This window comes from Juglans regia, chromosome 14 (genome assembly GCF_001411555.2).
Source record: "Juglans regia cultivar Chandler chromosome 14, Walnut 2.0, whole genome shotgun sequence".
NCBI lineage: Eukaryota > Viridiplantae > Streptophyta > Magnoliopsida > Fagales > Juglandaceae > Juglans > Juglans regia.
The window spans coordinates 5,452,291-5,522,628 of NC_049914.1; the positions used below are offsets into that span (position 1 = coordinate 5,452,291).

At 34.2% G+C, this 70,338-nt stretch overlaps 7 protein-coding genes across 16 annotated transcripts in view; 3 read left to right on the forward strand and 4 right to left on the reverse strand.

Moving 5' to 3' along the window:
* Positions 1 to 13,160: 13,160 nt before the first annotated feature.
* On the forward strand, positions 13,161 to 17,173 carry LOC109021495. Of its 2 annotated transcripts, none has more exons than XM_019004133.2 (6): positions 13,161 to 13,737; positions 14,188 to 14,364; positions 14,570 to 14,695; positions 15,008 to 15,196; positions 15,658 to 15,822; positions 16,663 to 17,173. In XM_019004133.2, the coding sequence occupies exons 1-6, from the start codon at positions 13,447 to 13,449 to the stop codon at positions 16,930 to 16,932; spliced, it is 1,218 nt and encodes a 405-aa protein (XP_018859678.1). In that variant the 5' UTR covers positions 13,161 to 13,446; the 3' UTR covers positions 16,933 to 17,173. The 2 variants fall into 2 exon arrangements, with proteins under 2 accessions (XP_018859678.1, XP_018859677.1); XM_019004132.2 differs by having other exon boundaries at positions 13,162 to 13,737; positions 14,188 to 14,391.
* A 320-nt stretch (positions 17,174 to 17,493) lies between these two features.
* On the reverse strand, positions 17,494 to 21,210 carry LOC109021496 (E3 ubiquitin-protein ligase RNFT1-like). Its single transcript, XM_019004134.2, has 8 exons — positions 20,458 to 21,210; positions 20,207 to 20,283; positions 19,898 to 20,066; positions 19,504 to 19,592; positions 19,232 to 19,396; positions 19,023 to 19,100; positions 18,232 to 18,335; positions 17,494 to 17,852 (listed from the first exon to the last, which is right to left on the reverse strand). Exons 1-8 carry the CDS (start codon positions 21,011 to 21,013, stop codon positions 17,747 to 17,749), a joined length of 1,344 nt encoding a protein of 447 aa, XP_018859679.1. The 5' UTR covers positions 21,014 to 21,210; the 3' UTR covers positions 17,494 to 17,746.
* Positions 21,211 to 23,703: 2,493 nt separating this feature from the next.
* On the forward strand, positions 23,704 to 25,262 carry LOC109020861. Its single transcript, XM_019003382.2, has one exon. The coding sequence runs from the start codon at positions 23,989 to 23,991 to the stop codon at positions 24,979 to 24,981; it is 993 nt and encodes a 330-aa protein (XP_018858927.1). The 5' UTR covers positions 23,704 to 23,988; the 3' UTR covers positions 24,982 to 25,262.
* A 5,153-nt stretch (positions 25,263 to 30,415) lies between these two features.
* Positions 30,416 to 35,247, forward strand: LOC109020862 (KH domain-containing protein At3g08620-like). Its single transcript, XM_019003383.2, has 7 exons — positions 30,416 to 30,974; positions 31,087 to 31,175; positions 31,770 to 31,921; positions 33,397 to 33,513; positions 33,681 to 33,797; positions 33,993 to 34,136; positions 34,704 to 35,247. Exons 1-7 carry the CDS (start codon positions 30,895 to 30,897, stop codon positions 34,848 to 34,850), a joined length of 846 nt encoding a protein of 281 aa, XP_018858928.2. The 5' UTR covers positions 30,416 to 30,894; the 3' UTR covers positions 34,851 to 35,247.
* Positions 35,248 to 37,788: 2,541 nt separating this feature from the next.
* Positions 37,789 to 40,432, reverse strand: LOC109020863 (60S ribosomal protein L10). Its single transcript, XM_019003384.2, has 4 exons — positions 40,313 to 40,432; positions 39,112 to 39,613; positions 38,652 to 38,733; positions 37,789 to 38,109 (listed from the first exon to the last, which is right to left on the reverse strand). The coding sequence occupies exons 1-4, from the start codon at positions 40,320 to 40,322 to the stop codon at positions 38,041 to 38,043; spliced, it is 663 nt and encodes a 220-aa protein (XP_018858929.1). The 5' UTR covers positions 40,323 to 40,432; the 3' UTR covers positions 37,789 to 38,040.
* Positions 40,433 to 48,868: 8,436 nt separating this feature from the next.
* Positions 48,869 to 60,852, reverse strand: LOC108986655 (probable LRR receptor-like serine/threonine-protein kinase At1g06840). 4 transcript variants are annotated; one of them, XM_035685185.1, is made up of 20 exons: positions 60,356 to 60,852; positions 59,519 to 59,669; positions 58,834 to 58,905; positions 58,585 to 58,656; positions 58,180 to 58,323; positions 57,998 to 58,069; positions 57,829 to 57,900; positions 57,545 to 57,619; positions 56,894 to 56,962; positions 56,647 to 56,715; positions 56,405 to 56,476; positions 56,138 to 56,224; positions 55,901 to 55,969; positions 55,213 to 55,715; positions 54,188 to 54,346; positions 51,140 to 51,423; positions 50,627 to 50,678; positions 50,131 to 50,381; positions 49,822 to 49,956; positions 48,869 to 49,414 (listed from the first exon to the last, which is right to left on the reverse strand). In XM_035685185.1, exons 3-20 carry the CDS (start codon positions 58,890 to 58,892, stop codon positions 49,064 to 49,066), a joined length of 2,595 nt encoding a protein of 864 aa, XP_035541078.1. In that variant the 5' UTR covers positions 58,893 to 58,905; positions 59,519 to 59,669; positions 60,356 to 60,852; the 3' UTR covers positions 48,869 to 49,063. The 4 variants fall into 4 exon arrangements, with proteins under 4 accessions (XP_035541078.1, XP_035541079.1, XP_035541077.1 ...); XM_035685186.1 differs by lacking the exon at positions 60,356 to 60,852 and adding an exon at positions 60,286 to 60,302; XM_035685184.1 differs by lacking the exon at positions 60,356 to 60,852 and adding an exon at positions 59,941 to 60,272.
* A 1,245-nt stretch (positions 60,853 to 62,097) lies between these two features.
* Positions 62,098 to 70,338, reverse strand: part of LOC108986656 (probable LRR receptor-like serine/threonine-protein kinase At1g06840) — a 25,031-nt gene continuing 16,790 nt past the window's right edge. For all 6 annotated transcript variants that reach the window (XM_035685194.1, XM_035685190.1, XM_035685189.1 and 3 more), the window contains 12 exons: positions 69,890 to 69,958; positions 69,643 to 69,711; positions 69,396 to 69,467; positions 69,129 to 69,215; positions 68,892 to 68,960; positions 68,201 to 68,703; positions 67,176 to 67,334; positions 64,340 to 64,623; positions 63,821 to 63,872; positions 63,325 to 63,575; positions 63,016 to 63,150; positions 62,098 to 62,608 (listed from right to left, as the gene is read on the reverse strand). In XM_035685194.1, the coding sequence (XP_035541087.1) occupies positions 62,255 to 62,608; positions 63,016 to 63,150; positions 63,325 to 63,575; positions 63,821 to 63,872; positions 64,340 to 64,623; positions 67,176 to 67,334; positions 68,201 to 68,703; positions 68,892 to 68,960; positions 69,129 to 69,215; positions 69,396 to 69,467; positions 69,643 to 69,711; positions 69,890 to 69,958 (2,104 nt within the window). In that variant the 3' untranslated portion in view covers positions 62,098 to 62,254. The remainder of the gene's footprint in view (positions 62,609 to 63,015; positions 63,151 to 63,324; positions 63,576 to 63,820; positions 63,873 to 64,339; positions 64,624 to 67,175; positions 67,335 to 68,200; positions 68,704 to 68,891; positions 68,961 to 69,128; positions 69,216 to 69,395; positions 69,468 to 69,642; positions 69,712 to 69,889; positions 69,959 to 70,338) is intronic.

Below are 70,338 nucleotides of genomic sequence, written 5' to 3' on the forward strand. Positions count from 1 at the left end.
TAACATATTTTATAGCAAAATTAAAGGTGCAAAGTTGACCCAGAATGGGGTGCTTAACTGCATGCTTATGACAAGGAGAGCCAACAGCGATATTTCCTCACCATGCAATGGGTTTGGTTTCTCTTCTGCTGGGCTTTCTGTCGTATATAGAATCTAATGATTGCCATTAAACATGCAACCATAGTCAGTAATGGACATTAAGAATAGATTTATTTTAAGAAATTCTATAGGCCATCTCCATTCATTTTGGAGTTCGGACCTAAGACTTTCATAGGCACAGATCCTATATATGCAATTGCAGGGTAAAGTCAAGCACGGCCGAATCGAGATAAGGATGAAAAATAGACGTTGATCATCGTTACTGTGAAATGTGTTGCATGCAAAAGCCCAGATAGCACAAACAAATAAGAGATTGTCTCGCCGTCTCTGCATGCAAATGTTTCTTTTAACTGTTCGACTCGGTTAAGAATGTCATTCTACTCTTAACGAGTATGCTGTTCCTAGTCACGAACAACATGTTTTTACACTCAACATTACAAGAACAAAGAAGAACAAGAACGTGTCGATAAACTTCCCTTGTCAATATCAGTTTCGTCTGGAGTAGTCATTCACCAGTAGTACACTTTCCCTCCTATCTATGATTTTTTCTTGGCAGAAAACAACAAAAGCACCTTCAGGCTTTCAGATATAGATCCAATTGAAAAATCACCTGTGATATGTGGGCTCGTCGTAAACGCTTTGTGGAGCACAAGGGCACGGCAACACAAGTGGGTCGTCATCTTTAGTTTCTCCCTTGCTCTCTCCTCCCCCACCCCCGGGGGGCAAAGAAAGAAAAATCAGTACAAGATATGCAACTGGCTTGAATCTTTTTTTACGTATTCTAATTCAATACAATGGATCAATAGAACTTTTTTCCTTCCTTTTTCCAAAGTGAAAGATTCTCACTTTTAACAGAAGATCAATATCTTTCTTTCTTAATACAGTTCAGAGGGTACGTAAAAATCCCCACCCAATCTTCAAAGCTTTAAGCTATCACGATGAACACTTTCAGGAATGCGCTATTGGTTAAAAAAAAAACTATTTTCCCACCACCCCTAAAGCATCTCGCACATCCCATTTCCTACTTCAACAACCGTTAATTGCGGCCTTTTTTCAACACCCAAATCAAGAAAAATATGAACAAGAGAGACGACTCCCACTATTTTTTTCCTTTGTGCGCCCTAACCATGGGGGATATTTGTTACCACCTCCACCCCGCATTTGGTATCTTTGGACTCCGTTAATGGATCATTTGTAATAACTACGACTTTCACAAATAAACAAAACCAAAATCATGGGAGTGCAAACTTAGAACAAAGCCCTTGCTTTTAAGGAGAATAAAGTGTGTAATATCCCTTGCTTTAATATAAACACATGCCATGCACTAAAGTTCACCCTTTCTCACCGAAACAAAGAAGAAAAAGTGGGAGAAAATGACAAGGGCATTCAGCAAACTTATGCAGCATTCAAGTGACATCAACCGCACAATAAAATAAGGGGGTTTAAAAGCCTGACAGCACTAGCAGCAGCTCAAAGCACAGCTAAATCTCAAAATCTCCTTGCATGTAACAGTAATAAAGAAATATTTTCTTAGATAAGAAATGCTTATTTGAGCAAAACGCTTGCCCACTACTCGAGAAAGAAAGATTAAAAAAACCAGTTCAAGCGTACTTGCATCCTCGATGCACTCAAGAACCGACTTACAACAGTATATTGTAAGATGGTTTAAAGCAGAGTTCAGTTCTTTAGGCAACACGCACAATTATTAAACAAATGACTAAGAAAAAGCAGTACTGCCAGAGAAGATGGAAAATGACCAGAAAAAACAGTCACACATGGTTTGTGTCCATATTATAATGATAAAAAAATGCTATAAATTTCGAAAACAAGGGGATAGGAATTAGGAGGTGACCAATTTTTTGGGCTACTTTGCTAGAAAACGCACTAACAAAAAATAAAATAAAACAGATCTCACGAATGTCAACAAACCATAACTCCATAGCTCCAAGTTCCAACCTCTGCTTAGACTGGACTGCATTTAGACCCGCTGGACAAGAGGCGGATTTATGATGCCAACGCACTCCTGGCATATTTAATGCTATGCGTTTAAAAAACCAGGCCAAGAGAATAAAGGCAACCAGCTTCCAGTTCTCCCCCTTGTTTACTTTTCCCACCTCAAACAAAAGAGAACACTTTTCTCTTTATTTTTTTTGTTAATAAAAAAGAAAATAACCCTTTCAATGATAATAGATAGAGAGTGATCTTTCAACAGCTTTTTCCAGGGTGAGACGTATAATTAACTTCTCTCTCACAACATTTGACAAGATGTGACCTTTTTCCAGCGTCCAGACCTGTACTCTCAGGGTTACTTTGCAGAATTAATGAACTATATTGGTTGGCAATGAATCTCTTACGTAACTGATATTGACATATCAATTCTCGCCCGATTCCAAACACCAACAATACCCGACACCCATTTTCAACCCAACCAACTTTGTCTGGACAAGATCAACTAAACTAGAACCATATATGTTTCGCTAGTTCTCTTCCCACACCGCCCATACTTAGCCAACATTTACTCTTAACACTCCACAATTATCACTTTTTCATAAAATGTGGATGTATTTTTTACAGAGTAAGATGATAAATGTGATTGATAGAGAATAATTTTTCTAAAAAGAAAGAAAATTTGTAGTGTCCAGAAGGTATCAGGATCATAGGATAATAAAGAACAAACAAGAAGATTATAAATATGAAAAATTCTAAACATATGCCTAACACCGATTTAAAAATATATCATTTTACTTTTTTTATCTATATAATGAAAATGATTCCAGGCATATTTATAAGTAAAATAAGATAAAAAAAATAAAATAACATGTTGATATGCTGAACAACTGATAGATAGCACTGCTCAAGTAAAAAATATATATTCAGTCACCAACATATATAAAGGATTTAACAGGATTCAAGTAACAAGTTGCAAAAAATTTCTCATTTAAACCAACCATGCACCTTAACTTCGTTTGGTTACTAAACATCTCTTAACTCATCTCAACTCATCATTACAACTTTTTTCAAATTTCAATATAAAATATAATAAACAATTCAACTTTTTCAAATCTTAAAATAATAATAATATTAAAAAATAATATTCTAACAATATTTTATCATCTCAACTCAACTCACTTCAACATCCAAACGCAACTTTAAAGTTTTTACAGTCAATTGGTCAGATGTTCAAAGCCTTAAATTACACACAGGATGGAAAGCAATTAATCGCAAAAACCATATATAACAACGTTAACATATGTGGCAAAGAAGCAACAACTGATCCATGACAATTTATAAATAAGAACAGCTAATTAGTGCTACATTATAAATAAGCAGATACCAATACGTGAAGCTGATGAAGAAAACAGTAGAAGGGAGCTCCCTTCAGTCCAAGCAAAGAAAAGAAAAGGATAAATTTTATCTCCCGCATCATTCACACATCCATAGTAGCAGGCATAATTCACTCACTTTCTACTGTGTTTGAATGAATGAGTCGGCAGCTAATTCAAACCCTTTAGCCCTCTATGAGTGGACTGAAGAGAGCTCCCTTAAAACAATCTTCAGCCAGTGATATATGCATGATGCTAGAATTACAAACATAAAATTGAGTTTAGATATTTTTAGGGGAAAAAGACAATGAAAACAGATATCATCAATGATTTCAACAAAACAAATAAAAAACGTAATATAGCAAGTTAAGAGTTGTAGAAAATGATCTGGACACCAATATATACTGTACTCTCATAATAATTAGTAGCATCTAATTTATACTGTAATTACGATACACTAAATGCTTATCTTGATCGTCTATGATAAATCCATATGCCCTAAAACCTAAAAGGATAATTAAGTGCTTCTCAATTGAAAGCAGCATCAATATTAATGTTTGCTTCATTTGGCACTAATTAAATTTATTAGGCGACTGTTCGTTTTTCAAGTCAAATCAAGTCATTAAAATGTAAATTAATGATCTGTTAGCAGGTTTAATGAGAAGGCGATCCACCTGCAAGAATAAAATTAGGGTCTAACAATATTAATTAATGATACTTTTACGGGAAAACATGCTCCATTTTTTCAAAACCTGATACGTCATTCAACAGTACACTCTATTGAGGGGCACAGCACCTCTCTTTGTGGCCAATCATGTAATGACATGAGCTCATTACCTTGTACTTTGGTCATATATGGTCCCACTAATGTGTTCGTCAATAAACCTTTGAGATATCTGTGAAATGTCCAACCATCTAAAAGACATCATGGAAAAATACATGGACTAATTTCCAGGAAGTCCACAACATTGATCAAAAGCTCTAGGCCACCTAAAAGAATCAATAGCTTTTGTTGAAGGAAAACTGCTTGCATGAACCCTAACCCTAAGTACAAAACCTGTAGTTGATGGGAGAGAGATCTAAGCTAGCTGCGCACTGTTGAAAGAAAAAAGATACAATATTTTCATTTAACCCAGTACAGCCTAGATCAGCCAACAACATCCAACACAAACCAGATCAAGTAATGCAGATCTAAAAAGAAAGCGAAGAAACATATGATCATGATACTTCCTGGATCCTAGTTAACCGTTAATTTGAAACTTTGTTTTTATATTTACAATGGGAACTTGAACTAAACATACGTCTTCAATTTTTGGCTCACCAAAAGGAATTTCTTGACACAAACAAGAGGGGTTATTAAGATTTAAACCAACGAAGGACACACTCGATTTAAGTGTTGTTCTGTGTAAATGAAGGAAAAAAAAATGAAAGAGCAAATTAACTACGAGATTACTTACACTGCGCAACAGCTAGCTAGCTCCATTATTGACGCTTCTTATCTTCTCTTTTAAGTACAAACTTCTTTGCATCTTCACTAACCCTAAATCCAATGCTTGAACAGTAATCATTGCTTCAGAACCCTTGTTATTGCATATGAAAAAAGGAAAAAAGAGCACATAATTCACAGCAGTAGTACGACAAGGGCAAAAGAACATATATAATAATCTACAAACGGCGAGAGCCAACAATTAAACTAATAGAAAAAAAAAATGAGAAAGATAGAGAGGAAGAGGGTTGCAGAAATTGCGGAAGAGAGTTTCTGAGAGAGGATATGTCGCTATCTTCGTGAGAGTCAGCAAGGGGAAAGCGATTGAATATCTCTAATCTACAAATCTGGCAAACCACTACTATATATAACTAAACAAGAGAAAGGAAAAAAGGAATAATGAAAAGGAAAGTGGGAGTTTCTCTTCCTTTCCTTTATTTTCCTTTTGAGATTTTATTAGGACTAGAAGAGATTTGTACCAACTTATGAGCAGAAGAGGAAGAATATGTGTATTTATTAGCTGAATTGGATAATAAAGCGCTGTCTCTCAGACACACATACACTCTCTCCCTCTCGTACAGAGTAAGAGAGACCCTTATATGCCCACATATATCCAAGTAATTAAACTTGAACTGCAGAAAAGGAAGAGGTGTGATGGTGGTGGTGGGGTTTCGTTTGACCACCAAGTTGCCTCTCTCTCTCTCTCTTCTATCCAGCAGTAGCAGGTAGTGCACTGTGCCGCACTACTCTCCAGTCACTGCACTCCAGTATTTGTAGATAGAGGTACAACACTATATTTATAGGGTTTGAGGTCACTCCTGAGTCATGAGGATAGCTCTGAAAAGTCTTGGTCTTTGTGCTTATGATGTGATTCCTCTCTATCACTTGTACAACCCTGGATCGGTTTCCAAATTTTTCAATTTATGCCCTAATACTAAAGTTAGTTAGGCTGTATAAATATGAATGTATATTTTTTTAATAACTAAAAAACCTTTAAATTATAATTAGGATTTAAATAAATAAAAATATAATAAAATAATAATAAATTTTAAGAGCATGTTATCTGATATTATTAAAAGAGTAATATTAGATACAAGTTATAAATAGACAAATCTCGTATAAATCTTTTATAAAATAATAGATTCTACTAATAAATAATAATTTTTTTTTCACTTTTTTAATATAGAGTCTACTTTTTTATAAAAATTTGTATAAGTCTTGTCTATTTGAAACTTGTACAAATCATTCCTCTTATTAAAAAGTAGTTAGTTAAATTTATAAAACTAAATTTTTAAACTAAATTTTTTATTGAACTTTATTAAGAACACTACTAATACTCTAAGAGTTACATAATTTATAATAAGGTGTAAACAAGCTATTTATCATAAGATTTATTATAATTATAAAATACATCAAATTACAAAAAATATTATATTAATTACTGTGGAAAATTTTAATTAATTAATTGTGTGTTCAAATATTAAAAAAAGAGTATTGTAAATTAAATCAGTTGATCTTTCTCTATATAAAAATAACGAAAAATATTAAAAGTAATATCCACATATTACTTAACTAAGGTTGTGTTTGGATGTTGAAGTGAGTTGAGTTGAGTTGAGTTGAGATGATAAAATATTGTTAGAATATTATTTTTTAATATTATTATTATTTTAGAATTTGAAAAAGTTGAATTATTTATTATATTTTATGTTGGAATTTAAAAAAGTTGTAATGATGAATTGAGATAAGTTGACAGTAGTTTGAGTTCCAAACGCACCCTAAATAATAAACCCTAATCACTACTACTTGCAGTGATCATGATTTACAACCTTATATACACTACCATTAAATGAACGAATCACATCAGAAAATAGCAAATTATCAGTGCATTGAAATATATATATACTTCCTTAACAAGAAATAATAAATGAGAAATACTATTCGATACATGAATTACCAAACTGCATTACATACTTTCTAGCAGATCTAGTCGTTTACAATGCTTTTATGAGATCATTGCACGGGAGTTTTGCAAGCTTTAAAGACTCCTTATTTTCTCATTAATCTGCTATCAATTACCATATAAAGAAAACCATTTTCTTACAATGTTGTTTTGTTTTTTTAATCTCATGCATCTTAATACTCTCTGATCATCAGATTCTGATGCAAAACATCTAGAAAGCTAGTAATCAGCTAGAACTCCAAGATCAGCCATTTGGATTAGATTTGAGGGATCAAACTTGGTTGATATATCTTCATGTTTTTATTTTTAACCTCGGATAACATCATTTTGCCATGCTTTTCCCCATATTTATTTCCTCCCATTTCTGTACGATCAAATAAAAGCATGCATGTGTCTGCGGGCTGTTTCATTGGGGAGACCAGCTCCAGGGTTTCCTAGGAATCGGCTAATTTTAAAGGCAAAGAGAATCATCAATAATATTGTGTATGTTTCTTTGTGCGAATACACGAACCAACAGTACCATGTTTCGAACTACTTCTTCAGGCCAAAGGTTTTAATTTTGCTATTTGTTTACATCAAAATGATGGAGTTGCCACTGCCGTCAGAGCTATCCCATGTTTCTTTGTCTGGGGAAATTAAGATGATCAGGTGGCCACCACCATACGTTCTACCTACCATTTTCTATTTCTACTGCAGTGGCATAATTTTCTCATAAACTAATTAGTCGTATGTATATTTAAAGGTCAACAAATAGCATTTAGTTCCCAGCTTGATTCGAATTGGCTTTTCTGTTACGAGAACTACAGAAATTTGGAAAAGAAACATTAACTATAGGGGTGTGATTTCGTATTAACGGTCGTGTTCGTGTCGTGTCAAGACGTATATATTATACTATATGGATCAATCCGAACATGATCCACTAAACTTATCGTGTCAAAATCTTAAATTCTAACACGACTCATTAACATAACAGATCATGTCATGTCAATCTGTTTTGACCTGTCAGTGAATACTACGAAATGGGTTAACCCAACTCGACCCGACCCGTTTTAATATGTTTATGTAAATAGGAAACGGGCTTAACAGACCCGAATTAACCCGTTTGACATGATTAAGTTTAGTATAATTTTATATAAATGTTAATTTATATAAAATATAAAATTAACTACAAGTTTAAAATTACAATTCAAATAATAAAAATATTGAAATTAAAATTTCAACAATTTTATTTTTAGACATAAGGATATAATTTTAATTTTAATTTTCTTATCAATCGGTTAAACAATCGTGTTTTAAAGAATCAATCTATTTTGATCTGAACTCATTAAGACTAACTCAAACTCATTATTATCGTGTCATATTTGTATTGAATTAACGGATCGTGTCACGTATTGTTACCCCTAATACTAATTGATCACTCGTACATCTTTCTCAAATGCAACAACAAAATGCACCCAAACGGTCTACCAATTAGCTAGACTATCTGTAAACAGTGTTAGTATTTTTAATAAAATTTATTTATATCCGTTGTTTTTTACGTTTCGTTCGCTCATAATGGTAGTTTAATAGCTTTTCCGTTGGAGAGACTTTGTGTCTTTGATCGTACCGTTTTGGGTTTCAAGCAATTTCATTGCTTTAATGTTTTTTTTTTTTTGGACGTTGGCTTTAACGGCTTGTAATAAAGTTTCCATTTTTCTATGGTTTATCATGGCATTAATGGGTTGTAAACGTTGGCTTCTTTATTTCATTTTATTCATTTTTCCGGTTACGTCAATCAATATATATATGTATATATTTGTGTAGTCTTGCGGTTGGTACGTAGAGAGGAATACATTTTGGAGGAAGTGAGATAAAAATAACAAGTTTATTGAATATATATTTTTGAGAGTATTTTCAAATAAAATAAATGTATTTTTTTGGTAGAGTTTTTGGCTCAACCACTTGTGCAGAGTTAGTTTAGACTATACGACGATTAGTTTGACTGTTGTATCCTGTAAGAGTCAAGTCAATAGGAGTTCTATTGCACCGGTTAATTTGAGACTCTGTACATTGCAGATGGCTTAAATCTCCTTAAAGAGAGCGATATTTCCGTACTTCAGTCCAAACTGACTTTGTCTTAATTTTAATTTCATTATAATTTTTATTATATTATTGTGATTTTACCAATAAACAGTTATTTTAGCAATTTCTTTTTGGTTCGGTGAAGAAACATAGATCCAAATGATCTAATTTATTGGATTCCAAATTCATTTGTTTATTCTCTTATGTATTATTGTATCTGAGATCTGAGAGGATTGTAACCTGAAAGGTCGCAACTTTTTTCCTCCCCACGTTCTTTGAGGATTGATCTCTTTTTCAAATTTAAGTAACTTTTTAAGCCTACATATATAGCAAGTTATTTTTTGAACCAATATTAATAAGAGAAATTTTATTTGCAGTCTTGAAATAGGGACGGTATGTGCAGGCATATGCTTAAATGAAATAAAATATTATTTTAGGAGGGATAATTTTATACTTTTACAAAATTTTAAAGTTAAAATAGCCTAAGCCTGCACATACAGTCTCCAAGTGAGGACTGTATCTAGCATTGCTCTATTAATAATGAGAGGTGATTAAAAAAACATGTAGATTGTGTTCTATAGACTATAATACTGAATTTCCAGCAATAGATCACGACGTTTATACATGGCTCGGCAAGTAGCGCTCTAGTTTTATTTATTTATACAACATTATTATGTTCTACTATTTGGCATGTCAAATCATTGCTAGCTAGTTTCTTCGATCTATGGAAAACGTTAATATTGATGCATGAAATCAGAACAAATATTATTAAAGTTTCAGTCTGGCCGGAAGGGCTGGAGTTGATAGCTAATCTGTGGAACATCTCAGTATACTGTTCACATGAGGTAAGTGCGTTAGATTTGATGCGGTTTGGATAGTAAGTTGAGATGAGATGAAAATTAAATTAAATATTATTTTTTAATATTATTATTATTTTAAATTTTAAAAAGTTAAATTATTTATTATATTTTATGTAAAAATTTATGAAATTTATAATAATGAGATAAGATGAGATGGATTGAGAGCATTCTCATTGGGTTTCTTATAAAATTTCTTATAATTTAGCTAAAGAGTAATACTAGTACATTCCCTAAGGTGAAAATTTTGTCCAAATTTTTAGCTAAAGAAACTAGCTAAAAAGTACATTTCCTAAGGCTTCGTTTGGAACTTAAAATCATTTTAACTCATCATTATAAAATTTTCAAATTTCAACACAAAATATAATAAATAATTCAACTTTTTCAAATCTCAAAATAATAATAATAATAAACAATAATATTCTAACAATATTTTATCATCTCAACTCAACTCGGTTCAATTTCCAAACGCACCATAAAAGTTTTTCCTAAATTTTACTCATATTTCAAAAATCTTCTACATCTCATTCCCTATTCTATTAAAATAATATTTCTCTATTATTTCTTTATTACTTTTTTTCTCTCACTTTCATTTACAAATTTAACTACTCAATATTTTTTCTTATATTTTAAACTATTACTTTAGTGAATATCTTAAATCAAATTTTAATTATTTTTAATATTTTAAAAATTATTTTTTTTTATATTGTCGTAGTTACTTAAATTATTTTTAAAACTATTATTTAAAATTATAACAAATATGAGTATGAGAGAAAGTGTAGATGATTAGAATAAAAATTAATTTAATTGAAATGAGTAAAATATTGATAAAAGTGATTTAGGGGATGAATAGTAGTTCTCCACTATTCATTTCCTAAATATTTTCCCTAAAATAAGGATCCGGATGGAGGGAGGTTTTGATAACATTCTCTAAATTTTTTCTTAAATTATAAGAAAAAAAATGTTATAGGGAACCCAATGGCAATGCTCTTAGGTTGAAAGTGTTTCTCAATCCAAACCTATCCTAAGAGTGACAAGTTTGGAGAGTGAGATAACATGAAAATATTGTGAATTGTAGCAATATAGTTTGTGAATATAATAAACCTATCTCAACTCATCATTACAATTTTTTCAAATCCCAACATAAAATATAATAAACAATTCAATTTTTTCAAATCTCAAAATAATAATAATATTAAAAAATAATATTCTAATAATATTTTATCATCTCAATTCAACTCAGTTCAACATCTAAACGCAGTAAGTTAATTAAGTTTAATGGATTTTGGGAAATGAGATATATAAAGTTGAATAAAAAATATTATAAAATTAAGATATTATTATAATATAGTTTTTTAATATTATTTTTTATTGGAGATTTGCAAAAGTTGAATTATTTTTTATTTTTTATTTGAAAGTTTAGAAAAGTTGTAATGATTAGTTTGAAAGTATTTGTAATTGAATGATGTTTGAGAATGAGACGGGATGAGATGAAAATTTTGGGATGAAAACTTTTTCCAAACAAGTCCTTAGGTCCTGTTTAGTTTCACATATGGTTTCAACTCATCTCATCTTATCTTAATATCCAACCAACATTCAAATATAAACACTTTTCAATTTCAAATTTTAAACTTTTCATATTTGTCATCGAATCATTACTTAATCTTTACAGTTTTTCTAAATTTAAAAAAAAAAAACAATTCAATTTTTTTAAATATTAAAACAAAAATTATATTATAACAATATTTTAACTTTATAATATTTTTTGTTTTCTCTCATTTTCCAAAACCCCATAAAACATCTTAACTCAAACAATTTCATTACTATTCACAAACTATCTCACTACTATTCATAGATTTCTCATATAATCTCATCTATGTAACTAAACGAGGCCTTATGGGAGGTTTGGATAGTGAACTGAAATGAGATGAAAGTTGAATAAAATATTGTTATAATATTATTATTGTTTTGAGATTTGAAAAAGTTGAATTGTTTATTATATTTTGTACGATAATTTGAAAAAATTGTAATAATTATATGAGATGATTTGAAATGAATTAGGAAAACTTTTATATCTAAACCGGATCTTAGTCCATGTTTAGAATTGCAGTGTGAAATATAACTTATAACTTTAGAGCTTATATCTTATAACTTAAGTAATAAATTTTATTATTAAAAAATTATTTACTGTTTGGTAACCATATGTTTAAAGTACTTCCAAACACTTTACGTTTGTTCGGAAACAAATTAAAAAAGTGGATTATGAGGCAGATATGAAGATTATTTAAACTTTTAAAGTTTATGATTGTATACTTGAAAGTTTAAAAATTGTAATTATCTTAAAGTTGTATAAATATTTTCGTCCATTAACAGTCTTTTTAAAATTGAATTACATTTCGCATTATCTGAAAAAAAATAAAAAAAATAAAAACGTTTGAGGCTTTTCCTCAAACGTACTTTTAGCTTATTTGAGATTAAAAGTATTTTAATATAAACAACTTAGTTTTTATATTAAAGAATTTTTAAGACTATTTAAACACTTTTTAAAACTCTTACCGCAACCCCAATCGAACTCTTAGTCTTGGTGGTATACTCCCTTTCCAAGTTTGAAGTTTAAAACTTTGGATGCAAATAATTTATGGGAAATATCAGACTGAATGAACTTCCCTTCAAATTATACAGTGCACATTTACAAGAAATTCCTAACATATACAATCCGTTTGAATTTTAATCTTTAACATTGTTTCACGTTTACTTGTTTGAAATGAAAACGCAATTCGAGTTTTAAGTTTTCATAGAAAGGGTGGAAAAATGTAAAATAGAAAACTGAAGTGGCATATATAAAGAGCACTGACCATCTTCAAAATTTGAAGAAGTATGATTTGAATGATCTGTATTAGAATAGTCAAACAATAGAGACTTAAAATATGAGCTACATTATTTGAGAGTATTTTTCATATTTAAAAATGTACTATTCATCTTTAAAAATATTTTATTCTAAAAAATCAGATCCAATTACTTTAATACTTTATTCTAAAAGTCAGACTTAACTAATAGTTGAAAAATAGATTGAGGTAGTTAAAATTAAATTATTAATTAATATATGGTTAGTGTAGTTATAAAATATAAAAAAAAAAGTTAAAAAAATTATTATTAAAAAATAATATTATATTATTATTTTGATTAATCTAATGTGAAGTTATGATGTTAATAATTTTAAATTTATAAAAAAATGTATTTTTAATTAAATTTTAAAGATAATTTTGGTGATGTTAATGGTAACGAGGAGAGGTATGGGCCATTAAAATTTAGGCTGAACGAGCGAATGGCAAAACAGCCCAAATCACAAGCACCGACCAGACAGACCAGTCTGGTAAAATTCATATGCAAATTGCAAACAGATCCTAAAGCGCCAAGGGCAGGGAAGCGGACACAGAGACACAGAGGGCGAGGTGCGTCGTACGCCAGCGTTTCTTTCTCGCTCCGACAGAAAGAGAGTGCAACAAAGGGAATAGGAGGAGGAACAAGATACAAGATATTTGAGCTGAAGTAATTGGCTATTGGGATTTCGCGTATAGAAGAAGCGAAGGACCAATAGGGGGGAGCCGGGAGAGGGGGGGGGGGGGTGTTGGGGTTTGTAGTTTGAATCAGATCATAATAATGGCGTATAGAAGGAGGCAGCAGGGGGTGACGTCGAGGCATTCGGCCATTGTAGTGGATGAGGGTCATGATGATGATGATGAAGGAGAAGAAGAGGAAGGAGAGGGAGAAAGAGAAGCTAAACATGGAATTCGGAAGCCTCAGCCTCATCGGGATTCCTCGTCGCTTGCAGCCAAGGCCATAAGAGCGTCTTCTGCCCACCGGGACTCCTCTCTCTCCTCTGCTTATGGGCACTCTTCCCGCTCTCCCAACCCCGCACCCACATCTTCTTCTCCCTCCGTCTCCCTCCAGGTTCCATTTTTCTTTTGTTTCTCTCTTTTTTTCTCTATATTGCTTGTAATGCTGAATTGCTGGAACGGAACGAGTAAGATGAGATTTCCTTGCGTTGTGCTTTTAGATGTTTTTATTTGGTTAACAAGCAAATGAAGATCTGATTCCGCCATTACATTTGTGCATATGTCTCAGCTCTTTATCACGAGCCGCAGATTCTAGTGCCCATTTAGTTTCCAGTGCTTCATTACTTATCAGTATGATAGAAGAAAAGAGAAGAAGAAGATAGATGAAATTATGTTCGATTTGTAATTTGTCATGTTATATTTCGAAGACGTTAGGACTACTCGTGTCTTCTTTTAATTAGCATAGCTTTCTAACATGCAGTGAAGTTTCCCTTGTGGTAATGCTCCGCTATTGTTGAGCTTTTTTTTCCCATGCCAATTGTTTTTTTTTTTTTGGTTAATGTAGGATTCAAGGCCATCTGAGTATACATCGATGAGAAGTTTGAACGAATCCAAACATGGATTTTGGGGTGCTCTGGCTAGAAAAGCTAAAGCAATTCTTGACGAGGATAGTGTACCCCAACAAATTCAAACACCTGAAAGTATAAGGCCACGCGTGCCTGGTACAGCAACAACGGGCAAGGTGGGATATCAAGATTTTACGCCAAAGGTGATGCTGTAAACAATAAAATGTTAATATATTTTTTTATGAGTAAAACCTCAAAAGGCAATCAAATTCCGTTACCAGGAAAATGTTCATATATATATATGGACGTATGTATATAGATCCCTGTATGGATTTCAACCTGCACTATGTGATGTGATTATTATCTATGTCCTATTTGCAGTACCAAAATTCCAGTCACTCAGATGAGAGACGTCGAAAAATAGAATCTCCTAAATTTCAGAAGGGGTTGGGTGCCATTGCATCTTCTCTTAATTATATTGGTGGCACCATTGGTAATGCCTTGGAGGTTAGCTTTCAATGGAACTTCTCTACAAATACTGTTGAGTTTTCAGTGTGTATATATATATATATTATACATACACTCAGAATGGTCAAAAGTAATTGTAATTTTTCCTTGCATTTCTGAAGCATCAAATCAGCTGTATATTTTATTTTTTATTATGATTCTCTCTCTCTCTCTCTCTCCAGGCAGAAATTCACTATTTATGCATCTCTTCACTTGAACACTCAGTTTTTATTTTAACATCTGTCTTTACCCCATGAAACTATTCAGTAATCTATTTCTATTATTTGTATCGGTGATCTTCCAAATTTTTAGGAGGGTATTACAATTGTGGAGAGTCGGACTGCAGACATCATTCAAGAAACTCGTAAGCATATCAGGAAAAAGCCGGGTGGTGATGAGGTACAGAATGAGGCATCAAATCATTCTAGTACATGGCAACATCCGCAAATGCAATCCCATATACAAACTGACCAAGAACTTCAGCTGAAGGCATCTCGCGACGTAAGGTGGCAACTTTGTATCACTGGTTCATGTAATAGAAATATTTGTGTGCATGGGTTTTTGATAATTTTTGCATTTTTTTTCTAGCCTAGAAGCTACTCCACTGACTGGTTTTTTCTACAGAAAATGATACAATCTTTATCCTCTTTATGTTTTCTGTATGTGTGTACCCCACTGCATGGAGTAATCAGAACTTCTAGTGAGCAGAGAGTATAGAATGATCCTATAACCCAATGAACTACTCTACTGAATATACTTATATTGGTTTGCTTCACTCCGGATCATGTGCGGAAGCTGTCTGCAACGTTAATAAGGATGCCAAGGGAGAAAGGAAGAAGGATTTTTTTTTTTTTGGGGGGGGGATCTATTTCCAGAATGCTGGGAGCATCCTAATGATTTTGAGAGTAGAACTTGTTTTTCATGATGAGATTTGTTATTTCACCTTTTGGTTTACATACCAGGTTGCGATGGCAATGGCTGCAAAAGCAAAGCTACTTCTTCGGGAGTTGAAGACTTTCAAAGCAGATCTGGCTTTTGCAAAGGAGCGATGTGCTCAGCTGGAGGAAGAAAATAAAATTCTTCGGGAGAATCGTGAAAGGGGAAGGAGTCTAGAAGATGATGATTTGGTATGCTCTTTCACTGTTTTATATTTTGTCTTTCTTTTTCATTGTTCATATTTTCTAAGAACCACTCAAAGATTTAGTTATTGAAGGTGCTTCTCCATTACTTACAATTACCATCATCTACAAAGTTATTAGCTGAGGTGGATGAACGTGATTATCCCCTTTTCATTTTCAAGGAGGGGGAGGGGGCGTGCACTTTCCACCCCAACTAATGAAGCATTTTTCACTTTGCAAGTCAACTGCCAAAACTGACAGATTACACCCATAAACTACTAAAAATTCTCAATGTGTACCCTCCGTTAAAAATCAGTTGTCAACATTGTACCATGTCACCTATTTTTCTTTTTTCTTTTTTAACAACCAGAATTAGTCAAAGGTGCTATTTGAAAATTTGGGAGTGCAACGTGTAAGTTTTGGTAGTTTGGGTTACAAAGTGTAAAATAAAAAAATAACATTCCCATTATGAATTTAGCAGCCCTCTTCTTTCCTCTATAGTTTATTTGCTGCAGTGCTTGTGTTTTAATGTGTCTGTCTACAACCATCCATGGCAATGTTGGAACCTTTTCTTTATACTGGTAAATGTAAATTTTATTGATGTTGAAACCAAATTTGCCCAATAACCAAATTTTATTGTGTGCCTTTATTGATTGCCTGTATTGGGCAAATTTGGTTATTCTATCTTTTGTACATCACCCAGGCAAAACCTATTTACTCAAAAAAAACATGTTTTGATTCGTAAGTTTCCATTTTCTTGTTTTTATTTCTGTCAATAGGAAGCGTTGTGTTGAATAATTTCTAGTATAGTCGCATTCAACTATTCTGATGCCAATTTTTCTATGCCAGATTCGGCTTCAACTTGAAACACTTTTGGCAGAGAAAGCCAGATTGGCAAATGAAAACTCAATATATGCACGCGAGAATCGCTTTCTGAGAGAGGTGGTTGAATACCACCAGCTCACAATGCAGGATGTTGTATACTTGGATGAGGGCAGTGAAGAGGTCACTGAAGTCTATCCCATTATGGTTCCCTCAGGTTCAAATCTAAGTTCTGTTTCCCCAGCATCATCTCCACAACTATCATCTGCACTTCCTTCTGGGGCTGTCCGCAAGTGATGGAACAGATTCCCCCTCCACATCATAGCCGGGCCTGTATCATCATCATAACTAAACTAAGCTCTTATAGCCCAATCACCACGTAAAAAAATACATGAAGACATTATTACAGCCGTGCTTTTTGATTGGAGATGTCCTGTATTCTATGTTTTGGACACAGATTCAAATGTAAAGATATGAGTTATATTGCTTTGATCTGTTCTTATAATTTTTGTTATTATTATCCTTCGGTTTTTGTGTCATTCTTCACTATTGCAAGGCTGATGGAAGATTTAATTATATTAATTTCAGGCGTATTTTAGGCTTTTGGGCTATCGACCTTGTTTGTCACTCAAGTACATCCTCAAAGCTTGCGCTTTTCTTTCAAATAAAGTTGTGGGCAGTTTCCTACAGGTAGAGGTAGATATATGAAGGGAAACTACATGTCAATCTGAGAGATGCATACATGATGTATGTTTCTTTTGCCTGCACACACAAACACAATGAGAGAGAGAGAGAGAGAGAGAGAGAGAGTTAATTGAAGTAATATATATATATATATATATATATATATAAAATAGATATAGACAGAATTCATCTGTGGTTTTACACTTTAAACATGATAGAAACGGCCACGGGATTTTAGCCATCTCACGAATAAACAAGTATTAACATATAATTCCACCTCTCTTCTTGACTAACAGAGTAGTGGAAACAACGGTATAGTAATTTAACAGCAGCGCTTCAAGAACCTGATCTTCCCTCTTAGCAGCAGTTCTGGTTTCGTGGCTCGAGTAGAAATCTTTAAAATATTTTTTTTTATAAGTAGAAATCTTTAAAATAACTGAAAAGACAAGCTAGTTGATCCATCGCCGAAAGATTTGATATCGGCTGGTTTAACCAAGGCTCGGCACAATGGACATGTTCTTTCTCGCTCAAACCTGAAAACATGGTAAAGTCTCCATATGAAACCCAGCCAAAAACCAACAAATATCTCTCACAAGTCTTCAGTGTGAAATACGAGCATGCCGTGAGATCAAAAAAGGATGTTGATAATTAATCCGTGATGAAGTTATCATATGATAGTTCAATAAGATATAATTTGCATGGACAGAGACCATTATGATATGCAGAGTTCAGAACCTCAATCTGTTTCTTTTGGTTAAATAAACACAAGACATAGAATTGAACAAATGTTCCTCAGATGTATATGAAATCTACTGTCCTGATGCTGAGACACAGCAATACGCTATAGAAGTATGTAGCAAAAATATAATATTTATCTGAATATAGAGACTAGAGATGAAAGAGATCAATCACCATTCTGATACACAGTCTTCACAGAATATGTGTTTGCAGCGAAGCAAAATTGGAGCATGCATCTTCTCCTGGCAGATAGCACAGAGATCCCCTGCTGCATTGACCTATAGTTCAATTACTGACATCTTTAGAATGTGTAAATACATCATATGAAACAAACCAACGAAGCATAAATATATGATGGTGATATCAGTCACCGTCCATGGTGGTCATCTTATAGTATAAGCTACTGCAAGACACAAGACACAGGTGGATTTAACTTGTGATGCATATTATTATCAAACATTTTCTGGCGAGGCCACATTCATGGCCTACCCAACATTGAACTTTCTTTGTTCAATGCAGCCCGTCAACTCTCAAGAACATGCAACGATGGAACTAGAAAAGAGCAGTATCTATTTGCAAGTTAAACAATCTTCCGGACCCCTTCTTCCACCTTCCTCCTTTCACTATATGCCAGCTTTTTCCCTCGTTTAAATGCTAATCATTTATCATTATTAAAATCACTACTCTGTATTTGATATATTCCTTCAAATATCAATGGCTTTTTTCCTTCACATCACCCCAACTGTTGGTGCTATACACTCAGGGTTTCAATTTATTGTAACTTATCAATTTGCATTTCAGATTTTTCCAAATTCTAGTTTCTTCATAGATCTGTTTATCAGTCTCTTACTTTTTTTCACTGTTTTTCTAAAAGATCGAGATGGGAAATCCATCCTGCATCAGAGAGAGAGAGAGAGAGAGAGAGAGAAATTAGAAATATCTGAACTCATAAAAAACCAACTGACCTGCTCAGATGTAGCATAAGATCCATAATGCACCTCCTTATGTGACAAGACCCTCAATGCAGAAAATAAGGATTGGACCTTGAGAACCATATTGAGAAGTAAGAATATATGACCATTACTAACACATCCTATTGGTCTTTTGAGATGTACTCAAAAAACCAGAATAAAGCATGAATACATGGTATTATGTATTTGTGAGAGAGTCATACCTTCTCCACTACTGAGGTAAGCTTGAAGGTTAAATACAACCCTGTAGTTAACGAAGAAAAAAGACTTCCATATTCTTTATTTAAAAAGAACCGATACCAAACCGGTGTAGGCAACAAGGCACGATAGAGCAGCAAGAGATACTCAACAAGAGTTAGCATTTGACCCTAGATAGACAAAGCCTTCAACAGTTAACTTCATTAAAAATATATATATATATAAATGGGGAACAACTGCATGTATAACTCTTTTGAGTAACTGTAACATAAGCAACCTGTTTGCGATAATCCCAGCCCCTGCTATTCTTGAAATGCATCAAAAGTATACATTTGAAGGCCATTGCTGCCTGCCGCACCATAATATCTAAAAACAAATCGTTAATGAGACGTCAGTTTAAATAAGATACATGGTATTCAGTTGGAAGCAACCTGCATAAATGATTGGTTTGATGCTTTTATGGAGAAAATGTTTTCATATATTTGTCCACCGTTCTTAAAAAAATTACAATAAGATAGCGTGTACAATAAAAAATCGAACTAAAAAACTACAATAAAATAGTCTCTACAAACTCGTGCCCATCAAGAGAAATCATGTTCTGATAAAGCGTAAGAGTGACTCGTGGCCTAACATTTTTCAGACACAGACAGAGACTGAGTTGGGGCACTTACCGTTTACCATGACGATGGATATAGCATGCCAAAACGGAGGTATAACTTTTGGGGGAAGTAATACAAAGGGATATAGTAGGTCATTACTTGGATACCACCAATAAACACAAACGACATGAAGCATGAACACCAGAGAGATGCTGAGAAGAACAGATATTTTTCTCTCCTCCTGCGGGAGCAGCCATTCAGATGCTTTAAAAATCCAAGAAAGAATGCAATGAAGTAAATGAATTGAGTGATATACACATCAGAAAATGCAAAACCATATTGGAGGCAACAAAACAAAACCAACAAAAAAGTGGGGGGAACCTTAAGAGCGGTCTGCTTTCTTAGAATATCGTTAGATTTGAACATTACGGCAGCGATCCAAAGAGTGACAGAAAAACCTGAAGTTGATAGCAGAGGAACCCAAGCTTTCAAATTAAGAGTACCGGGGCTTATGTATATTGAATAGGTCTAATTTCTTAGAAGGATCAATGTAACATTATGGGAGAAGAAGAAAAGAGGAAACAAGGAAAGATAAATGAAGGGAAATAAGAGTCGGAGGAGAAGAGAAATACCTTGGAGATGTTGACGAATCAAGACGAGCAAAAGAAGCAAAGAAAAAGGCAGAACCTGCTCGATCCAGCGAGCCAAGTGCTGGATATCGTAACTGCTGGTGCTGGTGCCCCCCGTGCCCGTGCCGGTGCCAGTGCCAGTGCCGGCAGTGCCTCCAGAATTAGCGAGATCCGAGAGTGATACCACAGCAGGATTTGCAGGAATGTGTGGATGAGCAGAGAAACGCTGGTGCTCTGCCTCTGAGGCGCCAATAATCCTGATGGAGACCTCCTCTTCCTCCTCCTGGTCCTCCTCAAGACTGCTCCGGGGTGAACGCTCATCGTCGTTGTTATCAACTTGCAGGTACTCCGTCTCCTGAGAATTGGACCTGCCTGCTCTTCCTCCACCAAGCACAATACCCGAATACTCCAAAACGGCAGCCAGAGACCCATGTATGATGTTAGAAGCCGCCACCTGAATTCTATATCTGCGAGAAATGCCACCGCCATTACTGCTACTACCATTCCCAGAAGAAGAAGAAGAAGAAGGGGAATTGCTGGCAGTGGCGGACGTCTCCATTCATATGAAAGTTGTAAGCTTTTCTTCAATTCGTAGACAGATTGGTTGTATTTTGTAAAGAAAAATTTGGACAAAACACTTTCTTGGATAATAGTATGCGACTTACGGTGGTGTCCCTTCTGTGTTCAGTGCAGTGTCTGCGACTGAGAAAGGGAAAACTTTCCTTTACCTTGTTTTTTATTTTTTATTTTTTTATCAATCACTTGTGACTCCTCCTCACAAATATCTTTATCTATGATTCTATGCATAAATGCAGCGTCTTTGTCTATCTCCGTCTCTGCATTGGGGCAGCACGCGTGTCTACTTCCAACAACAAAGGTTGAAGTTTACTCTTTTACTCGCACCATTTCTTAATAAAATAAAAATAAACTATGTTGGCAGTAATAATATTATGAGTTTTTTTCTTTTTTTCAAAATTAAATTATAAGATTTGTGATGTAAAATTTGTTATTAATTATACTCTACAAATTGGCTTGAGATTATAGTTTTTATTTATTTTTATATTATTATTACTAAGAGAGTGGCCGACTTCATTTGATTATGTAATTTAGATGAGATGAAATAAAATCAAATGAGATGAGATATTTTTATTAAAAGTTAAATAAAATATTATTATAATATTATTATTATTTTAAATTTTAAAATTTAAAATAATTAAATTATTTATTATATTTTATGTAAAAATTTTAGTGTAGAGATAGAGTCGTTAGTGTAACATGGGATCTCATGTGGTTGGGAAATGATAATTTTAATTTTAGAGTGCGTAAATTTTGATATTTTATTTTAAAAATAATAGATAAATATGAGATATATATAAAATTATTAATTTTTTAATTATAGATCTTACTATTCTTTGAATAAATTATATAAAATTTGTATAATCTAAAACTATATATAATATTATTCGATTGAAACTGATGATGAGTGTGGTAAGTATAATAATAAAAAATAGACAAATCTAATATAAGCAAACGTCATTGTCGCAAAAAATATATATATAATTTTATGGATACAAAATCCTACAATGATATGAGTTATTTTATTTTTTTAAGTTATTGTGTAAACTAAATCATGTGCGTTAAAATGATAAGATTTAATTTGTAAAATATAAATTTTAAAATTTATTTTTGAAATTAAATTATAATAGACTTTAGAATAACAGTATTCTGACAATATGTGGAGAAGAGAACTACTATTTACTCCAATTTGACATACAAATATTGAGAGACAAATCTTAAACAACACTTAAAACAAAATTAGTGACATGTAATCATAGTCCATAATAATCGTGTATCGTGCGTGACATTAATAAGAATTTATCTTATCAAGACCGTGCACAAAGAAAGCACCAATAATTAAAGTTTTTTTTTTTAAATCTCAGATCCACCGAAAAGATAATCCCACGTGTTCCAATTTCGATGGCTAAGCTTAAAAGTTGTCTTGGGTTTATAAAATTATCGTTCCTAATTTTCTAAGTTAAGATACATTAGGAGCAGAGTGTGGTTGAAGCCTACCGAAATTAGAAGCCCGGTGGTACTTATTTCAATAAAGAAATTTTATAAAAAGAAATTTATAAATTGATATAAATTTATGTGATTTATTATATTTATTTTATAATAAAAATAATTTTATAATTTAACATACTGTATCAAATTATATAAATTTATAGATTTATTTTTATATAATTTTATTGTAACTAAAATATTTATCATCCAGAAATATGCGAAAAATATCATATATCCCATCTGCAATATGAGTTTCCAAATTGAGATATCACGTTGTAAATATGATATATTGTAATAGTGACACAACGAGGTAACGCCACTTTATCGAATTAAATCTTCTTGATATTTAACATCACATTGTTCCCATTAAGCTAGTTAGGCATGTTTGCTTGATAATTAAAATTGATTGTTCATATATTTAGAAGGGACATTCCATAGTCCTTGGTTAGTACGTTAAACTTTTTGTGGAGAATGTGTAACTTCTTACCATCTAGCGTAGGTGTCAAGTTCATGCTATTTTTCATCAAGAGAGCACTGTTAGGGTGCCGTCTAGCAGTGATTGTTAAGCATGCTCCCTAAGTAAAATTCTTATTTTTTAATTTTTTTATTCATATTTTTTTAATATTTGTAAACATATAAAAAATAAGCAATACATTAATAATCAATTATTTAATCAATAAGTAAAAAAACATGTAAAAAAAAATTAAATACATGAACAGTCAAAATAAAGAGACAAAATGAAATAGTATAGTAGCATTATTCTTTCATCAATGTGTTTTTAAAAGAGAATTATTAATAGCTCTTTATATATATATATATAAGGAAAATGATCATGTTTTAATATAAGGAAAATGATTATCAAGGATGCAAATCTCTCATACTTTTTGTTTAAAAATGGACAAATTTAAAACCAAAAATATTTATTTTTTAATAAAGAACTTCGTTTCTTTTTAAATGAAATACGCAGTGCTTGGACCTTTATCTAGTATTACAAGTTCATTTTAAACGTATCCATTTTCACAAGGATTACTTGGCAAACTGCATGCAAGCAACTTCTATCAGTTACAAGTTCCGATTTATAAGTGCTACAGTTTTGATTTATATCTTATAGTTTGATGAAATTACGGGATCTACAGGATAAAATGCGAGATAAAAACTCGTAAAGAAGCTATCTTTGAGGCGTTTATAGTTTATACATAGTTTCAAATTATATACGGCAAACCTGTACTTAAAGGTCTTCAAACTATTCACTTTACAGCTCTTCTTTTTTATCCTTTTCCTATTTGTTAACTTTTTCTGATGAGAAAAAAGTATATGTCGATGAAACGAAGCCAATGCGGTCTGCAACTTGTTTAATTTAGTAGCACATTCTGCTGATAAAGCACGGTTCTTTTCAAGAAAATGCGTATAATGAATGACAACCCAGGCAGTCAAGAAGTCCAAGGACCTTTGGTATGTTGAGATCTGGAAATGCTGTTCAGAATGAGGGGATTTGCTGAACTCGATTGCGCATATGAGATGCGGATCGACCAGACCAGTCTTGTTATGGTTGCGTCGTTGCTATGCGTTCTCGGCTGGCTTCCACTCCTCAATGCGCAGCTCGCGGGGATCTCTGCACGCTCGCTAGATGCGATTCTTCAAGATTATGCTTTCAGGGCCATCGCCGTCCGTCCCAAAACAGGCGTTCCTTATGACGCCCGCCTTCCCAGCAATTTATCAGGAATTGGCGTTTCGGCAATGAGGCTTCGAAGTGGTAGCTTGAGAACCAGAGGTGTTCATAGCTACAAGGAGTTTCAGATCCCCATTGGTGTTATGGAGCAGCCTTATGTGGAGAGGCTTGTTTTGGTTTACCAAAACTTGGGCAACTGGTCTTCTTCTTTGTACCCTTTACCTGGGTTTTCTTATTTGGCTCCTGTTCTGGGTCTACTGCCCTACAATGGTTCTGATCTATCTGCTTCAAATTTACCTGAATTGGATATAACTGCGTCCTCCCACGAGCCCATCTTGATAAAGTTCCTAAATTTGAGTTCAGCTCCCGATGGGTTGTCACCAAAGTGTGTATTTTTTGATTTACATGGTTCAGTGCAGTTTGACATGATGCTAACCGGAGATGCATGTTCAGCAACTCAACAAGGACATTTCTCTGTAGTTGTCGAGACTCCTGCTCCATCTCCAGCTCCCTCTGGGGGGGAGGTTCCACCTCCCGCTACTGCCGCCGGAAAGAGCAACTCTACAGTGTGGATAGTTCTTGCATCTGTGGGTGGAGGGCTTGTGTTGTTGGCTATGTTGGGTTTATTATTTGAATGGCTGAGAAGGTGTATACAAGGGAAGAAGGTGCAGCAAATGGAATGGGCGGCGGATAGGGGTCAAACCTTGCAGACGAAAACCATTGGGAATACCAAGGCTCCATTCGCAATGGGAACTCGAACACGACCAGTGTTGGAGAACGAATATGTGCCTTAGGCTTTGTCACTTGCACAAGCATTTGTTTCTTCATTCATAATCAGTCTCTAGTCTTTTGATTCATTGAAATTAAGGAAAGAAAAAAAATTTGAAGCTTTCTTTTTTCTTTGTCTATTGCTGGCTTTCCTTTGATCTGTTCTTGATTGATTTCAATCAGTTTGCCTAATCTCTTTCGTTTCCTTGGGTATCCTAGCATATATTACAGGTACTCTTCTGCTACATAGACCTCAAAGACAGTATTTTATCTAGTGCCTCTACCATTAGAAGGCTGACAGTATATTTCACTACATAGATCATCATTTTTTTATCAGCCTCTCATCATTCCATAATCTGATAGATTCACAAGTGAAATATAATAAATAGTCTCTAATCATTTAATGCCACATCATGAAACGATAAGAAGATAATGAGTAGCATTACTCGTATTTTTCATTACAAAAAATTGCTATTTTTCAAATTTTTTTTAAAATTATGATCGTTTATTTTTTATGTCATATGGGATTCAATGCAAATCATGGTGGCATTGTTCTTTCTCCTCTTACTTCTCCCCAACCCTGACACTATTGAAAGCCTTTCTCGCTTTCCTTGAGGGGCAAGGAGGATGGTTCATCGAGATGACAGATCCTTGTCTCTGTCAATTCATCTAATCTTATGCACACGATTTACTTTCTTTTATATCTTTCTGCAGATCAAAGGTAATACAGACGATGTAGAGAGGTAGCTCAGCTGTTTTAGGCTAAAACAGTTTAGCATATAAACCCGTGTGTGTTAAAAATGTATGAAAGGTAAGTGAAAAACAATCCACCATTTCAGTGAAATGCGTCACCTCTTCCCCTTTCCCTGTGCCATCAATTTCGGCCTCATATCCGCCGTTTAAAAGATTTTGATCTAACTGCCCCTCATCACACGCTATATAGTGCAGCACAGCCACCCCTATGGTTGCTATTCAAGACAAGCATATCATTGTCTTCGATAGCAACCCACAAAACCGACTTTAGAATAAGGAAAATGACACTTTTTTACAACTATATCTACACGATTATGTTTTGAATGGATGTATAAAAAAATACATTATTTTACATAAATATTCTCATTTTAAAATATGGATATAAAAAAATGTACGTAAGACTTTTTTTTATTTTTATTTTTAATGGATTTGAATTTAAATATTAATATTTAATTAAATAATTGTATAAAAGTCAAAAATAGGTAAGTGAATTTCTGACAAGTTGGAGTTGGGACGCGTTAGCCCTTCACGTGTGAATGAATTATTGCATTTACCGTCGCAAGACAGAACTTTATTTTCCTTTTATAGGCATAGCCTAGATGTGCTAGAAAATAAGAGTATAAAATAAAATTATTCTTACAAAAAGTAGTAGTCAAAACTATAGATCTACTACTTTTTATTAACAATTTATTTACAAAATAATTATTTTTATTATTTATTATTCACTACTTTACATTTTATAAATAAAAAAAAAATTGTCAAAATGTATAGAATGTGAATGAATAGTAATTGATATATAATAAAATTATTATTTTTAATTATAAAATATATTTTTTAAAATTTAGGTTTAACTTTTTATTTTGATTTGATGTTTTTAAATATTTAAAAAGTACTATTTTATTAAGAATTACAAATTAATCATGATTATTGGATTGCAAGCTCATCACTACTACTCAACTTGACAACTTGCAATTGTCAATAATTCTTTACTTATTTAATTTGGACTTTGACTTGCATATTCACATAACAAGGAGAGATATAATGGAAAAATAAAAATTTTGTTACACAGGTTTTAAGATTTTTTAATTGTCTCATAACTCAAAATTATCTTTAATTACAATTTATTCTAAGAACATAATTTGTAAAGTTATGGGTTATGTAAACTTGGTGCCCATTTAAAAAACAGTGGGGCACACCTGAAATCTAATGAAAAATATTTATTTTATTTTATTTTTTTAAATTCTTTTTACTATAAATCTTTTTTTTTTCAAAGTCCATCATAAAATTCACTTTATATTTCTCTATTTTAATTTTTCAAAGTACATTATAGAACTGGGTGCAACTCATAATCTGAATTCAAATTTTTAAAAATCGGTTTCAATCTGAGTTTGTCTCTGGCTAATTCGGTTTGAGTTTCGGTCCGATTTTAAAACTTAAATTTTGGTCCGAGCATACTCGGATTCTCAAATTGGAATCTAGATAAACAGTACTAGTTTTGATTATTTTCGGGATTATTATCTCTTTAGTAATCATATTTTTATCAAATAAAGTTCTAAATTTACCATTGACAATGGACAGGAAATTTAAGTTTTAAACAACACGTGATTTAAGTTTTATGTGCATCAATATAATCGAATACATTGCAATTACATTCAAGATAACCAAGGACTTCATTCATGAATATTGAATATAAATTTTAAAAAACAAAAAACAAAAAACAAATTCCTTGAAAATAAGGGTGGCTGAATCATAGGCCGGGCCTCAAAGAAGACCATTTTGGGCCATTAATCTTATATTTTGTGTGCCCATCTCCTGCCTTACCACTTACTGGTTAGGGCTCACTCACCACCAAACCCAGCCATTTTGACAAGAAAATACATTTGTTTCCCCTTTTTTAAAACAAAAACAAAATAAATGTTATAATACTTATTTTATATTTTTATCCCTTTCACTTGAAAGTTATTAAATTCTTTTTCGAAATTTAAATATACTTTTTTTTTTCCAAAAAATACTGCAATAATTTGATTAATATACACGAAGAATTTTACATATAATTTTTTTGCTTTGCTTAATATATATTTTTTTTAAAAAAACCATCCACAGGAATGATTGATTTACCAAATAGTTATATATTTTTCTTTTTTTGAGTAATGCTGCATACAATCATGGGTTATGTAAGTACTTTGCACTCATTTTGAAAACTAGTAAGATCTATTATTAAAAAAATTAATTTTTTCATATAGATCTTAATTTTTGTAAAGAGAATGCACGGTGCTGGAATGTTCTATGACTGTAAATATCATTTATCTTTTTATTTTCCTAAATTGTTGTTAGGCTCATGTAGGCTATGTAATTGCAATGGTGGGTGTATTGAGCTGGGTTACAGTATCAATAAGATTTCTCCACCCTGGATCATAATAATATTAATAGGACAGCAGGAATCTGGGATAGACAAATAAATGGCATGAGAAAACACACAAAAAACAGGATGTTTTTGTAAGATGATGCACCATTTTTAATAGCTGGAGGGGCCTTTCAATTCCCACCATTTTGTTTTGATCCATACATTGCATGTTGTCCCTTTCCCATAACCTGCTCTCTCTCTACCCCCCTTGTCATTGCGGGAATCCTATGCTTTCAGCTCCCTCATATTCACCCCATGTCTGTGCATACATGCATGCATGCATGCATGTAATAATTTACATGCATGGCAGGACGAAATTCAGAGCTAATTTACATCTGGACCCCTTGTGTTGAGCTACCCTTCTTCCCATCCTTTTCATGCAAGCCTACGTACGTACTCCCTATTCATCATTCAAATATATATATATATATATATATATATCAATAAGGAAATATGTCCACTTCTTGAGAAAGAATTTTAGGTGGGAAGATCCATTAATAAGGTGGTGTAGGAGTGGTTTCATTGGTGTTCAATTGCCTTTATTTTCTGATCTTTCACATGCTTCTTCTTGGTTGATCTCGTACAAAGTTATATCAATTTTCCATTTAATTCATTAGTTTTTTTTATTTATAAAATGATATTTAATTTCTTGTATTTTTTTTCTATTTTTTCATTTTCTTACCCACCTTATAAAAGAGAAACGATTTGTACAATTTTAAAATATGTAAATATAGCGTACTTTTTTTTTAAAAAAATAATAATAAATCGGTGCGGAAAAGACGCCTTCTTAGTTATTTTCATTGGTCCAACTCTTGCACTACACGTTCTTGTTATAATAACATTAGAAAAAGGCTAAGAAATTGAAAGACCAATTTCATTGAAATTTCTCTTGTTTTAATTGTCTTGGAAATTTACACAAACGAGATTAAAGAGCTAATTAATTAGTTTAATTAATATAATCACTTTGTTTTAATTTTGTTGTACCAAGAATTGAGCTAATTACCCTGTTGTCCACGTTAAAAGACCAAGAGATCACAAGAGAGAGCTGGACCATTTATTTTTACCAAGATTGAGCATTTATGTCAATATAAAGAGCATTAAATATTACCCTTGCAATGCTGGAATTATGAGAAAATAAGATCATTTCAATTTCATTTAAAATAAAAGAATATTTATTATCAACATAAAGTACAGACTATATTTTCAATCAAGGAATCTTTAATGGCCTCTTGCCTCTTTAGCAAGGCATATTTATGTATTTATTATTTGCACCACCAAGCCAACTATGAAAAGGTAAGTTGAAATCACTTTGATAGTAAAGTTTGACTTTTGGGTTATGAGATGTACTTTAGACCAGCTGGATACTATAGTGGTGCTATAGTGACGAGCTCGTCTTTGGAATAGTAGTTATAGTTCAAATCGAACATTTTGTATGGAGTGGCTCCTATGGTCATGTTCAGGGAGGATTGCTACGTTGATCACTCCCGCCTCGCCTTTTGCTTAGGAAAAAAAAAAAAAGGTTAAACAATTGAATGCTCAACACCAAGATGCCAAAGGATAAAGTTTCGCGCTAGATTGAATGGCGGAAATTTTGATAGTCTATTAAATTATTAATTATTTTTTATAGTTGTTATTTTAAAAATGATTTGTAAAATTCAATTAAGAAGAAGGAGACGGAGCATATTAATAAGAGTAAATCATCATATTCTTCACTTCTACATCTGTCATTTCCAATCACAGTGAGTCATGTGATGCATTTTAATGGTGATGACACTTTCTTCTTATCTTTATTGATATAAAAAAATTCATGTACAAATTTGAGAACAAACCAAAAGCGACGGTCGAGACGCTCTAACACAGAACCTTATAGACGACAAAATTGTGTTAAGATAGATCCTCCAGTGGTGTTGGACAACGTAGTCCGTCTGACCCTTCAGATTCAAACCACGTGTGCCCACCACAAGGGACAGGATCCTGCAGTTCTTCATTTCTTTCTTTGTTGCAACTTGCGAAGCAGACGCAGACGCAGCATTGCATTTCACAGTCAGGTAAAAAAAAAGAAAGTATTGTGGCGGTATTATCAGGAGGCTAATACGCAGGTAAACCTGCGTTACCGTATCTTAAACTGCGGCACTTAACGTGGTTGGAGAAAGCATATGCTAATAAGAGAGGGCCCCCACGGCTGCACATTGCTTGCATCGTATGGCTTCCTTTGCATGGTACCATGATTCAAATCTCGTTTTTTCCACGCGCTCTACACGCAGTGTGCACGCATTTTCTTTATTATTAGGTCTTTGGCCGCTGTTCCCTGTTGCTGTTGTTACTGTGATGGTGTCAATCTTAAATCTTACAGCAGCTTACTTTCATGAGAAAAAGCCCTCTACCTTTGCACAACCTTTCTTTCTTCTCTCTCTCTCTCTCTCTCTCTCTCGCAGCTTTAGATAAGTACACCACACATCTGTAGAAACTTTCAACAGATTAAAGCCCAACATAGCGCCATTGAAAGCCGACCCTAGTTGGAACCCCACCGTTCCTACTGCATTAAGTAGCTTTTGAAAGCAAGAGATCCTAGATTATCATCAATCTTTAGTTTTTATATACCCTTCCCCGTCTCTTCTTCCCCCACCATTTACTATCACGGCGTGGTTTGGTTCGGAACTTCCCTTTGAAAGAACCTTTTGGAGTTGCTTTCTGTACCTCTCCCCCAACTTTTGCCTGCTTCTCTATCCTCTTTGCAACCAAAGATTCGTTCTTTTGGGGGTGCATATACTCTTTAAGATTCATGTCAGGTTTATACTCGCAAAATTTCTCGCCCGCAAGAACTCTATCTCCGCATATAAGAAGCAACACGGATGTCGACAGGCAAGAAATCAATTCCTTAAACTTGATGAGAATTTTGACTTTCATGTCCACCTTTAAAATAGCTTTTATATTAATCTCTGGGTGTTTTGTTTTATGCCATCTTCTTTTATAGTCTGTACTTGACAGAATTGTTAGCGGAGCACCAGAAACTTGGACCCTTCATGCAGGTCCTTCCTATCTGTAGTCGACTCTTGAATCAAGGTTGGTTCTTCGGATCTATATCTATGCATATTCTTTCTTTCGTAGTTCCAATTGAATTACCTGATCTTTATAGTACAATTTCGTAATACTCGACAAAATTCCTATCGATATACATTCTTGGAGTTCAACGTATTTCTTAGGAAGACACTTGAACCATGCTATCTATATAATGCTTTAAACAGAAATATGACTGCATCTTATTGATGTTTGTAAGATAATTCATTAAGGGGTCGATGGGGTCGAACTCTTATTCCTTGTCTGATAGGAAGTACATGGTTTTTGCATATTACTAGCTGATAAAAATTTTGTACCGTTAAAAAAAAGGTAAAGAAGAGTAAATTCTTTTTTCTTAGAGATGGAAAGCAACAGGACAGGTTCTGCTGCTCTGCCTACCTTTGCCTTTTGGTAATGCTGTCTAGCACATATTTAAAATGGGAATGGGAAAGAAGCGTGGTCTCTTCAAGTCATGATTGTTTTATTTCACCTTCCACCCCACTCCATGTATCTTGTAATCGCCTATTATAATCTTAGTAGTTTGTATTCTAAATATTGAAAAGAGAAAATGTATAATTTCTGTACTCTTTTATGTCACAGAGATCCTACGGGTTTCTGGAATGATTCCCAATCATGCGTTTAGTGACTATGATAGACTGCAGCGTGGAAGCCATGGCCCTATGGCTTCATTTGATATAATGTCAAACAATAGGCCGACGGGCTTCAGTGGTTGGAATGGCCTGCCACATGAAGTAAGTATTTGCAATTCTGCTAATCTTAGTATTGCCCTTTCAGTTTATCTCACCTGTCTCGGCTTTTTGCAAATCAGTCTTCTCTCTCCTACTATTATCCATGCATTACATCCACTTTTACTGTTTTTACTGAGTATGATCAAACATGTATAGCCCTTGCATAAGATTTACATGCCATGCTTGGAAAATCCAAAAGGAAAACATGTGTAAAGAGTATTATACCATTTATCCTTAATCAAGTATAGCCAAAATGTCAATGCGGTGCTTTCTGGATTCCAAGCAGAGTGTTAGTTATAAACTAGATTTCACATGGTTCAAATTGGCTTGATGTTTCTGCTTCCCATCATAAACCAAAAAAAGTTTGTTTTGATTTATAATAGAACTTTATTTGTCTGGCCAATCACTAGTTAGCTCAAAATTATCAGTTATATTTTTGCCTGACAATTCAAGAACATCTGGTTTTTGGCGCGTTCAATGATTGCATCAATCTCATAGGTCACACTGACTTATTGCCAATAGTTCACTGTGTGAAATGGATGCATCTCATGTTGCATATGTAACCCACCTACTAGCATATCGCATTACTCCTCCTGGTTTGCCTCATTGATACTTCCAAAAACATGTGAGAACTTGATGGGGAAATATGCCATGGAACGTGGCAAGAAGTGTTGGATTTGTGCATGGCCTTAGTTGTCTTCAGTTGTTTACTGGTGTCAGACACACTGACAAAAAATGTAGCTAAATTTCTTGCACAAAATTAACCAGAAACCAGACCTTAAGCTGTCATTTGGTGTGGTGCCTTGTAGTTGTACATTCAAGTGTACCTTAAGCTGTGCCCTTTGTACAGTTCTTTATGTGACCTTCTCTTAACAGCTTTGCTTATCTCGAGCTAAGACATTTATTTTTTGTTAATCTGTAACTCCTTCTCCCCCTCCTTTTCTCCCCCTATTTCAGTTTGTGTTCAGACGCTAAGTTAACCAGATGCCATATTCCATGTTCTTTGGGGTTGTGCTGGTAATAAAAGGGTTGTATCTGATGCATGGGGAATTTCTTATGAGAAGCTTTAGTCTTGTGTTTGGCTTGTGGCACTGTTTAAGAATACATGGATCTAGTTAATACTTGAACATGGCATGGATAAATTTATGATGTACCTTTATGTCTATATCTATTATCAAATTCCTTATTATATGGCAAAAAATGATTATCAACCTCTAGCTTTGTAAGATTCTTAAGCTTTCTTTTCTGTCAGTGGCGTAATCTCCCCGAACTGCCAGTAGCACATAAGTCGGACGTTGTACTTTCAAATTACCTGTGATTTGATGTTCATTGCACAGAGTAACTATAACTTGTTTCGCTGCTTCTTTAAAATATTAATATTCCTCTTCTTCATTTTCCTTTTCTTTTCTTCTTTTCCTGAATTCTGTAAGTGCCATTTGTTTTAACAGTACTAAGAGGTTAGGTTCATGATGTAACAGAGATTAGGAGGATCACAAGGGATGAATATGGATTGGAAAGCAGCACCAGCGAGCCCAAGTTCCTACAATGTCAAGAGGGTTTTACGCTTGGAGATTCCTGTGGAAAGCTATCCGAATGTAAGCGATGTGAACAATTTGAAAGCATTATTTGATATTGATATCTAGATTATATTTCTGTTGAACTCTTTGAAAGATACAGAAATATATCTATTTGATATTGATATCTAGATTATATATCTAAAATCTCTCTCTCTCTCTCTGGGTGGTATTAAAATATGTTTCAGTTCAACTTTGTTGGCCGGCTGCTGGGCCCTAGAGGCAATTCACTAAAGCGGGTGGAAGCCTCTACAGGTTGCCGTGTGTTTATTCGAGGAAAAGGTTCGATAAAAGACCCAGACAAGGTACTATTTTTTCCTTTGAACATACATATAGAAGCTAACTCAACACAGCCTTACTGATAACAAAAAAACTCAAAACAGCCTTAACACCAGCTAGGTGGAGAGGCTACTCTAATCCTCTTTGGCCATTTCTGGATTTCTCCCACATCTATCTCTTCATGACTCATAAATATTCTTCTATGCTTTTGTATTCTCAAGGAGGAGTCATTAAGGGGAAGACCAGGTTATGAGCATCTGAATGATCCACTGCACATTTTAATCGAGGCTGAATTACCTGCCAATGTGATTGGTATACGGTTGAGACAAGCACAAGAAATCTTAGAAGAACTTCTGAAACCTATGGTATCAATCTAAAGTCTCATTCCTTCTTTAGAGTGTTCAAATACAATAAAAGCATGTTACTCTTTCATAATTAACATTACTTTTGTCATTTGGACGTGGTCCATTCAGTAGTATTGGGTTATTACCAACTAAAAATACTAGTTAACACTATTATTATGATTACATTCTAATAGCTGAACTTAGGAATTAATGGCTTTTGGAATACGACCATGTTGTGATTCCTCCTTGGAAGATCTTGTGGCAATGTTAGATTCTTGTAACTTTGTACTTGCTTTCGGTCTTCAACTGTGTCTTTACGTTTACTCATGAAAAACTGTGTCTGTACTCTTTGTTACTTCTAAAAAAACTCTCTTTACTTTTTATGTTCAATATGTCACACTTATAATCAATCTAGTCTTTTCCGGTCCAAAGTGATATTCCCTTTTAAAAATTAGCACATTCTGGATAGAGAAGGGTATAATTCTTCCACATTCATGCATGTTTGAATGTGTTGTTTTAAAGATTCCTTGCACTTGTATGATTATAATGTCCTCACACACTCAGACTTTCTCCAATTTTGATGTGCAGGATGAATCGCAAGATTTTTATAAGACGCAGCAGTTGAGGGAACTGGCTATGCTAAATTCCAATTTTAGAGAAGAGAGCCCCCAACTGAGTTCTAGCATCTCTCCTTTCAGTTCCAGTGGAATGAAACGGGCCAAAACTGGTCGATAGCGATTGATCCAGTTCAGTCTTCTATTTTGTTCCTCCGGGACAGAGTCCGAAATATTCTTGCCAATTCATGGCCTAGTTTTATCTCAGTTCTGCTTTAGCTACAAAGAGAGGGCCTTGCTGATGTTTCTGAAGCCTGAAGACTGGGACAATTTTCTGAATCTTTAACAGGGGAGTGGAGAGGGAAAATTCTTTTAGCTTTTATCATTGTTGTTGGTTGCACTTGTAGCATAGAACTCTAAAGTTGACCTGTTTATATTTTACAAGTCCAGATTATATCTCACCATCGCCGATATCTATGGTGCAATATGTGATCTTTGGAGGAGTTGAGCTTCACTTTTTATGGTTATGGCAAAAAGACAAAAGAAGGGTGGATCGAAGTTGCAGACTGCTTAGTTAATTTTTGCCCCATTTTGCAGAGAGAATGAATGTTTGTATGGTTGGATATATATCTATTTCTTTCTTTTTTAGCAAGGTGGTCTTGGATATCTGAGAGTGACGAACAAGCTGTAAACTCTGCACAAAAGAAAGTACAGTAGCTTGTAAGTCATCGAAGACATGACATCCTAGGACGGAATAGAAACTACAAACAATTTTGCGAAAAGAGAGTTTTTAATTCTACTGCCATTTTTTATATTGGAATTTTTGTTTGTTTAGTTTTATTTTTTGCAGGTGTGCAATTATCTGATATGAATGCAACTTACACTCTTGTTCATTTTTCTTCTATTATTTCTTATTATTGTCAAAAGAAAAATTCTTATCATCAGCCATTGTTACCCTAAGAAAAAAGAAGAAGCTATAGCTATGAAAGTGAATAGTGGCTGATACATAGAATTCTTCGATTACCATCACTTTGTTAATCGACATATTTTTGACCATTAAGGTTGATAAAAAAAAAAAAAAAAAAACGGTGGTACACTCTTGATCTTTTTACATGATTGAGGGTGCAAAATATCAAACATGGCAAAGGATTGCATCTCTAACACGTACGAAGCAGCTCGCAACCAGCAAGTTCAGGTCTTTTAGAACTTTTGACGCTCTCATGATTAACCCTTTGAATGCTCCATTTTTGAGTCATTTTTGTTGGTGTATTTGTTTGAAAAGGAGTTGGGAATTTTAGAGATGTCAGAAAAGTTTGGCTGACTTATAAAAATTCTGAGAAGAAGTCCCAGGTTAGCCTCTTTGGGAAGAGTCAAAAGCTTCAATCATCTTTGCCACAAATAGATATGTATCTATCACCTTTTTATAATGCAGCAACGCCTCCGAGACGCACTACCCTTGCACGTTGTCCAGTTCCTTCGTACCGTGATGGTGTAAGTACTCGCGTCTTTAATTTGCTCGTGATCACTCGGGACTGAGTGGATGTATTAAGATGCAAGACGGAATAAAGAAAGAAATTTTTATTTATTATTATTTTATTTATTATCCTTTTATCATATTTTGATCTTGTATTAAATGATTGACGTATAAATAAAATATAATAAATAATCTCTAATCATTTAATACTACATTATAGAATGATGTAAGGATAATAATAATACGGATGGTGGCTAACACCACTCAAAAAGAGATAATAAGTATGATTTGATTTTTACTTAATGACAGTGTTAGCTATAAAATCAACCAGCCCAGCCCACTAGGAAAAGATTACCAAAAGTAGAAAGAAGATAAAAGAAAATTACAAAGAAGAAAAAAGAAGTTAAGTTAGACACGTAGAGGTGAAAGGATATAAAATTGACAAAAAATCAATCACTCAAAAAAAGGACATTTTTCTATTGATAGGGGATCCTCAAGGGTTCCAAAGACATCATCTTCTTCCTCTAGATAAGTCAGACACGTAAAGGTGAAAGGACATAAGATTGACAAAAAATCAATCACTCCCGAAAAAAGGACATTTTTCTACTGATAGGGGGTCCTCAAGGGTTCCAAAGACATCATCTTCTTCCTCTAGATGAAAGAGTCTTCTTCAATTTCTATTGTACTAAGAGTAAACAAGGTCATAAGGGGTTGTAAAAATCACCAAGCATAATAGATTTGCCCCCAAACACCTGGTGGACATAAACTTTTATGATAAATCACGTAAATCTATGTCTCCTATTTATATTTCATGAGCTTGTTCAAGCCACTACCGTGAGCTTGTTCATTCTTATTGTTGGGTTCTGGCCATACCAAAAATGCATAAAAAATCAATATTAAAGAAATGCTTCAATTCTTCGATTGCTACAAAATGGTACTCTCTAAGAAACATTAGTAATGATAATGGATTTTTTTTTTTTTTAATTTTTATATCTTCCTCTTTTTTTCCTTTTTTTTTTTTTTTTGTAAAGTACATGAACCAAGAAGAAACAGTCTTACTTTTCTACAAACCCGTAACAAATGTTAGTAGTGTCTTGGGAATTCAGCTATCTTACAAGTTGCAAGGCCATTATAAGATGAAGTCAAAGAAGCTTCTCAAGAAGATGTTATGGAAGCCCTTCTTTAGTTAAAATCGATGAAGGTCCGGTCTCAACTCAAGTTTATCTAACTTATTTACCTATTTTTCTTCTCGCTAGTTCAGGGTTCTGAAGATTTTGCTTCTACTACCATAGGGCGAGGGCCTTTGCCTTTCATTCCAATTTTTGTGAGTATAATCTTCCAAAAACTCCATCTTCGAGTCTACACAATTTATTTACTTCTTTTTTTTTTTATGGGAAATTTCTTATTATGGTTGTAGATGTTATTTTAGGCATTTTGAGCTGGATGACATATCCTCTCTCGTGTTCGGACATCTTTCTCGTGAATGGAAACCGCAGGCAATGTTTGCGAAGAGCCTGGCTTTCTGTATTGGTCGAAAAGCACCAACATCATTATCCTTTTAACAGTTAATGGTTCGGTAGGTAAGATTCTCTCACTGCTTTTACTTGCATTTTCTAAACAAACAAGGAGACTATCCACCAGAATTGAGCTAGATAATCACAATAACAGCTTTAGCAAAAGGATGCCAAAGATACTGAAACAGAGACTTAAAGAACACGATATATGCCAAACATTAAACAAAACCTGTAAATCCACCAAATAACCAGAGACATTTGGAAAATCTCTCAAAACACATGATATCCATTACAAAAACGAAGAGGTACTCTAGGTAGCTCTATAACAGCGATCAAAACTTGAATGCCAACTGTAGAACACATTCCTTAAGCAACCATATATCCTAAGCAGTAGCTTCCAAAAATGCTCTTCCAGGTCGACGGTTCGCCAAAGGTCCATGGCATCCAAGAAGCTGCAAGATTGAGAAAACTTTGTTATTCTGAATTTACAAAGATGAGTTAGGGCAGGTTTGGAGCCAAAATCAAAACACAAAATTCTCATCTCATCTCATCTCATCATTACATCTTTTTCAAATCCCCATACAAAATATAATAAACAATTCAACTTTTTCAAATTCCAATACACCTTTTTCAAATCCCAAAACAATAATAATATTAAAATTTAATATTTTAAACTTCAAAACAAAACACAAAATTCTCATCTCACCCCCCAAACCTACCCTTACAAATCACACACCCATCCCACTATGTAAAATGTGCACTTTTATCACTCTTGGATCGTCATTTATTTTTTTAAAGAAATATTAAATGGTTGATGAACAATGTCACCTCATCATAGTGGGATGAGAATGTGGTATGCAGAATTTTTCTTACAAGATTAAAAATTAACATAATTTGAGAGAGAGAGAGAAAGGGAGAGAGAGGGAGGGATCAACAGAAACACTTTAACATAACTCAGTCATTACATATTCTACAAAAACTATCAACGACAAACCTTCGCATTGACGCCATCTGGTACAATCCGATTCTCCGTTTTGAACCTCAAGTAATCGGTCCTGTTGAACTTGGTGAAACCCCTGAACATTGCAACATATAAAGAATAAGGTCTAACTCAGTATACCCCATGTTGGAGACAGTGGGTGTTCATTAAGCCATCTAATAAAATACGGCAATCTATATGAACAAAAACATTACATTAGCAAAAATGAGACTTGAAGAAGACATATGACATAAAAATATAACAAATTAACAGCACCTAGGAACAAACCTATCCCAATAAAAAATAAAGGAGTTACCAAAAAAAATCAGCAAAAACAAAAGCAATCCTATAAAACGCATTATATTTAACCTCAGTATTCAGACACAACTCCTCAAAAGGAAAAATAAATCTAGTGGACCTACAAGAGCACTTTAATAATCGAAGTTCAAAACAGATGATGAATATGCCCACGTACCACTTCCTGCTGACAATGATCTTCTGACGACCAGGAAACTTGAATTTTGCTCGGCGTAGGGCCTCCTGTGCATGATGGCTGTTGCTGTCCTTGCAACGAACAGACAGGAGAACTTGGCCAATGCTCACTCTCGCACAAGTGCCCAATGGTTTCCCAAAAGCACCCCTCATCCCAGTCTGAAGCCTATCAGCTCCAGCACATGAAAGCATCTTGTTGATACGCAGGACATGGAAAGGATGCACCCTGACTCGCAAATGGAATGCATCTTTCCCGGCAAATTTGGCCATATATTTGTTGCAAGCAATACGTGCAGCCTCGAGAGCTTCACTTGAAACATTCTCTTTTTCCCATGAAACCAAATGAACGCAGAAAGGAAACTCATCCACACCTTTCTTCTTCATTCCTACGTCATAAATCCTGATCTTGGGGTCAGGTACACCACGGCAAAACCGTGATTTTGGGTATGGCTTATTCTTGATCTGGCGATAACACCTCGCAGGTCCTGCAAAACAAAAGGTCATCAAATACTGTGCCACCAATTACCTTGCAAACATAAGCACCTAGAAAAATTTTGATACTTCAGAACTATTCAGTTTGAAGCATTACATCAAAAATGTAAAAGCCTAACAATAGTAAGTAATGATAAGCTATAATGAAAAAATATATTGCACCGTGAAATAAGTGAACCAGACGATGTCGAAAAGTTATAAAAACAATGCTAAGGGTAAAGAGAAGAACAGAAAGCAGAATCCATTAACTTCATTATTTGAAATAAATTCCTTGAAGTCCCAAGTTTAACACAATATCCCAAAATGCCTTAAAAAAAAAAAAACTACTTTTAACTAACAATAATAAAATGGGCCACTAAAGTCCATTCATTTCTTCTTCCATGAAATATTAGCAATCAAACATAGAATACGCGAAGCCATATATATAACCACACAATACATGCTCCATGTGCGAAACAAATTCGCAGCGATAAGTGAAAGAGGAAAACATTAAGGCTAGACAGAAAACTGTTCGAGATAAATAATACGAAAAATTATCATTCAATCACAGATATCTCCTTAATTTCCGACCAGGAGGCCATTTCCGACATCAAGCCATAGATTGAGCGAAACCGCAAATGACACATATCATGAATTTCAGAAATCAATATCAGTGTTAAAAAAAAAAAAATACAAAATAAGAACAGACTTACTCCTCCCCATGGCTACTCTTCTCTGCTGCTTACACGGCCTAAAGTCAAAATAACCCTAAAAATTGAGAGAGCAGAATCAAGCTTGGGTATATATAGAGATGGGTATGGCGGTACCAAATTGGACCTTTCTGGAATTTGGAAACCCTGAATACGTGTGAGCTTGCGTCATGCTGATAGGCCCATTAAACCGACACGGTCCAATTACGTGTACGTAACGCAGCGCAGCCCAGCCCAGTCATAGTGAGTCGGTTTCCTTCTTGGACCCGGCTCTTTTAAATTTCTATAATAAAATTTTCTTTTCTGCAAAAATAAAAATTAAAAAAAAAAAGAAAAGAAAAATGCGCAACATCATAAAAGAGATGCTATATGTTATTTCTTTATTTCGCATTCCTTTAAAGGTTGATGGACAAGTAACATCGTTTGTTTTCAAAATTCATATCAACTCATCTCATTTTATCATTATAATTTTTTTAAATTCTCACACAAAATATAATAAAAAATTCAAAATTTTTAAATTCCAAAATAATTTTATCAAATTCTCACACAAAATATAATAAATAATTCAACTTTTATTCTACTATTCACAAATCATTTCAACTCATCTTTGAATCCAAACCTCTCGTAAGATGAGTGTTTTAAATTTAATATTTAAACTTTCCAATAATAAAAAATGACTTTTTGGGATTAATATATATATATATATAAATTTGTTTTAGTTGGGATTAATATTATTTAGCCATAGTTCATTTTTTGTGATCTAGATTTTTTTAAAAGGTATTTCTCCTTACTTATTTAATGAAAAATTATATTTGTAAGTTGGTGTGTAAAACACATCTTCCATACGTTGACATGGCAATACTTGATCTGTAACAGAAATTTAAAATTTAAATCTCTTACAAATCAAGTCTTGCAATGTTAACGGCATGAAGGGTGTAAAGCTTTACACACTAGCTTATAAGTAGAAGAACTCTTATTTAATTGATATGAAGATGAAATGTGAAACTGAAGTTCAAACTCTTTGAACCATTAATTGTTCTAAAATCTTAAAACGTCATAAATAAGTAAATTTAATCAGTTAAATTTATATTCTAATAAAAATAATAGACTTCAAAATCGAATTAGCTTGATCCTCCGGCCAATAAGTAAAGATCTCACATATAGAATTGGTTTTGGCTAGTGATAATGGAGGCATCCCTAACCAAACTGTAATAATGAGGGGTGCCCAAAGTGGGCATCCCTTTCCCTTTGTATGCTTATGAAGTGGCTTAATTAATGGCTTTGATGGCTGGCCTATTACAGTTGGAGGGATTATAATATATAGAGAAATACTCTAATTATAAAATGATTATATAAAAATAATTTCACAAACTGATATGGTTTGATATGATTTGTCAAATTGTAAAGTCACTTTTATTATAAAGCAAATCTAACGGATTACATGAAGCAAATCTAATCACTTTGTAGCTATAGTATTTTTCTATAAAAAAATAATCTCTTTGTAGTTGTAGCATTCCTCTAATATATATAGCCCCTCCCCTTTTGAATTGGTATAATTCTAACGGGAACAAAAATCTCTCTCATAACGTCTTTCTATTCCCAATATTTAAGTTGTAGAATTTGTGAATATTGTTTTGATATTACCACATAGCATACTCCACTTTTGATGAGGATGATTCCGGACGAACAATAACAACCTTGGAAGTCCGTGGAACATCCACAATCGATTTGAGATTTGCAACTCGAGATAAATGTTTCTGCTATACTCTAATCTAGTATTTTTAACACAAATATTTAGCAAGTAAAACTGTTTGCTAAAAACAAAAAAAAAGGGTAAAACCACCAATAACCATAATTTTTCCAAAAGATTTTTCATAAGGAAAGTGAGAGAACATGTTGACCGTTTCTCACAGAAGCCGTTCGTGAGAATGAGTCTCTCGCTTCCTTAAGTTTAGGAGTCCTTGAAGTAGTCCACCACTCTGACTTATTCATTACATTCATAACTGATTCCATAAAAAATTGAGCACGTGGAACACGTAGCACCGAAACTTGATGGAGGCTTCGGCTATAAATACTATGTTTGGTCCCCAGACTCACTCACTCATTCAATTTCCTTCAGTCTTACACCATCTAAATAGAGTGAAGTAGAGTTTGGAAGTGCTAAACACCAGTGAGAAACGCAGCAAACCAGTGAAGAGCATCAATGGCTAAAGGTACTGTTCTTGGCATTAAAACCTGTTGATTTTTGTTTCTAAAGTGTTATTCCGCATTATAGAATCGTTTTTAATCTAACATGTGGTATCAGAGCACCGTTTTATTTCTGCCTTGGTGTTTAAAATCATTGTTTTGTCCATCTCTGTTATTTGGCCGACAATTTTGAAAAAATTTTAAGTTTTGATTTTTAGATTTTTTTTATTTGAAAGAAGTTTAGAAATCATAAAGAAATAGTTTTTCTAAACTTTCTATGATTAAAAACATAATTTTTGATGTGAAAATGGTCCCAGAAATCCGAATCTGTGAATTGTTTAGAGGTTAAAGACGACCAAAATGACATGTAGTGTTCAGCCTTATTGAAAACGACATGTAGTTTTCAGCCTATAGTGGGGAAGTCGTTCCTTCAGTGTTGATAAACGACACGTCGTTTAGTGGGGAATTATGTCATTCAGTGTTGGTAAACGACACGTCGTTTAGTTCGCAGACATTTATTCAGTATGGAGATAAATGACATGTAGTTTTTAGTTTCTTTGAAAACGACATATCGTTTAGTTGGCCAGCGTTCATTCAATATAGCGAGCTAAACGACACGTTGTTTTCAGTTTTGGTAAAACGACATGTCGTTTAGTTGAGTCTCAATTATTCCGAAGAGAGCAAAATGACATGTCGTTTATAGATTCAATAAAACGACATGTCGTTTATGTTGCCTTTTTTTTTTTTATACAATGAGCAAAACGACACGTCGTTTTTCAGTTCTGGAAAAACGACATGTCGTTTATATAGGTCAGTTTTATAAATAAAAAATAAAAAATATTTTCCACTTTTATAGATGGTCTGGAAAGTGAGTTTTTAAGCCCACGTCCTTTGTACTTATAATTTTTTATTTCATTTAATTATATGCAATATGGATAATTGTTGTGTAAATTTATTTATTATGCTCATATTTAATTTGCATGAATTGATTAAATTTTACTCTATATTAATACATGTAATTTTTGGATGAGTATATAGTTAAAGGCATGTAATTAAATGTTATGCATAATATTATAGTTCTGATTGTGCAATATTTATGCTTATATTATGAATATTTTGTGTATAATTATAACATGTTAGTATTAGTTTAAATTATGTAATTCATAATATTAATTTAGTCTTATGCAATTTAATGTCTAGTGATCCATATAATTTTAATTAATTAGAGAATAGCCACAACATCTTTAATTAAGTAAAGTTATTATGATTAATTAGGATCACATAAAGAATATTAGACATTAATTGTAATTAATTATACTTAATATAATAAATTTTATCCCACAAGAATTTTTATTATATTTATATTATTAATTAGGATAAAATATCAAGTTATTTATAAATTACTCACAAGAGTTATGAATTTAGTAAATAATTTGATAGTTTTATCATAAAAGTTTAATCTGAGATAGAATATACATCAAATCATAATATACCATTTAGAATTATGAATTAAGTAAATAATTTGGTAAAATTCTATCATAAAGATTAATTGAATCTACTTGAATTAAAAACTTAGTCCACAAGAAATTTTATGTCATTAGATTTAATTTTTAAGTATGATTTACATTGGTAAAACATGAATATTTATTTAGGCCTAAATATTAATATAAGCATGTAATCTATAATTTTATGCAGTTACACAACCTGCAAATTTCTCTGATATTTGTTATGATATCCCTGAACTTAAGGGATATAACTATAAGGTCTGGAAGGAGAGAATTATTCTTCATTTAGGGTGGATGGACATAGACTATGTTATTAGGAAAGACGAATCACCATCACTCACTGATACCAGCAATGTAGTGGCCATCGCACTTTATGAGCGATGAGAGCGATCTAATCGCCTCAGCATGATGTTCATTAAGACTAGAATTTCTGCTGGTATTCGTGGTTCTGTCGATCAGCATGAAAACGTTCGAGACTTGCTAAAAGCCATTGATGAACAATTTGTCACTTCAGTCAAGGCACTAGCAAGCACCCTAATCATGAAGTTCTCATCCCTAAAGCTCACCAGTGTGAAAGGTGTGCGTGAGCACATCATGCAAATGAGGGACAATGTGGCTCAATTGAAGAAACTCGAGATTGAAATGTCGGAGTCTTTCCTTGTGCACTACATCCTGAACACCCTCTCGCATCAATACGGACCATTCAAAATCTCATACAACACATGTAAAGATAAATGATCAATTAATGAACTCATGACCATGTATGTTCAAGAGGAAGAGAGATTGATGATGGAACAGGGTGAAAGTGTAATGCTGGCAATGCTTGGAAATGGAAAATCTCAAGCCAATCAGAAAGGCAAAGGCAAAATACCTCCCCAAAGTGGTATTAAGAAAGATTCCAGGTGTTTCTTCTGTAAAAAGAATGGACATATGAAGAAGGAATGTGCCAAATTCCAGAAATGACTTGCAGACAAAGATAATCAAACCCCACTTGTTTGTTATAAATCTAATATGATTAATATCAATATTAACACATGATGGATTGATTCTGGATCAACAATCCACATTTCAAATTCCTTGCAGGGTGTGCGAAATCTAAGAAAGCAGTGGGAAGTGAGCGAAACATCTTATCAGGAAACAAGATGGGCTCGCATGTGGAAGTTGTAGCAACTTGCTATTTAATTTTATTTAATGGTTTTGTTTTAAAGTTGAAAAATACCTTTTATGTTCTAAGTTTCTCTAGAAACTTGATTTCAGTTTCAAAACTAGTACCTTTTGAATATTACTTTAATTTTTTAAATTCATCATTCAGTTTATTTTATAAATCTGATTGTGTTGGGAATGGTACTTTGTCTGATGGTTTTTACTGCATTAATTTACAAAATAATGCCACTTATGATTCAATGCATGTTCACACTGGTACTAAAAAATGTGTTATTAATGAAGATTCCTCTAAATTATGGCACCGGTGATTAGGTCATATCTCCATAGATAGAATTAAAAGATTAGTAAAGGAATGGGTACTTAATACTCTGGATTTTACTGATTTTGAGACTTGTGTGGACTGCATAAAAGGAAAGCAGAACAACAAGTCAAAGAAAGGTGCCAATAGGAGTTCAAACATATTAGATATCATACATTACATACTGATATATGTAGTCCAGATATGGACTCACATGGTCAGAAATACTTCATCTATTTTATAGATGAATACTCATCATATTTGTATCTCTACATGCTTCATAACAAGAACGAAGCATTAGATGCATTTAAAATCTTTAAGGTTGAAGTATAGAAATAATGCGGTAAGCAAATTAAGATCGTGAGATCAGATAGGGGTGAAGAATATTATGATAGATACACAGAGAATGGACAAGCACCTAAGCCATTTGCAAAGTTTCTTCAAGAGCATGTGATTGTTGCCCAATACATCATACCTGGTTCATCAAACCAAAATGGTGTAGCAGAAAAAAGAAACCGAACATTATTGGACATGGTGCGGAGTATGCTTAGCTTAGCAACTCCAATCCCTAAATCCTTGTGGGCTGAAATACTTAATACGACAGTGTATATATTAAATTGAATTCCAACCAAGGTTATTCCTAAAACGTCATTTAAATTATGGAAATGTTCGAAACCGAGTTTGTGACATATGCACGTTTGGGGATGCCAGTCTGAGGTGAAAATTTATAATCCACAAGAGAAGAAACTAGACCCAAGGACCATTAGTGGGCATTTTATTGGGTTTGCTAAAAGGTCTAAGGGTTACAGATTTTATTGTCCATCTCACAGTACTAGGACTGTGGAATCAAGAAATGCAAAGTTTCTTGAAAATGACTTGATCAGTGGGAGCGATCAAACCGGAACATAGTTTTTGAGAATGATCATTTAGAATCTCAACCTTCCACCTCAAGTGATAGATTAATTATTGTTTACAACACCCATCAAGAACAAACTAGTGTTGAACAACCAATCATTGACATTCCACAAGCTGCTGACGACATTCCAGTAGATCAGGTAGTTCAAGAGTTGCCAACAACTTTTGAACAACAAGTTAAACCACATACTTCTAAAGAAAATGATGGTACAACATTAAGAAGATCTATTAGAGCAAGGAGATCAGCAATTCCTAATGATTATGTTGTGTATCTGCAAGAATCTAACTATAACATTGGAGCCGAAAATGATCCTGAGTTCTTTTCACAAGCTATGAGTTGCAAAGAATCAGGATTATAGTACAATGCCATAAAGGAAGAGATGAATTTTATGAAGAGTAATGAATCTGAGATATTGTTGAGTTACCTAATGGTGTAAAAGTCATTGGATGTAAATGCGTCTTTAAAACTAAGGACTCATTGGGCAACATTGAGAGATACAAGGTAAGACTCGTTGCTAAGGGATTCACTCAGAAAGAAGGAATCGATTATACAGAGACTTTCTCTCCTGCATCTAAGAAAGATTAATTACGTGTTATTTTGACATTAGTAGCTCATTTTGACTTAGAGTTGCAACAAATGGATGTGAAAACAATATTTCTCAATGGAGATCTAGAGGATGAGGTTTACATGAAACAGCCTGAAGGATTCCCCTCTAGTGATGGTGAGCAATTGGTTTGCAAGCTCAAGAAATCCATATACGGTTTAAAACAAACATCCTGCCAATGGTATTTGAAATTCCATAATGTAATTTCTTCATTCGATTTTGTAGAAAACGTTATGGATCAATGTATATACCAGAAAGTCAGTGGGAGTAAAATCTGTTTTCTTGTTTTATAAGTGAATAACATTTTGCTAGCAACCAATGATAAGGGTTTGCTGCATGAGGTGAAACAATTTATCTCTAAAAATTTTGATAAGAAAGATATGAGTGAGACATCTTATGTCATTGGCATTAAGATCCATAGAGACAAATTTCGAGGTATCTTGGGTCTGTCTCAGGAAACCTATATTAATAAAGTTTTAGAGAGATTCCGGATGGATGATTGTTCACCAAGTGTAGCCCCCATTGTGAAGGGTGATAGGTTCAATTTGAACCAACGCCCAAAGAACGACCTTGAAAGGGAACAAATGAAAAACATTCCATATGCTTCTGCTGTTGGAAGCCTAATGTATGCTCAGGTCTGTACAAGACCTGACATTGCATTTGCTGTCGGAATGTTGGGACGATATCAGAGTGATCCATGTTTAGACAACTGGAGAGCTGCAAAGAAAGTAATGAAATACCTTCAAGGAACCAAAGAATATATGATTATGTATAGACGGACGAATAATCTGGAAGTAATTGGCGACTCAGATTTTGACTTTGCTGGTTGTATTGATTCATGCAAATCAATATCAAGATACATATTTTTTATGGCCGGTGGAGCTGTATCATGAAGGAGTGCCAAGTAGACTTTGACTGCCACTACCACTATGGAAGCCGAGTTCATCTCTTGTTTTGAGGTTACTTCACATGATGTATGGCTTAAGAGTTTCATTTCTGGGCTTAGAATTATGGATTCAATCTCTAGGCCATTGAGAATGTATTGTGACAATTCAGTTGCTGTTTTTATGGCTAAGAACAATAAAAGTGGGAGTCGAAGTAAATATATCGACATTAAATATTTAGCCATAAGGAAACGTATTAAAGAAAAGAAAGTGGTCATTGAGCAAGTCAGCATTGAACTAATGATCGCTGATCCTTTGACTAAGGGCATGTCACCGTTGAAATTCAAGGATCATGTAATGAATATGAGACTTGATTCCATTAGGTAATTTTTCATTGTGTGAACAATGTTATTTTAATGAAATTCTTAAATATTTTGATTTTTTCTCATATTGATGTGCACCTTAATTTAACTTTGAGATGTGTTGGACCAAGAATAAACATATGATTTATTCATTAAGAAATTGTTCTCACATAAATTATAATGTTTAAAGAATAAATACATGGTAATACATGGAAGGTAATACTCGTCATTAGAGGATCTATCGCCAGGATTAATGTATTTATTACTTAAATGCAGATTATCGATAGGTTTAAGATGAAATATTAGATTAGAAGTGTAGACCAAGTGGGAGAATGTTGACCGTTTCTCACAGAGGCCGTTCGTGAGAACGAGTCTCTCGCTTCCTTAAGTTTAGGAGTCCTTGAAGTGGTCCACCACTTTGACTTATTCATCACGTTCATAACTGATCCCATGAAAAATTGAGCACGTGGGACACGTAGCACAGAAACTTGATGGAGGCTTCGGCTATAAATACTGTGTTTGGTCCCCAGACTCACTCACTCAATTCCCTTCAATCTTACACCATCTAAATAGAGTGGAGTAGAGTTTGGAAGTGGCAAACACCAGTGAGAAACGTAGCAAACCAGTGAAGAGCATCAATGGCTGGAGGTACTGTTCTTGACATTAAAACCTATTGATTATTGTTTCTAAAGTATTATTCCACATTATAGAATCGTTTTTAGTCTAATAGAACATACACATAATCAGAAGCCAAAATCATAAAGAAAATTTTCCCAGTTCGAATTTTAAGGGTTCTAGTAACCATAGAACCATTTTTTTCCCCCGAAATGTTTTCTATCTAGGGGTGATGGTTGGAATGACTCCGCTAACAAGGTTGCTGCCAGATGCATCTGTTGACATTGATACTAATGGATTCTCCATTGAAGAGGATGATGGTAAAGTGTCAAGCTTTACAGCATCTGTGACCATGGGCATGGGATATGACATTTTGATGTAGCCGGGCATCAAAAGCCATATACTTTCAAGTTCTCGGACCACCTCTGCCATTGAAGGTCGTGCAACTGTTTCATCTTGGCAACACTTCATAGCCAAACTAAAAAACTTCATTACATAATCAGAAGGATAAGAACCCATTCCCTCATCAACGACCGAAAAGATCATTCCAGATTTATATGCAATCGTAACCTGAAATGGGCAAGAATAATTATAAATTACAAGAGACTGTTATAAATGAAAACATGGTTGTTATAAATTTCAGCCAGTTTATGCATCTAAATGAAAAAATGGGGGGAAAAAAATAGAAACATTGTGAGAAAGTGATGATCCTAAATATGGCAAAAAGTAATCTTAAATGCTAGTATACTGGCAACATGCCAAGAAGTTCTGATTTTCGCTTGACTTAATGGGGTGCCTTGTGTTTGCTAAGTACGCTTTTATTTGAATCTAATGGCCATGAGATCATGAATGGACTGTTTCCATTACTTTATACGCTCCAGAAGTAAAACTAGGTATAAATTACATTTCTGTATATCACTTTAGAATAGCATTGGGTCCCCAATGAAGTGAAGGCAAACAGGTCTATAAGGTTATACCTCTCTGACGATGTTTTTGCCACGTGAAATTGGCTGCATCCCAGTCAGGAGTTCTAGAAATACAACACCAAGACTATAAACATCACTTTTGTCCGTCAGTTGACGAGTTAAGAAGTACTCTGGATCTAGGTAACCCTGCAAAGTTAATACAATGAGAGAATAAACTAATATACATCAGTTGCATTTTTCAACTGACATTAAGTCTGTTTCATAAAGGTTGAGATCCATTTAAAGAAAGTACAAATTGTTGAATGAACACTTAGTGAATTTATAATCACAGAAGGAAAATGTCGACTATAAGAGTCTTACTGGTGTCCCCTTCACAACTGTGGATACATGAGCAGGCATGGTCCCTTCGATATCTGGAACAGGGGCAAGTCGCGAAAGTCCAAAATCGGCAACTTTTGCGGTATACTTAGAGTCCAATAATATGTTGGAGGCCTTGATATCTCGGTGAAATATTGGAGGATCAGCTTCCGTATGTAGGTAAAGGATGCCCTTAGCTGATCCCAGTGCAATTCTCAGTCTCATGGCAAAACTTAGAGGTTCTTTACACTTGGCTGTTTTAGTAAATAAATCAACCACCATTAGAACGTAGTGTAGAATTTCAAAAATAAGACTGTTCCATTTAGTTCAAAAAGAAAGAAAGATAGATAGAGTGGGAGAGGGGGGAGGAAGTGTACTACTACAAATTATATTTTACAATGTTCCACTTGCACCCCCGGGGTATGTAATGAAAAACACCTCAAAAAAGAAAGCAATAGTCAAATAAAGGGAAAAGTTGAAGGATGAATTGAAGGTGTACCAGAAAGGCAATCCCTTAGAGTACCATTTGACATAAACTCATAGACCAACATCTGCATGCGCAACAATACTTGCATGAAGCTTTTCCCAATACAAATATCAACACATTCAGCAACAGATAACAAGAAAAACCAGTCCTTCACAAAATCAAACAATTTCTTTTGGAGGAACCTTCATCATAAATTTGACATTTGAGTTTTTTATGCATCTTTTAGAATCAAATAATCCAATAGTCATGAAGAACCAAGCATATCTTTTTACAGGATCAACAAAAAAAATGCATCTCATATGTAACGTCTCTAGATTGAGCTTGATTTATTTTATTGCTCACCATAATTCAAAAAGCTACATGCAATGTTTTACAATTTTTTTAGCTTTCACGAACACTTTGTTTAGTTGCATTATTTCCTAAGTTAATTGGAATCATTTCCTCATAAACACAGAAGAAAAATTGATGGATAATCCAATCTGCTTATTTTTCGTTTCATAAATAATCAAGATAAGAAAAAAACACCTGTTCAAATTCTTCATCACAATATCCAATCAACGACACAAGGTTCCGATGATGTAACCTTGACAACAATTCTATCTCTGTTAAGAACTCCTTTTCACCCTGTAAGGATCCCTCTTGTGCACGCTTTATGGCCACGACTGTACCGTCTGCCAGAATGCCTTTATATACCTTTCCATACCCACCTTCACCAACCTGAGTGGAGCTGTTGAAATTGTTTGTAGCCATAGCCAATTCTCCATAAGTGAAAGCCTTCAGACCATCAATTTTCAGGGAGGCATGAGATGCTGCATATTAAATACAGGTTCAATGTAAAAAATGAAAAGGCACCGTGATAGATGCTGCATATAAAGATGTCATGGCCATTTGTTTTGAAATAATTGATATCATTACGCATCAATCTTTCCATCACACTTCCAAGTTCTGAATATTTTGAGTGGATGTCTAAATACAGGCACAATCCCAATATACACAACTGGACAAAGTGAGTTTTTTCAGATGGGTCTACTTTTTTCCAAAGGGCATCCCTAGGCTTGCAAAAATCATTTTCCTAAAATCATAAGTAGCATCACAATTAGGATGGATGCTCAATGGGTCTGAACTAGCCAGGAGCCCACTTGTAGGGCCTGAAGATATACAGCCAACCTTTGTTTGATCGTTGGCATTTTGAGCTTGTTTTGGATATTGTAGGCCGTTTGCTCAAGTCAGCCCAAACTAGCCTAGCCTATGTATTTATACTAGCCGTGAACCTGTGTGATACACAAAAATTGCTAAATTTATCAAACAACAAAAAAATTAAATGTAACTAAAACTTAGCATACTTTGAGTCACTATATAATAAATAAAATATTTTAAAAAAAAGTACCAATGTTAGCACATTGATGTCCAAAATTTGGTTGAGTTTCTTGATCTTCTCTTCCCTTACTCTCCTTTATTCTATGCTAGGTGATGAGAAACCTTAAAAAAATTGTTTGAAGGAAGAGAAGGACCACAAGCTCTTTATAGTGTTAAAAAAACTATGGCAATACAAAATAATAATTTATAGTTACCTGCTGGAGTAGCTAAAAGAATCGAGAAAATTTTCAGGAATTTCTTATGGCATGGTATTGGGGAGGAAAGAAAATTTCACTTGGTGAGCTGGAATAAAGTTTGTGTCCCAGTGTCATGTGGGGGTTTGGGCATTAGGAATTTAAAGCGTTTCAATAAGGCTCTTCTTGGGAAGTGGCCTTGGAGGTACAACAAAGAGAGTAATGCATTATGGAGGCTGATTGTGGATGTCAAATATGGAAGGATGTGGGGGAATTGGTGTACCAAAGAAGTTAAAGGGGCGTTTGGAGTGAGTTTATGGCAGTCCATTCGGTTGGAATGGGGGGGTTTTGTCAATAACATTAATTTCAAAGTGGGGAAAGGGACTAATATTTTTTTCTGGTATGATGTATGGTGTGGGGATTCAGCTCTCAAATCTATTTATCCTAATCTCTTTAGGATAGCTAGAAACAATGGGGCTGCAGTGGCTGAATCGTATCAGATCTCTAATAATCTTCTGCACTAGAATGTGGATTTTAATAGAGGATTACAGGAATGGTAAGTGTGTGAAGCTGCTGATTTCTTTGCAAAGTTATATGATATGAAGATTGATCAGAATGGGGAGGATAGGCTGCTGTAGATACATGATTATAATTCCAGATTTTCAGTGAGATCTTACTACAAGGTGTTAAATAGTCATGGTGACTCAGCATACCCCTGGAAATGTATCTGGAATACAAAGGTCCCTAGTAAAGTTGCACTCTTCTGTTGGTTGGTGTCACTTGAGAAAATTTTAACTGTAGAAAATTTGAGGAAAAGAGGATTATTTGTAATTGATTGGTGTTCTATGTGTAAAAAAGATGGTGAATCTGTTAATCATCTTTTTCTCCATTGTGAGTTTGTGACAGCCTTTTGGAATGAGATTTGCAAGGGTTGGCATTGTTTGGGTTATGCCATTGCGAGTGGTGGATTTTTTGGCTAGTTGGCATGGTTCAGTGGGTTGTGGAGGCAGTGCAGAATTTTGGAGGATGAATCCCTTGTGTTTGTTTTGGTGTTTATGGTTAGAGAGAAATGGGAGGTGTTTCGATGATCGCGAACGTACTATGGGGGAATTTAGGGATTTTTTCTTTAGCTCTTTTAAGTTTTTGGGTGAAGAACCTTGTAAGGGATGAGAATACTTGTAATGTTTTGTTTTTCTTTAGCTTGTATTTAGGTATAATCACTTGTATACTTCCTGTGTGTTTGGCTATGCCTATTTACTTGGAATAAAATTTCTTATTACCTATAAAAAAAAAATACTTTATAGGCTCTTTAACTTCCTTGAAAATTTAATAAATTTTATCACCCTTGGTTACAAAACTAAAAAGGCATGAGTTGTAAAAACAGAAAAACGTGTTATGAAAAACTACAAGCCTCTAAAATGAAAATTACTACTCTAATTAGATATATTATTTTTTATTTAATAACTTTAGTCTTTAATTTTATATATTATTTAATTTCATTTAATGACATATATAATGGGAATGGCTGATATGGCTAAACGGAAGGAAAGATCCCTCAAGAGAACTGAAAGGTTTTTTTGGGGGAATGGACAAGAATTGAAGGATCCTTTTTAGGTAAATAAAATAAAGTTAGCAAATTATAACTTCTTGCAAACCTTTAAACTTTAAAATTGTTTTAAGATTAAATGTATAAATAAAAAAATTTATGAGGGAAATGTGTTGATGTGGCTCAACCAGCTTTGAAATTTATATATATTATAAATAGGTATGAATTATCAGCATGTTCAAATCATACATACCACACACACAGGTTGCAACTTACTCGTCAGTTGTTATGATAGTTAAGGCCAATTAGAGATGGTTAAGGCGAATATGCAACAAAGTATTATGGTATAGGGCAGGCGGAGGCCTTTGTGTATCAGCCTGGCTTGATTGACAGGCCTAATCATGTTTAGAAACAAAAGGCACAATGAAAACTCATGTCTACCTGAGCATCTTAACATCATTAACATAAGATACTCACAACGACGTCTTCTTGAAACAGCACGGTAGTTCCTTGTATGCACTTTCAGCATCAAAAGAGAAACAAGAACAGACAAAGTAACTGCACCAGCAATGGTCCCCAACACTATGCCAACCAATGCACCTTTGCTTAAAGCAAACCTTGGAGAGGGGGAATTGTCTGTGGCATTAATGAAAACTATGAGGGGGAATTGTCTGTGGCATTAGTAAAAAAATAAACAAAAAACAAACCAAGACTATACAATATCCACTTCCTATTCGAGGACATAAAAGAAGGTAAGAAATGACCCAAACATATTTTCATCTATGTGGGGAGTCAAGTCGTGAGTGGCACATGGTGTGAATTTGGAGCTTCCTGTTCGGTCAAAATATAGAACTGTCACCCTCGAGCCCTTTGGGCCCCACACCCTTGTATTTTTTTTTTTCAAAATTTCGATAAAATGGTCAAGATCTATTATGTTGGAGCTCTTAACAGGTGTGAGTTAATGTTAAAGTAGCATTTCTATTCTGATGGGAAAGGGAGGGGGGGTTACAAGAACACAACTTCTGGCAAATCAAAGTTTATATTGAACTAATCATTGCAGCTATTCATATATGTGCTGGATCACAGTGGTACAACTGTATATGCGGTGCAACTGTATATGCTATACCACTTAGCATAGCGTCACTATGGTGAAAGCATTGAACTGAGTAGGCCAAGCCTATCTACATCAAAATTTGGCAGCAAAACAAAATGTTACCCAAGGTTAACTGCCAATCATAGACACAATCCACATGTTACTCAAAGGGACAAATATAGTCAAGAATTATGCAAACACAGAAACACATATGCACACACAAGAATAATGCCACATGGCGAAGGGTTTGAAGGTAAAGGTCAAATGAATTAGAAAAAATAGATTTGCATGTTGAGGTCAAATTAGTAAGACAACACATTTTTGCATTATTCACCTGGTAAAAAACATTAGTTCCAACTTCAACAAAGTTCTCTCACAAAATATGTAAGACAAGAGTTTAGAGACGTACCATATTCAAGAGTGAAGTTCAGAACTTCATAAGGTCCAAATTCATCAGGATTAGAAATTTCCCATGAGGCGAAAGTATCCCTGATTCGCTGTTTCTCACTCATATTGAAGGAACTAGGACCTTTTATATTAGCATCATATACAGGAAAAAGCTTCAAGTACATTCTCAATCGAGGTCCTTCACATATAAACGAATCAATATGAAGCTGATAATTAAATAACTGAAGAGTAGGTGCCAGAAATTTCTCAAATGTATCTCTGTAAGGGTGAAAATCGCTGAATCCAGGACTTTTCAACCGATATCCAATAAGTAGAGGAGCAGCACAGAAACAGGGTGCAGGAGATGTAGGGGAATATAAATATTCATAAGGAGGTGGGCATGTTTGAGGTAGACAAACAGAAGTGTTTGTATTTGGCAATCTCTGATTGTTATCGTTGTTCTTACTTTCAGATCCACAGAACTGGACTAGGCTGATATTCGAGCATACGGGATTCCCTTGAAGCCTGAATGTTAACAATAAAAACTAAAAAGTAGTGATATGATCATAATGCTGTGTCTCTTACACCTCAAGACCGCAATTAAAAAGAGCACACTCTCAACCTTTAAACAAATAGTTGTTATTTGAAGATATTTCATTACACATGACGTTCTATATGAAACAAATCAGGAAGCAAGCATAGAAACAAACCTGACAGTGACATTCAGAGGTAGAGTAGTACTGCCTGTAATACTTGAAAGCTTATTATTCTTCAACTCCCTGGAATATCAAAGAGCCGCAAGAAATAGCTTAGAAGATCCTGTATGAGATCCTTCCAAAACTCATAAAAGTCAAAACTAATGCAGACACACAATCTACTCTCCCATAAAATAAAATAAAAATCACTTTCGACCAAGGGAAATAGTGACATTGTCATTCAGGTCTTACACAATTAGGGTTTCCATTTTGTTCAAAGTCCTACTTTGCCAAATGGTCGATGGAATAGAGCCACTCAATAAATTGTTGGAAAGTGACCTGCCATGGGGAAAAGTAAACCAGATAAACTCAATTTATTTTGCTGCCAGTTAAATTTACAGGCTGATAGTAAAAACTAAGTTAAAATGTAAAGTTAAGATAGAAATGAAACAATATACAATATCATTAAACCACAGAACTGAACACAAAAGGAAGACAGAGAAAGTGATGACCACTCACAGTCTTTGCATTTTAGGAAGACCTGAAAAGCTGGCAGGAACTGTTCCAGTAATATTGTTGTTGGATAAATAGCTGATCAAATTGTTCATATTAAACTTTCAGAAGTCAGCAAAACAATAGTGAAAATTCTTTTTTAAAAACTGAAAGACACATCTAGAGATATTTTATAATAAATGAAACTTGATCGCAAACACAAAAAAAAAAAATGTAGATGATATCATTCAGAAGATGGAGAATCTTACATTGTCGTGATATTCTCAGAAAATCTACCTGGAGGTATGGATCCATTTAGCTGATTTGAACTGAGGTCCCTGAAATTTATTTAAAAATAAGATATAAATAGCGTAAAACTAGCAAGCAGAGTTGTTTTTAACAAAGTAGAGAGATTTTATTCAGCCTGGTGCATTTATATGTTTGTTTGTTTTACTTGGAGCTCGTGCTTGATCATCTCAAGAGGAATTGAAAAGGAAACAAAGTAAATCCACTTACAGATAGTAAAGGTTTGGTATTTGGCTAAAATCAGGAATTGGTCCTTGCAAGTTGCAATTCCTAAGGCTCCTGCCAAAGCCAACCAAAATACAAATATTTTCAATTTTGACATGGATGTGAACGCACATGCTTATTGGTTGCCATCTTTCAAGCCTGTAAAGCTTCTATGAACATGAGTGCTATGTGATAGCTGATAAAGAAAACATGACTTCTTTAAAACTCGAGAATAGTACATCAGGTGATGAAATATCAAATAGTAAAGGATAAACCATAAACATTCCTGATTGATCAGGATACCACTTGACTTGATGTTTGATAAACCGCAATGAAATGCATTCATACTACCTAAGATGTCCAGAGAAACATGCCTAAGTTGAGTAGTATTCCCATTTCTATTCTTTTAGATTGATGTTAGAATAGTTTCTATATCGTTCCTGAAACCTATGGCTATCCTACGTCATTATTATGTTGTTGGCGTTTTCCACTATTTTTGTTTTGCATTTTGGGGAAAAAATATTATCCAATCATTTGGGCCAAAAAAAGTGTTAAAATAAATATACACTTTCAGCCTCACACCTTAAGGCTACCACCTTGCACTGCCTTTGCCTCTTAAAACCATGTTAAAAACAAAGCATTAAAACGTGTACTTACAACTTCAGCAATTTAGACATGTTGCTGTATGAAGCTGGAATTGTAGTGCCATCAAAGTGGTTATTATCAAGCTGACTGCGAATCAAAGAATTGGAAGCAATAAGAAACTTGAAAAAAGAGTACCTAATAAAATAACATTGTAGGAAAATGGAAAATTTAGAAATCATAATCATGTTTGAGTTGAGAAGCAAAAGAAAAGGAAAACAAATTTATATGTTTTATGTAAGGACACTTATGTGATAAACATAAAATTTATTTAGGTTCAAGGATAGTAAAAACCATACAGTATCGTTAAACTTGGCATTTCAGAGAACTCTGGTGGCAGATGCCCTGATAAGTTGTTATTATCAAGAAGCCTGTAGGTTCAGAGCTGAAGATGGTCATTGATCTCATGGATGAAACTGACAGATAACTAATTATGAAAGACAAGAAGAAGACCAATTACCAACTTACAAGTGAACAAGCCTCAGTAATCTGGATAGTTCAGGCGGGATTTGCCCACTTATTGAATTATTGTTCATGTGACTGCTCACAAGGAAGAAAACAAAAAAAGGAAGCCAAAAGGATGGAAAAAAGAGAAGGGTTAGTAATTGTAGAACCGATTGTAAACAATATAGCATCAAAAATTCACTTACAAGTGCTTTGCTTTGTTCAGATTTGAAAATGATATGGGTATTGATCCAGATATGTGATTCTCGTCAATCTGCATTCTGTTCAAGTTTGGAAGATAACCAAGCTCTTCAGGTAAGGAACCTGTTAATTGGTTTCCATTCAGAAGCCTGTAAACACAAATCCATTAGACATGAAACCAAAGAAAAAGCAAATGCACCGCGGCTCTGCAATATCAGAGTATTAAGACTTCAGAACAGGGCCAACTAAGGCGAACTAGTTCAGACACAAGGACTATCTCCTATAATATTTTGAATCAAAGCTTTAAAATGCATGGAATAGTAGCATATCTGCGTTATGGCCGATACGCACATGATCAACAACAACAAGAAGTATTATCCAATCCAAAAGACAAAAGCTCATTAACTTACAAGAGTTCCAAAGACGTAATATATCCTATCTCCTTTGGTATACTCCCACTTATGTTGTTCCACATGAAGTCCCTTTAACATTGTGGATAGATATAAATATATCAGTAAAATAAGCAAACCAAATGCCGAAGCAGGTTGGAGGATAACAATATTCCAGTTTATTGAGTGAAAGAAGTATCCAAAATCCTTAATTCCGATAAGGACTTTCGTAGCAAAAACAAAACAGGTTTCAGAAATGCTTTGCCTTACAATATTGTCATGTTTGATAAACGGCCAAGCTCTGGCGATAAACTTCCTGATAGATTCATATCTAGGAGTATTCTGCAGACAAGAGGCACAACGGAGAATTATTAAAGCACTAATACAACTTCTTCAATGGAAATGCTTACAGGCAATTAATAACCAAGTTTTATCAAAGCTTGTAAATTATTTTTGAATTTTTTACTACAAATTTTGTTTGATGCTAGACATGAGATATTGCTTGGTTCTGTAGGAAATAAATTATAAAACAAATGTGTCATTTATCTGAACACATGAAAGACTCTGAAAGGATCGTGAAGTTCAAAATCATTAGTCGTGTTGGTGGTCTTGTCAAGCAAAATCCAGAAAGATGTGGCTAATAGATCCAATCAGAATGAAATGAATGCAGCCATCATTTATTTAGCCAAAAAAAAAAAAAAAAACAGAATATAGCCATCATTTTCTTTGATCTTAAACAGACTACAGAACAAAGGAAGTTTGTTCCCAGCACTGAATAAAATGAGCAGATGTAGAAATGGAGTAATATACGTCTCATCATACATGGGGAAAAAGAAATTAAAAAACAGAAGTACTATTCTACTTGAAAGGAAATATGAAAGAATATTCAGATTGGTAATGTTCCCTGATAGAAAAAAATTTAACAAATAAAAATCACGAAAGATTAAAATCATACAATTGCTGGACATGGAGATATCCATCATCAAAGGTCGTATTAAAGCACACAATCCCTGTCCAATTTGATGTACATGGATCCCCTCGATTCCAATTATTTAGATGATTTTCTGGATCTATCAAACTTCTCTTGACGGCCTGCAATGCTCTTACTGCACGATAATACACATGTTAACCATCATTTCATCAACACTGTAAGCAGGCCCAAGTTGAGCATATACACTCAAAAAAATAACTAAAGTCCAAATTACACTAAAAAAACACATTTGTCAAAACGAATCTCACCCGATTCTAATACTATTATTGTGAATCTACTACAAAATCAGTTGCTACAGGATTCATGAATAAATAAAACGGCCCATCCATCCGCAGGGTGAAACCTCTAAACACTTTTTTTAATGGAGAGAACTAGAGCAAAATAACCTTCTAGGGGGTCGGTAATGGCCCTAATGGGATCCTGTGCTCTGATGAGTAGTGAAGACCAACACAACCATGCAAAAACAAACAATCCATGCGTCCAAGCTCTTGACTGATACATCCCAATAACGCAAAGAACACCAGAACCCTCAAATTTCTGTGAGTACCCAGCACTGGAAATTGTTGTAGTATCCAAGTGTCTGGGGGAAAAAAAAAGAAGAGAAATCCTTCGTGCAAGTACACTGAATACCTGGAAATCTATTAGAATGATGGGAGTTCAACTACAATGTTATCCATCTATATATGGTTGCAATATCATCAAAGCTACTAATTAAATCTATCTCTTCTCACCGTCAATTTAACAAGTATCAACCTGGGGCCCGGGGGACGAGAGCTAAAAAGAAAGTTTGAAATTTCATACCAAGAGCACGGTGGTAACTTTCTGAGCCCGACGTAGATCAAGGATGTCATTTTTTCTCAGACAGTGAGCTTGGAGAAGATGACTTTTCTGAGAAGCTGATGGGACGTGAAAGGGGGAGCTTTTAACTTTTAATGCAGTCTGTCATTTACTTCTCGTTGATGGCAACCATAATACACGCAGAGCAAAAGATATTAGTAAGTTGATAGCCAACCACACGAACCAAAAACAAAAGAAAGACAATTTTTGTGCTTAAAACTGACGAAAGTCCGACCAATCAAACTTGACAAAAACATAAGAAAAACACGAGATAATGTCTGGCGTGTCGGGGTGGCTTCACAACTTGAAAAGGCTGTAACTCGGTGGCGGACTGCGGAGTAGAGTAAGCAACGCTGAACAGCTCAAAGGAGACAGCAAGATACTTTCAGGAGAAGAAGTTAAAAAAAAAAATTAAAAACCTTCTTGCGTTTCCATAAAAACTGAGCCAAAATCATCTCGTTTTTTCAAAATCCAGAAACTTTCATGCTCCAAAATGAGGATATAAATATACATATATATTAAAAATAATAAAAAATTCTGATCGCAAAACTTAAAATTTTTTTGGAAATAATAGACACATGAACATCAACGTCATGTTAATTATAATATTTTATTCTATTTTTGTCGTTTCATTTCAAAACCAAAATTTGATTCCAAGTTAGGATATGGCAATCAAAATGAGTGACTCATACTTTGATATCTTTTTTTAATTCTTCTGCAGACCACCCGTCATATATTTGATTGAAATTTGAATTGAAAGGTAATATATTCCGTTTGAACGGATATGATACCATTCAATGAATTTAAGATAGTTCCAACGTAGTTATATTATTCAAACATATTTGATACGTTTGGTTTGGATCGATACAAAATTAAAAAGAGATGAAACAGGATAGTTTAAATATTCTATTTTTGTCCTTTCATTTCAAAAGCAAAATTTGACTTTAAGTTAAGATATGACGGTCGAAATGAATGATTCAACTGAATATTCTCCTTTTATCTCACGAGAAACACATAAACTTTAGTTTCATAACTTGATATTTTTTTTAATTCTTCCGCGGGACCACCCGTCGTAAATTTGATTGAAATTTGTATTGTAAGATAATATAATTTGTTTGAACGGATATAATACCATTCAATGAATTTAAGATAGTTCCAACGCATTATTCAAAAAAAAAAAAAAGTTCCAACGTAGTTAGATATATATATATATATATTTTGAAAGAATATATATATATATATATATGACTTTCTAATCTCTAGGGGTCATTAGAGGATTTTCTCTTTAAATTGTCCGATGTGCACTTGTGGAAAACTCTTTGCCGAGAGCTTATCCACCCCTGAAATTAATCAGAACACTATTCTTGGACATCCGGTGCCAATAAAAAAAAAATTGTATATCCACACCGTAGTATTCTCACATCTAACAAATCTCGGTTTAATGATCCTCAACTAGGTCCCATCACCATCTCAAAGTGAATCCACCTCGTCTAGTTCAAAGCCAATCAGCCTGTGGTACTTAGCATATGACTGTTCTTTTGTAGCACCAATTAAACGAAAAAGTATTAACTTCATTATTTCAGTCTTACACCATCTAAATAGAGTGGAGTAGAGTTTAAAAGTGGCAAACACCAGTGAGAAACGTAGCAAACCAGTGAAGAGCATCAATAGTTGGAGGTACTGTTCTTGACATTAAAACCTGTCGATTATTGTTTCTAAAGTATTATTCCGCATTATAGAATCGTTTTTAGTCTAAAAGAACATACACATAATCAGAAGCCAAAATCATATGGAAAATTTTCCCAGTTCGAATTTTAAGGGTTCTAGTAACCATAGAACCATTTTTTTCCCCCGAAATGTTTTCTATCTAGGGGTGATGGTTGGAATGACTCCGCTAACAAGGTTGCTGCCAGATGCATCTGTTGACATTGATACTAATGGATTCTCCATTGAAGAGGATGATGGTAAAGTGTCAAGCTTTACAGCATCTGTGACCATGGGCATGGGATATGACATTTTGATGTCGGACCCGGGCATCGAAAGCCATATACTTTCAAGTTCTCGGACCACCTTTGCCATTGAAGGTCGTGCATCTGTTTCATCTTGGCAACACTTCATAGCCAAACTAAAAAACTTAATTACATAATCAGAAGGATAAGAACCCATTCCCTCATCAACGACCGAAAAGATCATTCCAGATTTATATGCAATCGTAACCTGAAATGGGCAAGAATAATTATAAATTACAAGAGACTGTTATAAATGAAAACATGGCTGTTATAAATTTCAGCCAGTTTATGCATCTAAATGAAAAAATGGGGGGAAAAAAATAGAAACATTGTGAGAAAGTGATGATCCTAAATATGGCAAAAAGTAATCTTAAATGCTAGTATACTGGCAACATGCCAAGAAGTTCTGATTTTCGCTTGACTTAATGGGGTGCCTTGTATTTGCTAAGTATGCTTTTATTTGAATCTAATGGCCATGAGATCATGAATGGGCTGTTTTCATTACTTTATACGCTCCAGAAGAAAAACTAGGTATAAATTGCTTTTCTGTATATCACCTTACAATAGCATTGGGTCCCCAATGAAGTGAAGGCAAACAGGTCTATAAGGTTATACCTCTCTGATGATGTTTTTGCCACGTGAAATTGGCTGCATCCCAGTCAGGAGTTCTAGAAATACAACACCAAGACTATAAACATCACTTTTGTCCGTCAGTTGATGAGTTAAGAAGTACTCTGGATCTAGGTAACCCTGCAAAGTTAATACAATGAGAGAATAAACTAGTATACATCAGTTGCATTTTTCAACTGACATTAAGTCTGTTTCATAAAGGTTGAGATCCATTTAAAGAAAGTACAAATTGTTGAATGAACACTCAGTGAATTTATAATCACAGAAGGAAAATGTCGACTATAAGAGTCTTACTGGTGTCCCCTTCACAACTGTGGATACATGAGCAGGCATGGTCCCTTCGATATCTGGAACAGGGGCAAGTCGCGAAAGTCCAAAATCGGCCACTTTTGCGGTATACTTAGAGTCCAATAATATGTTGGAGGCCTTGATATCTCGGTGAAATATTGGAGGATCAGCTTCTGTATGTAGGTAAAGGATGCCCTTAGCTGATCCCAGTGCAATTCTCAGTCTCATGGCAAAACTTAGAGGTTCTTTACACTTGGCTGTTTTAGTAAATAAATCAACCACCATTAGAACGTAGTGTAGAATTTCAAAAATAAAACTGTTCCATTTAGCTCAAAAAGAAAAAAAGATAGAAAGAGTGGGAGAGGGGGGAGGAAGTGTACTATTACAAATTATATTTTACAATGTTCCACTTGCACCGCCGGGGTATGTAATGAAAAACACCTCAAAAAAGAAAGCAATAGTCAAATAAAGGGAAAAGTTGAAGGATGAATTGAAGGTGTACCAGAAAGGCAATCCCTTAGAGTACCATTTGACATAAACTCATAGACCAACATCTGCATGCGCAACAATACTTGCATGAAGCTTTTCCCAATAAAAATATCAACACATTCAGCAACAGATAACAAGAAAAACCAGTCCTTCTTCACAAAATCAAACAATTTCTTTTGGAGGAACCTTCATCATAAATTTGACATTTGAGTTTTTGATGCATCTTTTAGAATCAAATAATCCGATAGTCATGAAGAACCAAGCATATCTTTTTACAGGATCAACAAAAAAAAAATGCATCTTGTATGTAACGTCTCTAGATTGAGCTTGATTTATTTTATTGCTCACCCTAATTCAAAAAGCTACATGCAATGTTTTACAATTTTTTTAGCTTTCACGAACACTTTGTTTAGTTGCATTATTTCCTAAGTTAATAGGAATCATTTCCTCATCAACTCAGATGAAAAATTGATGGATAATCCAATCTGCTTATTTTTCGTTTCATAAATAATCAAGATAAGAAAAAAAACACCTGTTCAAATTCTTCATCACAATATCCAATCAACGACACAAGGTTCCGATGATGTAACCTTGACAACAATTCTATCTCTGTTAAGAACTCCTTTTCACCCTGTAAGGATCCCTCTTGTGCACGCTTTATGGCCACGACTGTACCATCTGCCAGAATGCCTTTATATACCTTTCCATACCCACCTTCACCAACCTGAGTGGAGCTGTTGAAATTGTTTGTAGCCATAGCCAATTCTCCATAAGTGAAAGCCTTCACACCATCAATTTTCAGGGAGGCATGAGATGCTGCATATTAAATACAGGTTCAATGTAAAAAATGAAAAGGCACCGTGATAGATGCTGCATATAAAGATTTCATGGCCATTTGTTTTGAAATAATTGATATCATTACGCATCAATCTTTCCATCACACTTTCAAGTTCTGAATATTTTGAGTGGATGTCTAAATACAGGCATGATCCCAATATACACAACTGGCAAAATGAGTTTTTTCAGATGGGTCTACTTTTTTCCAAAGCGTGTGCATGAGGTTTGCATACTTAAATATTTAAATATTTAAAATATTTAAACATTTAAATAAAATATTTAATTAATAAAATATAGTAAATAAAATATTTAAAAAAAGGTACCAATTTTAGAACATTGATGTCCAAAATTTGGTTGAGTTTCTTGATCTTCTCTTCCCTTACTCTCCTTTATTCTATGCTAGGTAATGAGAAACCTTACAAAATTTGTTTGAAGGAAGAGAAGGACCAAAAGCTCTTTATAGTGTTAAAAAAACTATGGCAATACAAAATAATAATTTATAGTTACCTGCTGGAGTAGCTAAAAGAATCGAGAAAATTTTCTGGAAGTTCTTATAGCATGGTATTGGGGAGAAAAGAAAATTTCACTTGGTGAGCTGGAATAAAGTTTGTGTCCCAGTGTCATGTGGGGGTTTGGGCATTAGGAATTTAAAGCTTTTCAATAAGGCTCTTCTTGGGAAGTGGCCTTGGAGGTACAACAAAGAGAGTAATGCATTATGGAGGCAGATTGTGGATGTCAAATATGGAAGGATGTGGGGGAATTGGTGTACAAAAGAAGTTAAAGGGGCGTTTGGGGTGAGTTTATGGAAGTCCATTCGGTTGGAATGGGGGGGTTTTGTCAATAACATTAATTTCAAAGTGGGGAAAGGGATTAATATTTTTTTCTGGTATGATGTATGGTGTGGGGATTCAGCTCTCAAATCTATTTATCCTAATCTCTTTAGGATAGCTAGAAACAATGGGAGTGCAGTGACTGAATAGTATCAGATCTCTAATAATCTTCTGCACTAGAATGTGGATTTTAATAGAGAATTACAGGAATGTGAAGCTGCTGATTTCTTTGCAAAGTTATATGATATGAAGATCGATCAGAATGGGGAGGATAGGCTGCCGTAGATACATGATTATAATTCCAGATTTTCAGTGAGATCTTACTACAAGGCGTTAAATAGTCATGGTGACTCAGGATACCCCTGGAAATGTATCTGGAATACACGGGTCCCTAGTAAAGTTGCACTCTTCTGTTGGTTGGTGTCACTTGAGAAAATTTTAACCGTAGATAATTTGAGGAAAAGAGGATTATTTGTAATTGATTGGTGTTCTATGTGTAAAAAAGATGGTGAATCTGTTAATCATCTTTTTCTCCATTGTGAGTTTGTGACAGCCTTTTGGAATGAGATATTTGCAAAGGTTGGCATTGTTTGGGTTATGCCATTGCGAGTGGTGGATTTTTTGGCTAGGTGGCATGGTTCAGTGGGTTGTGGAGGCAGTGCAGAATTTTGGAGGATGATTCCCTTGTGTTTGTTTTGGTGTTTATGGTTAGAGAGAAATGGGAGGTGTTTCGATGATCACGAACGTACTAGGGGGAATTTAGGGATTTTTTCTTTAGCACTTTTAAGTTTTTGGGTGAAGAACCTTGCTAGGGATGAGAATACTTGTAATGTTTTGTTTTAGTTTTGTTTTTCTTTAGCTTGTATCTAGGTATAATCACTTGTATACTTCCTGTGTACTTGGCTATGCCTATTTACTTGAATAAATTTTCTTATTACCTATAAAAAAAAAAATACTTTATAGGCTCTTTAACTTCCTCGAAAATTTAATAAATTTTATCACTCCATTGGCTACAAAACTAAAAAGGCATGAGTTGAAAAAACAGAAAAACGTGTTATGAAAAACTACAAGCCTCTAAAATGAAAATTACTACTCTAATTAGATATATTATTTTTTATTTAATAACTTTAGTCTTTAATTTTATATATTATTTAATTTCATTTAATGACATATATAATGGGAATGGCTGATATGGCTAAACGGAAGGAAAGATCCCTCAAGAGAACTGAAAGGTTTTTTTGGGGGAATGGACAAGAATTGAAGGATCCTTTTTAGGTAAATAAAATAAAGTTAGCAAATTATAACTTCTTGCAAACCTTTAAACTTTAAAATTGTTTTAAGATTAAATGTATAAATAAAAAAATTTATGAGGGAAATGTGTTGATGTGGCTCAACCAGCTTTGAAATTTATATATATTATAAATAGGTATGAATTATCAGCATGTTCAAATCATACATACCACACACACAGGTTGCAACTTACTCGTCAATCATGTTGTTATGATAGTGGCTACAAGTTGTTCTTCAACTTAGAGATGGTTAAGGCGAATATGCAACAAAGTATTATGGTATAGGGCAGGCGGAGGCCTTTGTGTATCAGCCTGGCTTGATTGACAGGCCTAATCATGTTTAGAAACAAAAGGCACAATGAAAACTCATGTCTACCTGAGCATCTTAACATCATTAACATAAGATACTCACAACGACGTCTTCTTGAAACAGCACGGTAGTTCCTTGTATGCACTTTCAGCATCAAAAGAGAAACAAGAACAGACAAAGTAACTGCACCAGCAATGGTCCCCAACACTATGCCAACCAATGCACCTTTGCTTAAAGCAAACCTTGGAGAGGGGGAATTGTCTGTGGCATTAATGAAAACTATGAGGGGGAATTGTCTGTGGCATTAGTAAAAAAATAAACAAAAAACAAACCAAGACTATACAATATCCACTTCCTATTCGAGGACATAAAAGAAGGTAAGAAATGACCCAAACATATTTTCATCTATGTGGGGAGTCAAGTCGTGAGTGGCACATGGTGTGAATTTGGAGCTTCCTGTTCGGTCAAAATATAGAACTGTCACCCTCGAGCCCTTTGGGCCCCACACCCTTGTATTTTTTTTTTTCAAAATTTCGATAAAATGGTCAAGATCTATTATGTTGGAGCTCTTAACAGGTGTGAGTTAATGTTAAAGTAGCATTTCTATTCTGATGGGAAAGGGAGGGGGGGTTACAAGAACACAACTTCTGGCAAATCAAAGTTTATATTGAACTAATCATTGCAGCTATTCATATATGTGCTGGATCACAGTGGTACAACTGTATATGCGGTGCAACTGTATATGCTATACCACTTAGCATAGCGTCACTATGGTGAAAGCATTGAACTGAGTAGGCCAAGCCTATCTACATCAAAATTTGGCAGCAAAACAAAATGTTACCCAAGGTTAACTGCCAATCATAGACACAATCCACATGTTACTCAAAGGGACAAATATAGTCAAGAATTATGCAAACACAGAAACACATATGCACACACAAGAATAATGCCACATGGCGAAGGGTTTGAAGGTAAAGGTCAAATGAATTAGAAAAAATAGATTTGCATGTTGAGGTCAAATTAGTAAGACAACACATTTTTGCATTATTCACCTGGTAAAAAACATTAGTTCCAACTTCAACAAAGTTCTCTCACAAAATATGTAAGACAAGAGTTTAGAGACATACCATATTCAAGAGTGAAGTTCAGAACTTCATAAGGTCCAAATTCATCAGGATTAGAAATTTCCCATGAGGCGAAAGTATCCCTGATTCGCTGTTTCTCACTCATATTGAAGGAACTAGGACCTTTTATATTAGCATCATATACAGGAAAAAGCTTCAAGTACATTCTCAATCGAGGTCCTTCACATATAAACGAATCAATATGAAGCTGATAATTAAATAACTGAAGAGTAGGTGCCAGAAATTTCTCAAATGTATCTCTGTAAGGGTGAAAATCGCTGAATCCAGGACTTTTCAACCGATATCCAATAAGTAGAGGAGCAGCACAGAAACAGGGTGCAGGAGATGTAGGGGAATATAAATATTCATAAGGAGGTGGGCATGTTTGAGGTAGACAAACAGAAGTGTTTGTATTTGGCAATCTCTGACTGTTATCGTTGTTCTTACTTTCAGATCCACAGAACTGGACTAGGCTGATATTCGAGCATACGGGATTCCCTTGAAGCCTGAATATTAACAATAAAAACTAAAAAGTAGTGATATGATCATAATGCTGTGTCTCTTACACCTCAAGACCTCAATTAAAAAGAGCACACTCTCAACCTTTAAACAAATAGTTGTATTTATTTGAAGATATTTCATTACACATGACGTTCTATATGAAACAAATCAGGAAGCAAGCATAGAAACAAACCTGACAGTGACATTCAGAGGTAGAGTAGTATTTCCTGTAATACTTGAAAGCTTATTATTCTGCAATTCCCTGGAATATCGAAGAGCCGCAAGAAATAGCTTAGAAGATCCTGTATGAGATCCTTCCAAAACTCATAAAAGTCAAAACTGATGCAGACACACAATCTACTCTCCCATAAAATAAAATAAAAATCACTTTCGACGAAGGGAAATAGTGACATTGTCATTCAGGTCTTACACAATTAGGGTTTCCATTTTGTTCAAAGTCCTACTTTGCCAAATGGTCGATGGAATAGAGCCACTCAATAAATTGTTGGAAAGTGACCTGCCATGGGGAAAAGTATACCAGATAAACTCAATTTATTTTGCTGCCAGTTAGATTTACAGGCTGATAGTAACAACTAAGTTAAAATGTAAAGTTAAGATAGAAATGAAACAATATACAATATCATTAAACCACAGAACTGAACACAAAAGGAAGATAGAGAAAGTGATGACCACTCACAGTCTTTGAATTTTAGGAAGACCCGAAAAGCTGGCAGGAACTGTTCCAGTAATATTGTTGTTGGATAAATAGCTGATCAAATTGTTCATATAATAACTTTCAGAAGTCAGCAAAACGATAGTGAAAATTCTTTTTTAAAAACTGAAAGACACATCTAGAGATATTTTATAATAAATGAAACTTGATCGCAAACACAAAAAAAAAAAAAAAATGTAGATGATATCATTCAGAAGATGGAGAATCTTACATTGTCGTGATATTCTCAGAAAATCTACCTGGAGGTATGGATCCATTTAGCTGATTTGAACTGAGGTCCCTGAAATTTATTTAAAAATAAGATATAAATAGCGTAAAATTAGCAAGCAGAGTTGTTTTTAACAAAGTAGAGAGATTTTATTCAGCCTGGTGCATTTATATATTTGTTTGTTTTCCTTGGAGCTCGTGCTTGATCATCTCAAGAGGAATTGAAAAGGAAACAAAGTAAATCCACTTACAGATAGTAAAGGTTTGGTATTTGGCTAAAATCAGGAATTGGTCCTTGCAAGTTGCAATTCCTAAGGCTCCTGCCAAAGCCAACCAAAATACAAATATTTTCAATTTTGACATGGATGTGAACGCACATGCTTATTGGTTGCCATCTTTCAAGCCTGTAAAGCTTCTATGAACATGAGTGCTATGTGATAGCTGATAAAGAAAACATGACTTCTTTAAAACTCGAGAATAGTACATCAGGTGATGAAATATCAAATAGTAAAGGATAAACCATAAACATTCCTGATTGATCAGGATACCACTTGACTTGATGTTTGATAAACCGCAATGAAATGCATTCATACTACCTAAGATGTCCAGAGAAACATGCCTAAGTTGAGTAGTATTCCCATTTCTATTCTTTTAGATTGATGTTAGAATAGTTTCTATATCGTTCCTGAAACCTATGGCT

Bases quoted from the DNA above. Each gene is read 5' to 3' on its own strand.
- LOC109021495 (XM_019004132.2), top strand. From the start codon at position 13,447: ATGGCGTATAGAAGGAGGCAGCAGGGGGTGACGTCGAGGCATTCGGCC. The intron at 13,738-14,187 runs GTTCCATTTTTC...TGGTTAATGTAG, and splicing joins CTCCCTCCGTCTCCCTCCAG to GATTCAAGGCCATCTGAGTA. The intron at 14,392-14,569 runs GTGATGCTGTAA...TCCTATTTGCAG, and splicing joins ATCAAGATTTTACGCCAAAG to TACCAAAATTCCAGTCACTC.
- LOC109021496 (XM_019004134.2), bottom strand. From the start codon at position 21,013: ATGGAGACGTCCGCCACTGCCAGCAATTCCCCTTCTTCTTCTTCTTCT. The intron at 19,593-19,897 runs GTAAGTGCCCCA...ATTTGTTTTTAG, and splicing joins ATCCATCGTCATGGTAAACG to ATATTATGGTGCGGCAGGCA. The intron at 19,397-19,503 runs GTTGCTTATGTT...TTGTCTATCTAG, and splicing joins GCTGGGATTATCGCAAACAG to GGTCAAATGCTAACTCTTGT.
- LOC109020861 (XM_019003382.2), top strand. From the start codon at position 23,989: ATGCTGTTCAGAATGAGGGGATTTGCTGAACTCGATTGCGCATATGAG.
- LOC109020862 (XM_019003383.2), top strand. From the start codon at position 30,895: ATGTCAGGTTTATACTCGCAAAATTTCTCGCCCGCAAGAACTCTATCT. The intron at 30,975-31,086 runs GCAAGAAATCAA...CTTCTTTTATAG, and splicing joins AGCAACACGGATGTCGACAG to TCTGTACTTGACAGAATTGT. The intron at 33,798-33,992 runs GTACTATTTTTT...TGTATTCTCAAG, and splicing joins CGATAAAAGACCCAGACAAG to GAGGAGTCATTAAGGGGAAG.
- LOC109020863 (XM_019003384.2), bottom strand. The intron at 38,734-39,111 runs GTACGTGGGCAT...TGCAATGTTCAG, and splicing joins ATCATTGTCAGCAGGAAGTG to GGGTTTCACCAAGTTCAACA. The intron at 38,110-38,651 runs GTTTGTCGTTGA...TCAATCTTGCAG, and splicing joins CAGATGGCGTCAATGCGAAG to CTTCTTGGATGCCATGGACC.
- LOC108986655 (XM_035685184.1), bottom strand. From the start codon at position 60,055: ATGTATCAGTCAAGAGCTTGGACGCATGGATTGTTTGTTTTTGCATGG. The intron at 58,657-58,833 runs GTAAGGCAAAGC...ACAATGTTAAAG, and splicing joins TTATCAAACATGACAATATT to GGACTTCATGTGGAACAACA. The intron at 49,415-49,821 runs GTATAACCTTAT...TGCCCATTTCAG, and splicing joins GCAAAAACATCGTCAGAGAG to GTTACGATTGCATATAAATC.